At 54.8% G+C, this 72,089-nt stretch overlaps 1 protein-coding gene across 1 annotated transcript; it reads right to left on the bottom strand.

Annotated features, from left to right (window-relative positions):
- Positions 1–12,418: 12,418 nt before the first annotated feature.
- On the bottom strand, positions 12,419–63,568 carry mrpl17 (mitochondrial ribosomal protein L17). The gene is made up of 4 exons (XM_060852588.1): positions 63,404–63,568; positions 62,616–62,809; positions 60,996–61,064; positions 12,419–12,945 (listed from the first exon to the last, which is right to left on the bottom strand). Exons 2-4 carry the CDS (start codon positions 62,787–62,789, stop codon positions 12,652–12,654), a joined length of 537 nt encoding a protein of 178 aa, XP_060708571.1. The 5' UTR covers positions 62,790–62,809; positions 63,404–63,568; the 3' UTR covers positions 12,419–12,651.
- Between the last annotated feature and the right edge of the window lie 8,521 nt (positions 63,569–72,089).

Raw genomic sequence — 72,089 nt, 5'->3', positions numbered from 1 at the left:
CTCACCCACCGCTCACACACACACTCACCCACCGCTCACACACACACTCACCCACCTCTCACACACACACTCACCCACCTCTCACACACACACTCACCCACCTCTCACACACACACACACTCACCCACCTCTCACACACACACTCACCCACCTCTCACACACACACTCACCCACCTCTCACACACACACTCACCCACCTCTCACACACACCCACCCCTCACACACACACACACACACTCACCCACCTCTCACACACACACACACAGACTCACCCACCTCTCACACACACACACACACACTCACCCACCTCTCACACACACACACACACACACTCACCCACCTCTCACACACACCGACACACACACACACTCACCCACAGACACACACACACACTCACCCACAGACACACACACACTCACACACACCGACACACACACACGCACACACACCGACACACACACACGCACACACACCGACACACACACACGCACACACACCGACACACACACACTCACACACACCGACACACACACACTCTCACCCACCGACACACACACACACTCACTCACCCACTTCTCACACACACACACACACACTCACCCACCTCTCTCACACACACACACACACACACTCACCCACCTCTCTCACACACACACACACACACTCACCCACCTCTCACACACACCGACACACACACACTCACCCACAGACACACACACACACTCACCCACAGACACACACACACTCACACACCGACACACACACTCTCACACACACCGACACACACACTCTCACACACACCGACACACACACACACCGACACACACACACACTCACCCACCTCTCACACACACTCACCCACCTCTCACACACCGACACACACACACTCACCCACCTCTCACACACACACTCACCCACCTCTCACACACACACTCACCCACCGCTCACACACACACTCACCCACCGCTCACACACACACTCACCCACCGCTCACACACACACTCACCCACCGCTCACACACACACTCACCCACCTCTCACACACACACACACTCACCCACCTCTCACACACACACTCACCCACCTCTCACACACACACTCACCCACCTCTCACACACACACTCACCCACCTCTCACACACACCCACCCCTCACACACACACACACACACTCACCCACCTCTCACACACACACACACAGACTCACCCACCTCTCACACACACACACACTCACCCACCTCTCACACACACACACACACACACTCACCCACCTCTCACACACACCGACACACACACACACTCACCCACAGACACACACACACACTCACCCACAGACACACACACACTCACACACCGACACACACACACTCACACACACACTCACACACACCGACACACACACACACACACACACCGACACACACACACGCACACACACCGACACACACACACTCACACACACCGACACACACACACTCTCACCCACCGACACACACACACACTCACCCACCGACACACACACACACACACTCACCCACTTCTCACACACACACACACACACACTCACCCACCTCTCTCACACACACACACACACACTCACCCACCTCTCTCACACACACACACACACACTCACCCACCTCTCACACACACCGACACACACACACTCACCCACAGACACACACACACACTCACCCACAGACACACACACACTCACACACCGACACACACACTCTCACACACACCGACACACACACTCTCACACACACCGACACACACACTCTCACACACACCGACACACACACACACCACACACACACACACACACACACCGACACACACACACTCACACACACCGACACACACACACTCACACACACCGACACACACACACTCTCACCCACCGACACACACACACACACTCACCCACCGACACACACACACACACTCACCCACCGACACACACACACACACACTCACACACCGACACACACACACTCACACACCGACACACACACACTCACACACCGACACACACACACTCACTCACCTCTCACACACACTCACCCACCGACACACACACACTCACCCACCGACACACACACACTCACCCACCGACACACACACGCTCACCCACCGACACACACACACTCACTCACCTCACTCACACACTCACCCACCGACACACACACACTCACCCACCTCTCACACACACACACACCCACACACACACACACCCACCTCTCACACACACACACACCCACCTCTCACACCCACACACACCCACCTCTCACACCCACACACACACACACCCACCTCTCACACCCACACACACCCACCTCTCACACACACACACACACACACCCACCTCTCACACACACACACACCCACCTCTCACACACACACTCACCCACCTCTCACACACACACACACTCACCCACCTCTCTCACACACACTCACCCACCTCTCTCACACACACTCACCCACCTCTCTCACACACACTCACCCACCTCTCACACACACACACACACTCACCCACCTCTCACACACACACTCACCCACCTCTCACACACACCCACTCACCCACCTCTCACACACACCGACACACACACTCACCCACCTCTCACACACACCCACTCACCCACCTCTCACACACACACACACTCACCCACCTCTCACACACACACTCACCCACCTCTCACACACACACACCCACCTCTCACACACACACACCCACCTCTCACACACACACACTCACCCACCTCTCACACACACACACTCACCCACCTCTCACACACACCGCCACACGCACACACTCACCCACCTCTCACACACACCGACACACGCACACACTCACCCACCTCTCACACACACACTCACCCACCTCTCACACACACACTCACCCACCTCTCACACACACCGACACACGCACACACTCACCCACCTCTCACACACACCGACACACGCACACACTCACCCACCTCTCACACACACTCACCCACCTCTCACACACACACTCACCCACCTCTCACACACCGACACACACACACACTCACCCACCTCTCACACACACACTCACCCACCTCTCACACACACACACTCACCCACCTCTCACACACACACACTCACCCACCTCTCACACACACACTCACTCACCCACCTCTCACACACACACACTCACCCACCTCTCACACACACCGACACACACACTCACCCACCTCTCACACACACCCACTCGCCCACCTCTCACACACACCCACTCGCCCACCTCTCACACACACCCACTCGCCCACCTCTCACACACACACTCACCCACCTCTCACACACACACACTCACCCACCTCTCACACACACACACTCACCCACCTCTCACACACACACTCACTCACCCACCTCTCACACACACACACTCACCCACCTCTCACACACACCGACACACACACTCACCCACCTCTCACACACACCCACTCGCCCACCTCTCACACACACACACTCGCCCACCTCTCACACACCCACCTCTCTCACACCGTCTCACACACACACTCACCCACCTCTCACACACACACACTCATCCACCTCTCACACACACCGACACACACACACACTCACCCACCTCACACACACACACACTCACCCACCTCACACACACACACACTCACCCACCTCACACACACACACACACTCACCCACCTCACACACACACACACACACACACTCACCCACCTCACACACACACACACTCACCCACCTCTCACACACACACACTCACCCACCTCTCACACACACACACTCACCCACCTCTCACACACACACTCACCCACCTCTCACACACACCGACACACACACACACACACTCACCCACCTCTCGCACACACACACTCACCCACCTCTCGCACACACACACTCACCCACCTCTCTCACACACACCGACACACACACACACTCACACACCGACACACACACTCTCACCCACAGACACACACACACACTCACCCACAGACACACACACACACTCACCCACCGACACACACACACACTCACCCACCGACACACACACACACTCACCCACCGACACACACACTCTCTCACACACCGACACACACACCGACACACTCTCACACACACCGACACACACACACTCCGACACACCGACACACACACACTCTCACCCACCGACACACACACACACTCTCACCCACCGACACACACATACACACACTCACACACCGACACACACACACACCGACACACACACACACACACACCCACCTCTCTCACACACACACACACACACCCACCTCTCTCACACACACACACACCCACCTCTCACACACACACACACCCACCTCTCACACACACACACACCCACCTCTCACACACACACACACCCACCTCTCTCACACACACACACACCCACCTCTCTCACACACACACACACCCACCTCTCTCACACACACACACACCCACCTCTCACACACACACACACTCACCCACCTCTCACACACACACACTCACCCACCTCTCTCACACACACACTCACCCACCTCTCTCACACACACACTCACCCACCTCTCTCACACACACTCTCACCCACCTCTCTCACACACACACACTCACCCACCTCTCACACACACCCACTCACCCACCTCTCACACACACACTCACCCACCTCTCTCACACACACTCACCCACCTCTCACACACACCGACACACGCACACACTCACCCACCTCTCACACACACACTCACCCACCTCTCACACACACTCACCCACCTCTCACACACCGACACACACACACTCACCCACCGCTCACACACACACTCACCCACCGCTCACACACACACTCACCCACCGCTCACACACACACTCACCCACCGCTCACACACACACTCACCCACCGCTCACACACACACTCACCCACCGCTCACACACACACTCACCCACCGCTCACACACACACACACACTCACCCACCTCTCACACACACACTCACCCACCTCTCACACACACACTCACCCACCTCTCACACACACACACACACACACACTCACCCACCTCTCACACACACACACAGACTCACCCACCTCTCACACACACACACACACACTCACCCACCTCTCTCACACACACACACACACACTCACCCACCTCTCACACACACCGACACACACACACACTCACCCACAGACACACACACACACTCACCCACAGACACACACACACACTCACCCACAGACACACACACACTCACACACCGACACACACACACTCACACACACCGACACACACACACACACACACACGCACACACACCGACACACACACACTCACACACACCGACACACACACACTCTCACCCACCGACACACACACACACTCACCCACCGACACACACACACTCACCCACTTCTCACACACACACACACACTCACCCACCTCTCTCACACACACACACACACACTCACCCACCTCTCTCACACACACACACTCACCCACCTCTCACACACACCGACACACACACACACTCACCCACAGACACACACACACACTCACCCACAGACACACACACACACTCACCCACAGACACACACACACTCACACACCGACACACACACTCTCACACACACCGACACACACACTCTCACACACACCGACACACACACACTCACACACACCGACACACACACACTCACACACACCGACACACACACACTCTCACCCACCGACACACACACACACACTCACCCACCGACACACACACACACACACTCACACACCGACACACACACACTCACACACCGACACACACACACTCACACACCGACACACACACACTCACACACCGACACACACACACTCACACACCGACACACACACACTCACTCACCTCTCACACACACTCACCCACCGACACACACACTCACCCACCGACACACACACACTCACCCACCGACACACACACACTCACCCACCGACACACACACACTCACCCACCGACACACACACACTCACCCACCGACACACACACACTCACTCACCTCACTCACACACTCACCCACCGACACACACACACTCACCCACCTCTCACACACACACACACCCACACACACACACCCACCTCTCACACACACACACACCCACCTCTCACACACACACACACCCACCTCTCACACCCACACACACACACACCCACCTCTCACACCCACACACACACACACCCACCTCTCACACACACACACACACACACCCACCTCTCACACACACACTCACCCACCTCTCACACACACACTCACCCACCTCTCACACACACACACACTCACCCACCTCTCTCACACACACTCACCCACCTCTCACACACACACTCACCCACCTCTCACACACACACACACACACTCACCCACCTCTCACACACACACTCACCCACCTCTCACACACACACTCACCCACCTCTCACACACACCCACTCACCCACCTCTCACACACACCGACACACACACTCACCCACCTCTCACACACACCCACTCACCCACCTCTCACACACACACACACTCACCCACCTCTCACACACACACTCACCCACCTCTCACACACACACTCACCCACCTCTCACACACACCCACTCACCCACCTCTCACACACACCGACACACACACTCACCCACCTCTCACACACACCCACTCACCCACCTCTCACACACACACACACTCACCCACCTCTCACACACACACTCACCCACCTACCTCTCACACACACACTCACCCACCTCTCACACACACACACACCCACCTCTCACACACACACACACCCACCTCTCACACACACACACTCACCCACCTCTCACACACACACACTCACCCACCTCTCACACACACACACTCACCCACCTCTCACACACACCGACACACGCACACACTCACCCACCTCTCACACACACCGACACACGCACACACTCACCCACCTCTCACACACACACTCACCCACCTCTCACACACACCGACACACGCACACACTCACCCACCTCTCACACACACACTCACCCACCTCTCACACACACACTCACCCACCTCTCACACACACACTCACCCACCTCTCACACACACACACACTCACCCACCTCTCACACACACACACACTCACCCACCTCTCACACACACACACACTCACCCACCTCTCACACACACACACACTCACCCACCTCTCACACACACACACACTCACCCACCTCTCACACACACACACTCACCCACCTCTCACACACACACACTCACCCACCTCTCACACACACCGACACACACACCGACACACGCACACACTCACCCACCTCTCACACACACCGACACACGCACACACTCACCCACCTCTCACGCACACACTCACCCACCTCTCACACACACACTCACCCACCTCTCACACACACACTCACCCACCTCTCACACACACCGACACACGCACACACTCACCCACCTCTCACACACACACTCACCCACCTCTCACACACACACTCACCCACCTCTCACACACCGACACACACACACACTCACCCACCTCTCACACACACACTCACCCACCTCTCACACACACACTCACCCACCTCTCACACACACACACTCACCCACCTCTCACATACACACTCACTCACCCACCTCTCACACACACACACTCACCCACCTCTCACACACACCGACACACACACTCACCCACCTCTCACACACACCCACTCGCCCACCTCTCACACACACCCACTCGCCCACCTCTCACACACACACTCACCCACCTCTCACACACACACACTCACCCACCTCTCACACACACACACTCACCCACCTCTCACACACACACTCACTCACCCACCTCTCACACACACACACTCACCCACCTCTCACACACACCGACACACACACTCACCCACCTCTCACACACACCCACTCGCCCACCTCTCACACACACACACACTCGCCCACCTCTCACACACCCACCTCTCTCACACCGTCTCACACACACACTCACCCACCTCTCACACACACACTCATCCACCTCTCACACACACACACTCACCCACCTCACACACACACACACTCACCCACCTCACACACACACACACTCACCCACCTCACACACACACACACTCACCCACCTCACACACACACACACTCACCCACCTCTCACACACACACACTCACCCACCTCTCACACACACACACTCACCCACCTCTCACACACACACACTCACCCACCTCTCACACACACCGACACACACACACACACACTCACCCACCTCTCGCACACACACACTCACCCACCTCTCGCACACACACACTCACCCACCTCTCACACACACCGACACACACACACACTCACACACCGACACACACACTCTCACCCACCGACACACACACTCTCACCCACAGACACACACACACACTCACCCACAGACACACACACACACTCACCCACCGACACACACACACACTCACCCACCGACACACACACTCTCACACACACCGACACACTCTCACACACACCGACACACACACACTCCGACACACCGACACACACACACACTCTCACCCACCGACACACACATACACACACTCACACACCGACACACACACACACCGACACACACACACACCGACACACACACACACACACCCACCTCTCTCACACACACACACACACACCCACCTCTCTCACACACACACACACACCCACCTCTCACACACACACACACCCACCTCTCACACACACACACACTCACCCACCTCTCACACACACACACTCACCCACCTCTCTCACACACACACTCACCCACCTCTCTCACACACACTCTCACCCACCTCTCTCACACACACACTCACCCACCTCTCACACACACACACACACCGACACACACACACACCGACACACACACACACCGACACACACACACACCGACACACACACACACCGACACCGACACACTCACCCACCTCTCACACCGACACACTCACCCACCTCTCACACCGACACACTCACCCACCTCTCACACACACACACTCACCCACCTCTCACACACACACACTCACCCACCTCTCACACACACACACTCACCCACCTCTCACACACACACACACTCACCCACCTCTCACACACACACACACTCACCCACCTCTCACACACACACACTCACCCACCTCTCACACACACACACTCACCCACCTCTCACACACACACACTCACCCACCTCTCACACACACACACTCACCCACCTCTCACACACACACACTCACCCACCTCTCACACACACACACACTCACCCACCTCTCACACACACACACACTCACCCACCTCTCACACACATACACTCACCCACCTCTCACACACACACTCACCCACCTCTCACACACACACACTCACCCACCTCTCACACACACACACTCACCCACCTCTCACACACACACACTCACCCACCTCTCACACACACACACTCACCCACCTCTCACACACACACACTCACCCACCTCTCACACACACACACACTCACCCACCTCTCACACACACACACACTCACCCACCTCTCTCACACACACACTCACCCACACACCGACACACACACACACACTCACCCACACACCGACACACACACTCACTCTCACACACACCGACACACACACACACTCTCACACACACCGACACACACACTCACTCTCACACACACCGACACACACACTCACCCACACACGGACACACACTCTCACCCACCTCTCACACACACCGACACACACACACTCCCACCTCTCACACACACCGACTCACACACGCTCGCCCACCTCTCACACACACCGACTCACACACGCTCGCCCACCTCTCTCACACACCGACACACACACGCACTCACCCACACACCGACACACACCGACACACACACGCTCGCCCACCTCTCACACACACCGACTCACACACGCTCGCCCACCTCTCACACACACCGACTCACACACGCACTCACCCACACCGACACACACACGCACTCACGCACCACTCACACACACACACTCACGCACCACTCACACACACACACTCACCCACCTCTCACACACACACACTCACCCACCTCTCACACACACACACTCACCCACCTCTCACACACACACACTCACCCACCTCTCACACACACACACTCACCCACCTCTCACACACACACACTCACCCACCTCTCTCACACACACACACTCACCCACCTCTCTCACACACACACACTCACCCACCTCTCACACACACACACTCACCCACCTCTCACACACACACACTCACCCACCTCTCACACACACACACTCACCCACCTCTCACACACACCGACACACACACACTCACCCACCTCTCACACACACCGACACACACACACTCACCCACCTCTCTCACACACCGACTCTCTCACACTCACCCACCTCTCTCACACACCGACTCTCACACACAGACACACACACACACACACTCCCACACAGACACACACACACACACCCACCACACAGAGACAATCCCCCACACAGAGACACACACCCACATACAGACACGCGCACACAACCCACAGACACCCCCACGCAGATAGACACACCCAGGCAGACACACAACCCACATCCACCCACACAGACACACTAACCCACACACGCTCACTCACCCACACAGACACATGCACAGCCTCACACACACCCACACCCCCCACAGAGACACACACTAACCCCCACACAGGGACACACCCTCACCCACACCCCAACACCCGCCCGCCCACCCACCCACACACAGTCCCACACACATACACTCCCACAGTCACCCACACTCTCCCACACACACACACTTACTCCCACTCACAAACACATCAACACACGGGGTTTTGGGATGGAGGGTCTGAAGTTCTCTCCCAGGTAAAGGTGTCAAGGCTGGGTAAAGGGGGAATGCTAAAACAGACCCATTAGGGGGTTGTGGGGAAGGGGGGGGGCGGGGGAATAAAGGATGAGGAAACCACGCCAGTGAAGTTAGGAGGGGAATCAGCAGCAGAACAGGCTCCAGGGGCGGAATTGTCTCCTGTTCCTGTGCAACAGGCTGGGGGAGGAGGGGCTGAATGGCCTCCTTTGTTTCCTTAGGGATATGGAAAGTGAGTTATCACCAGAGGGAGGGGATGGGTACGCACTGCTGCTACTGAGGGGGGGAGGGGAGGGAGGGGATGGTACACACTGCTGTTACTGAGGGGGGGGGAGGGAGGGGATGGTACACATTGCTGTTACTGAGGGGGAGTGGGGGGGAGGGAGGGGATGGTACACACTGCTGTTACTGAGGGGGAGTGGGGGGGAGGGGATGGTACACACTGCTGTTACTGAGGGGGGGTGGGGGGAGGGAGGGGATGGTACACACTGCTGTTACTGAGGGGGGGTGGGGGGAGGGAGGGGATGGTACACACTGCTGTTACTGAGGGGGGTGGGAGGGAGACAGGGGATGGTACACACTGCTGTTACTGAGGGGGGGGGGGAAGGGAGGGGATGGTACACACTGCGGTTACTGAGGGGGGGGATGTTTGTGGGTGTGGGGACATTCCAGCGGGGGCTGCTTTGTCCCTGGACGGTGTCGAGCTTCTCGAGTGTTGTTGGAGCTGCCCCCATCCAGGGGCAAGTGGGGAGTATTCCCTCCCCCTCCTGCCTTGGGCCTTGTCGATGGTGGGACAGGCTTTGGGGGGAGTCAGGAGGGGAGTTACTCGCTGCAGGATTCCCAGCCTCTGACCTGCTCTTGGAGCCGCTGTGTTGATGTGGTGGGTCCAGTTGGGTTTCTGGGTCAATGGTAACCCCCAGGAGGGTGACAGTGGGGGGATTCAGTGATGGGAACACCGTGGAAGGTCAAGGGGCAGGGGTTCGATTTCCCCTTATTGGAGCTGGGTTTTGCCTGACGTGTGTATGGTGTGTGTGTTACCTGCCTCATGTCAGCCCGACCCTGGATATCGTCCCGAAGTTGCTGTTTTTGAACACGGGCTGCCTCAGTATCGGAGGAAACAGGAACGGTGCTGAACACGGTGTGAACATTCTCTCCTCTGACCTTGTGCATCACAGTATTTGAACGGCACCGCCATTCCTTCCTGGGTCAGAATCCTGGGATTCCCTCCCTCAGGGGTATTGTGGGTCTACCCACAGCACATGGACTGCAGCGGGTCAAAAAGGCAGCTCACCCCCACCTTCTCAAGGGAGGGCAACTAGGGACAGTGGTGGGGGGGAATAAAGTACTGGGCTCCCAGCCAGTGACGCCCATCTCCCCAAGAAGCAGTGTGTGGGAGGATGGCGCAATACTCAGTGCAAGTGACCTCCCGAGCCTGAGACTTGGTCAGTTATGAGCTGGGCGATAAGTGCTGGAGGGCGATACGATGACAGAGCAGGAGGACCGGTCTGAAAGGACAACTCCTGGCCGCATTCCAGCTGAATCGCAAGTTTAATCGCAGGACAGGGTTTACAAATGGGATCCCCCTCCCCGGGAATCGGGTACACACACACAACCAGGCAGACCTGCAGTCCGGGAGATGGGTGGGGGGAGGGAGTTCCCAGAATCCCGGACCCATCCCCAGGCGGGGGAGGGCAGGAGGGAGGGCCGGAGGGAGGGGATTGGCGTCGCCTTGTCCAAGTCCCTCTGCGTTTCCATCGGGCACTCACGCAACTGGCTGGGCCGCAGGTGGCACCTGGGCCTCGCCAGCAGGTGGGAGCGGCCCGGTGGCTGCCTCCTCCCTGTAGCCCCTCAGCAGCTGATTGAGCAGGGTCTTCTCGTTGGCTCCCGGGCGCCTGGTCGGGAGAGGGGGCAGGGGGTTCCGCTTGTACTCGATAACGGCCATCCTTGCGCTGTCCTTCTCCCGGGTCGGAATCTGCATCATCCGCACATAATCCCCGCGGTGCTCCTGGAACCGCGGAGCCAGGACCTTGAAGAGCTTCGGGACGAGGTCTTTCTCCTGGAGGGAACAGGAGGAGAGATCATTCCCGGGATTAATCCTTGCTGCAAATCCCGCTCGCCCACCCCACCCTCAGACCGGACAGAGAACCCCCAGCCTTTTGGCTTCATTCAGACGTTAAATCACCTTTCACAGAGTCTGGTGCCAGTGGGGGGGCTCAGGGACCCTCACTCTCATCAGAGGCAGAACGGTTCAAGACCCACGGGACAGATTCAAGCCACATTACCCAGCTCAGACTGTCAGGGACTGAGGGAGCAGGCACTCTTACAAGGTCAGTGCTGAGGGAGTGCCGCACTGTCGGAGGGTCAGTGCTGAGGGGGTGCCGCACTGTCGGAGGGTCAGTGCTGAGGGGGTGCCGCACTGTCGGAGGGTCAGTGCTGAGGGAGTGGGCACTGTCGGAGGGTCGGTGCTGAGGGAGTGCCGCACTGTCCGTGGGTCAGTGCTGAGGGAGTGCCGCACTGTCGGAGGGTCAGTGCTGAGGGGGTGCCGCACTGTCGGAGGGTCAGTGCTGAGGGAGTGGGCACTGTCGGAGGGTCGGTGCTGAGGGAGTGCCGCACTGTCCGTGGGTCAGTGCTGAGGGAGTGCCGCACTGTCGGAGGGTCAGTGCTGAGGGGGTGCCGCACTGTCGGAGGGTCAGTGCTGAGGGAGTGGGCACTGTCGGAGGGTCGGTGCTGAGGGAGTGCCGCACTGTCGGAGGGTCAGTGCTGAGGGAGTGCCGCACTGTCGGAGGGTCGGTGCTGAGGGAGTGCCGCACTGTCGGAGGGTCGGTGCTGAGGGAGTGCCGCACTGTCAGAGGGTCGGTGCTGAGGGAGTGCCACACTGTCGGAGGGTCGGTGCTGAGGGAGTGGGCACTGTCGGAGGGTCGGTGCTGTGGGAGTGAGCACTGTCGGAGGGTCAGTGCTGAGGGAGCGCCGCACCGTCAGTGCTGAGGGAGCGCCGCACCGTCGCAGGGTCAGTGCTGAGGGAGCGCCGCACCGTCGCAGGGTCAGTGCTGAGGGAGCGCCGCACCGTCGGAGGGTCAGTGCTGAGGGAGCGCCGCACCGTCGGAGGGTCAGTGCTGAGGGAGCGCCGCACTGTCCGAGGGTCAGTGCTGAGGGAGCTGTGAAACGTAATAATGGGGTGCGAAGCCTCCTGTGCTGGGGCCAACATTGCTGCCTTACCGAACAACATCACAAAGCAATCAACAGTGTCATTATCTTGTGGCCTGTTATGGGAACTTGCTGTGTGCCCATCTGGCACTGCGTCGCCTGTATTTTAACTGCAGCTTGGTGCTGGTGTTCCTACCTGGAGGCCTGGGGTGAGCTATCCTCCAGCATCCTCACACCCCGACCTTCAGCTCCCCACCACCTGCGGTCCAACATTCCCCAGCACATTCCCAGTCTTGCTGCCATCTCAGAGTCACTTTCCCAGACCCTCAGTGGGTCAGCACCAGGGATCCAAACTCGCTTCCAGCCCTGGGACACTGGGTGGAGTTTGCACATTCGCCCCGCGGCTGTGTGGGTTTCCTCCCATAGTCCAAAGGTGTGCAGGTTAGGGTGGATTGGCCATGGGAAATTGTCCCATAGTGCCCAGGGATGTGCAGGTTAGGGTGGATTGGTCATGGGAAATTGTCCCATAGTGCCCAGGGATGTGCAGGTTAGGGTGGATTGGCCATGCTAAATTGTCCCATAGTGCCCAGGGATGTGCAGGTTAGGGTGGATTGGCCATGCTAAATTGTCCCATAGTGCCCAGGGATGTGCAGGTTAGGGTGGATTGGCTGTGCTAAATTGTCCCATAGTGCCCAGGGATGTGCAGGTTAGGGTGGATTGGCCATGCTAAATTGTCCCATAGTGCCCAGGGATGTGCAGGTTAGGGTGGATTGGCCATGCTAAATTGTCCCATAGTGTCCAGGGATGTGCAGGTTAGGGTGGATTGGCCATGCTAAATTGTCCCATAGTGCCCAGGGATGTGCAGGTTAGTGTGGATTGTCCATGCTAAATTGTCCCATAGAGCTCAGGGATGTACAGGTTAGGGTGGATTGGCCATGCTAAATTGTCCCATAGTGCCCAGGGATGTACAGGTTAGGGTGGATTGGCCATGCTAAATTGTCCCATAGTGCCCAGGGATGTGCAGGTTAGGGTGGATTGGCCATGCTAAATTGTCCCATAGTGCCCAGGGATGTGCAGGTTAGGGTGGACTGGCCATGGGAAATTGTCCCATAGTGCCCAGGGATGTGCAGGTTAGGGTGGATTGGCCATGGGAAATTGTCCCATAGTGTCCAGGGATGTGCAGGTTAGGGTGGATTGGCCATGGGAAATTGTCCCATAGTCCCCAGGGATGTGCAGGTTAGGGTGGATTGGCCATGCTAAATTGTCCCACAGTGCCCAGGGATGTGCAGGTTAGGGTGGATTGGCCATGCTAAATTGTCCCATAGTGCCCAGGGATGTGCAGGTTAGGGTGGATTGGCTGTGCTAAATTGTCCCATAGTGCCCAGGGATGTGCAGGTTAGGGTGGATTGGCTGTGCTAAATTGTCCCATAGTGCCCAGGGATGTGCAGGTTAGGGTGGATTGGCCATGCTAAATTGTCCCATAGTGTCCAGGGATGTGCAGGTTAGGGTGGATTGGCCGTGCTAAATTGTCCCACAGTGCCCAGGGATGTGCAGGTTAGGGTGGATTGGCCATGCTAAATTGTCCCATAGTGTCCAGGGATGTGCAGGTTAGGGTGGATTGTCCATGGGAAATTGTCCCATAGTGCCCAGGGATGTGCAGGTTAGGGTGGATTGGCCATGCTAAATTGTCCCATAGTGCCCAGGGATGTGCAGGCTAGGGTGGATTGGCAATGCTAAATTGTCCCATAGTGCCCAGGGATGTGCAGGTTAGGGTGGATTGGCCATGCTAAATTGTCCCATAGTGTCCAGGGATGTGCAGGTTGAGGTGGATTGGTTATGGGAAATTGTCCCGTAGTGTCCAGGGATGTGCAGGTTAGGGTGGATTGGCCATGCTAAATTGTCCCATAGTGCCCAGGGATGTGCAGGTTAGGGTGGATTGGCCGTGCTAAATTGTCCCATAGTGCCCAGGGATGTGCAGGTGAGGATGGATTGGCCATGGGAAATTGTCCCATAGTGCCCTGGGATGTGCAGGTTAGGGTGGATTGGCCATGGGAAATTGTCCCATAGTGCCCAGGGATGTGCAGGTTAGGGTGGATTGGCCATGGGAAATTGTCCCATAGTGCCCAGGGATGTGCAGGTTGAGGTGGATTGGTCATGGGAAATTGTCCCATAGTGCCCAGGGATGTGCAGGTTAGGGTGGATTGGCCATGGGAAATTGTCCCATAGTGCCCAGGGATGTGCAGGTTAGGGTGGATTGGTCATGGGAAATTGTCCCATAGTGCCCAGGGATGTGCAGGTTAGGGTGGATTGGCCGTGCTAAATTGTCCCATAGTGCCCAGGGATGTGCAGGTTAGGGTGGATTGGCCATGCTAAATTGTCCCATAGTGCCCAGGGATGTGCAGGTTAGGGTGGATTGACCGTGCTAAATTGTCCCATAGTGCCCAGGGATGTGCAGGTTAGGGTGGATTGGCCATGCTAAATTGTCCCATAGTGCCCAGGGATGTGCAGGTTAGGGTGGATTGGCCATGCTAAATTGTCCCATAGTGCCCAGGGATGTGCAGGTTAGGGTGGATTGGCCATGCTAAATTGTCCCATAGTGCCCAGGGATGTGCAGGTTAGGGTGGATTGGCCGTGCTAAATTGTCCCATAGTGTCCAGGGATGTGCAGGTTAGGGTGGATTGGCCATGGGAAATTGTCCCATAGTGTCCAGGGATGTGCAGGTTAGGGTGGATTGGCCATGGGAAATTGTCCCATAGTCCCCAGGGATGTGCAGGTTAGGGTGGATTGGCCATGCTAAATTGTCCCACAGTGCCCAGGGATGTGCAGGTTAGGGTGGATTGGCCATGCTAAATTGTCCCATAGTGCCCAGGGATGTGCAGGTTAGGGTGGATTGGCTGTGCTAAATTGTCCCATAGTGCCCAGGGATGTGCAGGTTAGGGTGGATTGGCTGTGCTAAATTGTCCCATAGTGCCCAGGGATGTGCAGGTTAGGGTGGATTGGCCGTGCTAAATTGTCCCATAGTGTCCAGGGATGTGCAGGTTAGGGTGGATTGGCCGTGCTAAATTGTCCCACAGTGCCCAGGGATGTGCAGGTTAGGGTGGATTGGCCATGCTAAATTGTCACATAGTGTCCAGGGATGTGCAGGTTAGGGTGGATTGTCCATGGGAAATTGTCCCATAGTGCCCAGGGATGTGCAGGTTAGGGTGGATTGGCCATGCTAAATTGTCCCATAGTGCCCAGGGATGTGCAGGCTAAGGTGGATTGGCAATGCTAAATTGTCCCATAGTGCCCAGGGATGTGCAGGTTAGGGTGGATTGGCCATGCTAAATTGTCCCATAGTGTCCAGGGATGTGCAGGTTGAGGTGGATTGGTTATGGGAAATTGTCCCGTAGTGTCCAGGGATGTGCAGGTTAGGGTGGATTGGCCGTGCTAAATTGTCCCATAGTGCCCAGGGATGTGCAGGTGAGGATGGATTGGCCATGGGAAATTGTCCCATAGTGCCCTGGGATGTGCAGGTTAGGGTGGATTGGCCATGGGAAATTGTCCCATAGTGCCCAGGGATGTGCAGGTTAGGGTGGATTGGCCATGGGAAATTGTCCCATAGTGCCCAGGGATGTGCAGGTTGAGGTGGATTGGTCATGGGAAATTGTCCCATAGTGCCCAGGGATGTGCAGGTTAGGGTGGATTGGCCATGGGAAATTGTCCCATAGTGCCCAGGGATGTGCAGGTTAGGGTGGATTGGTCATGGGAAATTGTCCCATAGTGCCCAGGGATGTGCAGGTTAGGGTGGATTGGCCATGCTAAATTGTCCCATAGTGCCCAGGGATGTGCAGGTTAGGGTGGATTGGCCATGCTAAATTGTCCCATAGTGCCCAGGGATATGCAGGTTAGGGTGGATTGGCCGTGCTAAATTGTCCCATAGTGCCCAGGGATGTGCAGGTTAGGGAGGCCTGGCCATGCTAAAGTGTCCCATAGTGCAAAGGGATGTGCAGGTAAGGGTGGATTGGTCATGCTAAATTGTCCCATAGTGCCCAGGGATGTGCAGGTTAGGGTGGATTGGCCGTGCTAAATTGTCCCATAGTGCCCAGGGATGTGCAGGTTAGGGTGGATTGGCCATGCTAAATTGTCCCATAGTGCCCAGGGATGTGCAGGTTAGGGTGGATTGGCTGTGCTAAATTGTCCCATAGTGCCCAGGGATGTGCAGGTTCGGGTGGATTGGCCGTGCAAAATTGTCCCATAGTGCCCAGGGATGTGTAGGTTAGGGTGGATTGGCCATGCTAAATTGTCCCATAGTGCCCAGGGATGTGTAGGTTAGGGTGGATTGGCCATGCTAAATTGTCCCATAGTGCCCAGGGATGTGCAGGTTCGTGTGGATTGGCCATGCTAAATTGTCCCATAGTGCCCAGGGATGTGCAGGTAAGGGTGGATTGGCCATGGGAAATTGTCCCATAGTGCCCAGGGATGTGCAGGTTAGGGTGGATTGGCCATGGGAAATTGTCCCATCGTGCCCAGGGATGTGCAGGTTAGGGTGGATTGGCCATGCTAAATTGTCCCATACTGCCCAGGGATGTGCAGGTTAGGGTGGAATGGCCGTGCTAAATTGTCCCATAGTGCCCAGGGATGTGCAGGTTAGGGTGGATTGGCCATGCTAAATTGTCCCATAGTGCCCAGGGATGTGCAGGTTAGGGTGGATTGGCCATGCTAAATTGTCCCATAGTGCCCAGGGATGTGCAGGTTAGGGTGGATTGACCGTGCTAAATTGTCCCATAGTGCCCAGGGATGTGCAGGTTAGGGTGGATTGGCCATGCTAAATTGTCCCATAGTGCCCAGGGATGTGCAGGTTAGGGTGGATTGGCCATGCTAAATTGTCCCATAGTGCCCAGGGATGTGCAGGTTAGGGTGGATTGGCCATGCTAAATTGTCCCATAGTGCCCAGGGATGTGCAGGTTAGGGTGGATTGGCCGTGCTAAATTGTCCCATAGTGTCCAGGGATGTGCAGGTTAGGGTGGATTGGCCATGCTAAATTGTCCCATAGTGCCCAGGGATGTGCAGGTTAGGGTGGATTGGTCATGGGAAATTGTCCCATAGTGCCCAGGGATGTGCAGGTTAGGGTGGATTGGCCGTGCTAAATTTTCCCAGAGTGCGCAGGGATGTGCAGGTTAGGGTGGATTGGCCATGCTAAATTGTTCCATAGTGCCCAGGGATATGCAGGTTAGGGTGGATTGGCCATGGGAAATTGTCCCATAGTGCCCAGGGATGTGCAGGTTGAGGTGGACTGGTCATGGGAAATTGTCCCGTAGTGTCCAGGGATGTGCAGGTTACGGTGGATTGGCCATGGGAAATTGTCCCATAGTGCCCAGGGATGTGCATGTTAGGGTGGATTGGCCATGCTAAAATGTCCCATAGTGCCCAGGGATGTGCAGGTTAGGGTGGGTTGGCCATGCTAAATTGTCCCATAGTGCCCAGGGATGTGTAGGTTAGGGTGGATTGGCCATGCTAAATTGTCCCATAGTGCCCAGGGATGTGCAGGTTAGGGTGGATTGGCCGTGGGAAAATGTCCCATAGTGCCCAGGGATGTGCAGGTTAGGGTGCATTGGCCATGGGAAATTGTCCCATAGTGCCCAGGGATGTGCAAGTTAGGGTGGATTGGCCATGCTAAATTGTCCCATAGTGCCCAGAGATGTGCAGGTTACGGTGGATTGGCCATGCTAAATTGTCCCATAGTGCCCAGGGATGTACAGGTTAGGGTGGATTGGCCATGCTAAATTGTCCCATAGTGCCCAGGGATGTGCAGGTTCGGGTGGATTGGCCATGCTAAATTGTCCCATAGTGCCCAGGGATGTGCATGTTAGGGTGGATTGGCCATGGGAAATTGTCCCATAGTGCCCAGGGATGTGCAGGTTAGGGTGGATTGGCCATGCTAAATTGTCCCATAGTGCCCAGGGATGTGCAGGTTAGGGTGGATTGGCCATGCTAAATTGTCCCATAGTCCCCAGGGATGTGCAGGTTAGGGTGGATTGGTCATGGGAAATTGTCCCATAGTGCCCAGGGATGTGCAGGTTAGGGTGGATTGGCCATGCTAAATTGTTCCATAGTGCCCAGGGATATGCAGGTTAGGGTGGATTGGCCATGGGAAATTGTCCCATAGTGTCAAGGGATGTGCAGGTTATGGTGGATTGGCCATAGGAAATTGTCCCATAGTGCCCAGGGATGTGCAGGTTAGGGTGGATTGGCCATGCTAAAATGTCCAATAGTGCCCAGGGATGTGCAGGTTAGGGTGGATTGGCCATGGGAAATTGTCCCATAGTGTCCAGGGATGTGCAGGTTAGGGTGGATTGGCCATGCTAAATTGTCCCATAGTGTCCAGGGATGTGCAGGTTAGGGTGGATTGGCCATGCTAAATTGTCCCATAGTGCCCAGGGATGTGCAGGTTAGGGTGGGTTGGCCATGCTGAATTGTCCCATAGTGCCCAGGGATGTGCAGGTTAGGGTGGATTGGCCATGCTAAATTGTCCCATAGTGCCCAGGGATGTGCAGGTTAGGGTGGATTGGCCATGCTAAATTGTCCCATAGTGCCCAGGGATGTGCAGGTTAGGGTGGATTGGCCATGCTAAATTGTCCCATAGTGCCCAGGGATGTGCAGGTTAGGGTGGATTGGCCATGCTAAATTGTCCCATAGTGCCCAGAGATGTGCAGGTTAGGGTGGATTGGCCATGCTAAATTGTCCCATAGTGCCCAGGGATGTACAGGTTAGGGTGGATTGGCCATGCTAAATTGTCCCATAGTGCCCAGAGATGTGCAGGTTAGGGTGGATTGGACATGCTAAATTGTCCCATAGTGCCCAGGGATGTGCAGGTTAGGGTGGGTTGGCCATGCTAAATTGTCCCATAGTGCACAGGGATGTGCAGGTTAGGGTGGATTGGCCATGCTAAATTGTCCCATAGTGCCCAGGGATGTGCAGGTTAGGGTGGATTGGCCGTGCTAAATTTTCCCATAGTGCGCAGGGATGTGCAGGTTAGGGTGGATTGGCCATGCTAAATTGTTCCATAGTGCCCAGGGATATGCAGGTTAGGGTGGATTGGCCATGGGAAATTGTCCCATAGTGCCCAGGGATGTGCAGGTTGAGGTGGATTGGTCATGGGAAATTGTCCCGTAGTGTCCAGGGATGTGCAGGTTACGGTGGATTGGCCATGGGAAATTGTCCCATAGTGCCCAGGGATGTGCAGGTTAGGGTGGATTGGCCATGCTAAAATGTCCCATAGTGCCCAGGGATGTGCAGGTTCGGGTGGGTTGGCCATGCTAAATTGTCCCATAGTGCCCAGGGATGTGTAGGTTAGGGTGGATTGGCCATGCTAAATTGTCCCATAGTGCCCAGGGATGTGCAGGTTAGGGTGGATTGGCCGTGGGAAAATGTCCCATAGTGCCCAGGGATGTGCAGGTTAGGGTGCATTGGCCATGGGAAATTGTCCCATAGTGCCCAGGGATGTGCAAGTTAGGGTGGATTGGCCGTGCTAAATTGTCCCATAGTGCCCAGAGATGTGCAGGTTACGGTGGATTGGCCATGCTAAATTGTCCCATAGTGCCCAGGGATGTACAGGTTAGGGTGGATTGGCCATGCTAAATTGTCCCATAGTGCCCAGGGATGTGCAGGTTCGGGTGGATTGGCCATGCTAAATTGTCCCATAGTGCCCAGGGATGTGCAAGTTAGGGTGGATTGGCCATGCTAAATTGTCCCATAGTGCCCAGGGATGTGCAGGTTAGGGTGGATTGGCCATGCTAAATTGTCCCATAGTGCCCAGGGATGTGCAGGTTAGGGTGGATTGGCCATGCTAAATTGTCCCATAGTGTCCAGGGATGTGCAGGTTAGGGTGGATTGGTCATGGGAAATTGTCCCATAGTGCCCAGGGATGTGCAGGTTAGGGTGGATTGGCCATGCTAAATTGTTCCATAGTGCCCAGGGATATGCAGGTTAGGGTGGATTGGCCATGGGAAATTGTCCCGTAGTGTCCAGGGATGTGCAGGTTATGGTGGATTGGCCATAGGAAATTGTCCCATAGTGCCCAGGGATGTGCAGGTTAGGGTGGATTGGCCATGCTAAAATGTCCAATAGTGCCCAGGGATGTGCAGGTTAGGGTGGATTGGCCATGGGAAATTGTCCCATAGTGTCCGGGGATGTGCAGGTTAGGGTGGATTGGCCATGCTAAATTGTCCCATAGTGTCCAGGGATGTGCAGGTTAGGGTGGATTGGCCATGCTAAATTGTCCCATAGTGCCCAGGGATGTGCAGGTTAGGGTGGGTTGGCCATGCTGAATTGTCCCATAGTGCCCAGGGATGTGCAGGTTAGGGTGGATTGGCCATGCTAAATTGTCCCATAGTGCCCAGAGATGTGCAGGTTAGGGTGGATTGGCCATGCTAAATTGTCCCATAGTGCCCAGGGATGTACAGGTTAGTGTGGATTGGCCATGCTAAATTGTCCCATAGTGCCCAGGGATGTGCAGGTTAGGGTGGATTGGCCATGCTAAATTGTCCCATAGTGCCCAGGGATGTGCAGGTTAGGGTGGATTGGCCATGCTAAATTGTCCCATAGTGCCCAGGGATGTGCAGGTTAGGGTGGATTGGCCATGCTAAATTGTCCCATAGTGCCCAGAGATGTGCAGGTTAGGGTGGATTGGCCATGCTAAATTGTCCCATAGTGCCCAGGGATGTACAGGTTAGGGTGGATTGGCCATGCTAAATTGTCCCATAGTGCCCAGAGATGTGCAGGTTAGGGTGGATTGGCCATGCTAAATTGTCCCATAGTGCCCAGGGATGTGCAGGTTAGGGTGGATTGGCCATGCTAAATTGTCCCATAGTGCCCAGGGATGTGCAGGTTAGGGTGGATTGGCCATGCTAAATTGTCCCATAGTGCCCAGGGATGTGCAGGTTCGGGTGGATTGGCCATGGGAAATTGTCCCATAGTGCCCAGGGATGTGCAGGTTGAGGTGGATTGGTCATGGGAAATTGTCCCATAGTGCCCAGGGATGTGCAGGTTAGGGTGGATTGGCCATGGGAAATTGTCCCATAGTGCCCAGGGATGTGCAGGTTGAGGTGGATTGGTCATGGGAAATTGTCCCATAGTGCCCAGGGATGTGCAGGTTAGGGTGGATTGGCCATGGGAAATTGTCCCATAGTGCCCAGGGATGTGCAGGTTAGGGTGGATTGGTCATGGGAAATTGTCCCATAGTGCCCAGGGATGTGCAGGTTAGGGTGGATTGGCCATGCTAAATTGTCCCATAGTGCCCAGGGATGTGCAGGTTAGGGTGGATTGGCCATGGGAAATTGTCCCATAGTGCCCAGGGATGTGCAGGTTGAGGTGGATTGGTCATGGGAAATTGTCCCATAGTGCCCAGGGATGTGCAGGTTAGGGTGGATTGGCCATGGGAAATTGTCCCATAGTGCCCAGGGATGTGCAGGTTGAGGTGGATTGGTCATGGGAAATTGTCCCATAGTGCCCAGGGATGTGCAGGTTAGGGTGGATTGGCCATGGGAAATTGTCCCATAGTGCCCAGGGATGTGCAGGTTAGGGTGGATTGGTCATGGGAAATTGTCCCATAGTGCCCAGGGATGTGCAGGTTAGGGTGGATTGGCCATGCTAAATTGTCCCATACTGCCCAGGGATGTGCAGGTTAGGGTGGAATGGCCGTGCTAAATTGTCCCATAGTGCCCAGGGATGTGCAGGTTAGGGTGGATTGGCCATGCTAAATTGTCCCATAGTGCCCAGGGATGTGCAGGTTAGGGTGGATTGGCCATGCTAAATTGTCCCATAGTGCCCAGGGATGTGCAGGTTAGGGTGGATTGACCGTGCTAAATTGTCCCATAGTGCCCAGGGATGTGCAGGTTAGGGTGGATTGGCCATGCTAAATTGTCCCATAGTGCCCAGGGATGTGCAGGTTAGGGTGGATTGGCCATGCTAAATTGTCCCATAGTGCCCAGGGATGTGCAGGTTAGGGTGGATTGGCCATGCTAAATTGTCCCATAGTGCCCAGGGATGTGCAGGTTAGGGTGGATTGGCCGTGCTAAATTTTCCCAGAGTGCGCAGGGATGTGCAGGTTAGGGTGGATTGGCCATGCTAAATTGTTCCATAGTGCCCAGGGATATGCAGGTTAGGGTGGATTGGCCATGGGAAATTGTCCCATAGTGCCCAGGGATGTCCAGGTTGAGGTGGACTGGTCATGGGAAATTGTCCCGTAGTGTCCAGGGATGTGCAGGTTACGGTGGATTGGCCATGGGAAATTGTCCCATAGTGCCCAGGGATGTGCATGTTAGGGTGGATTGGCCATGCTAAAATGTCCCATAGTGCCCAGGGATGTGCAGGTTAGGGTGGGTTGGCCATGCTAAATTGTCCCATAGTGCCCAGGGATGTGTAGGTTAGGGTGGATTGGCCATGCTAAATTGTCCCATAGTGCCCAGGGATGTGCAGGTTAGGGTGGATTGGCCGTGGGAAAATGTCCCATAGTGCCCAGGGATGTGCAGGTTAGGGTGCATTGGCCATGGGAAATTGTCCCATAGTGCCCAGGGATGTGCAAGTTAGGGTGGATTGGCCATGCTAAATTGTCCCATAGTGCCCAGAGATGTGCAGGTTACGGTGGATTGGCCATGCTAAATTGTCCCATAGTGCCCAGGGATGTACAGGTTAGGGTGGATTGGCCATGCTAAATTGTCCCATAGTGCCCAGGGATGTGCAGGTTCGGGTGGATTGGCCATGCTAAATTGTCCCATAGTGCCCAGGGATGTGCAGGTTAGGGTGGATTGGCCATGGGAAATTGTCCCATAGTGCCCAGGGATGTGCAGGTTAGGGTGGATTGGCCATGCTAAATTGTCCCATAGTGCCCAGGGATGTGCAGGTTAGGGTGGATTGGCCATGCTAAATTGTCCCATAGTGTCCAGGGATGTGCAGGTTAGGGTGGATTGGTCATGGGAAATTGTCCCATAGTGCCCAGGGATGTGCAGGTTAGGGTGGATTGGCCATGCTAAATTGTTCCATAGTGCCCAGGGATATGCAGGTTAGGGTGGATTGGCCATGGGAAATTGTCCCATAGTGTCCAGGGATGTGCAGGTTATGGTGGATTGGCCATAGGAAATTGTCCCATAGTGCCCAGGGATGTGCAGGTTAGGGTGGATTGGCCATGCTAAAATGTCCAATAGTGCCCAGGGATGTGCAGGTTAGGGTGGATTGGCCATGGGAAATTGTCCCATAGTGTCCAGGGATGTGCAGGTTAGGGTGGATTGGCCATGCTAAATTGTCCCATAGTGTCCAGGGATGTGCAGGTTAGGGTGGATTGGCCATGCTAAATTGTCCCATAGTGCCCAGGGATGTGCAGGTTAGGGTGGGTTGGCCATGCTGAATTGTCCCATAGTGCCCAGGGATGTGCAGGTTAGGGTGGATTGGCCATGCTAAATTGTCCCATAGTGCCCAGGGATGTGCAGGTTAGGGTGGATTGGCCATGCTAAATTGTCCCATAGTGCCCAGGGATGTGCAGGTTAGGGTGGATTGGCCATGCTAAATTGTCCCATAGTGCCCAGGGATGTGCAGGTTAGGGTGGATTGGCCATGCTAAATTGTCCCATAGTGCCCAGGGATGTGCAGGTTAGGGTGGATTGGCCATGCTAAATTGTCCCATAGTGCCCAGGGATGTACAGGTTAGGGTGGATTGGCCATGCTAAATTGTCCCATAGTGCCCAGAGATGTGCAGGTTAGGGTGGATTGGACATGCTAAATTGTCCCATAGTGCCCAGGGATGTGCAGGTTAGGGTGGGTTGGCCATGCTAAATTGTCCCATAGTGCACAGGGATGTGCAGGTTAGGGTGGATTGGCCATGCTAAATTGTCCCATAGTGCCCAGGGATGTGCAGGTTAGGGTGGATTGGCCGTGCTAAATTTTCCCATAGTGCGCAGGGATGTGCAGGTTAGGGTGGATTGGCCATGCTAAATTGTTCCATAGTGCCCAGGGATATGCAGGTTAGGGTGGATTGGCCATGGGAAATTGTCCCATAGTGCCCAGGGATGTGCAGGTTGAGGTGGACTGGTCATGGGAAATTGTCCCGTAGTGTCCAGGGATGTGCAGGTTACGGTGGATTGGCCATGGGAAATTGTCCCATAGTGCCCAGGGATGTGCAGGTTAGGGTGGATTGGCCATGCTAAAATGTCCCATAGTGGCCAGGGATGTGCAGGTTAGGGTGGGTTGGCCATGCTAAATTGTCCCATAGTGCCCAGGGATGTGTAGGTTAGGGTGGATTGGCCATGCTAAATTGTCCCATAGTGCCCAGGGATGTGCAGGTTAGGGTGGATTGGCCGTGGGAAAATGTCCCATAGTGCCCAGGGATGTGCAGGTTAGGGTGCATTGGCCATGGGAAATTGTCCCATAGTGCCCAGGGATGTGCAAGTTAGGGTGGATTGGCCGTGCTAAATTGTCCCATAGTGCCCAGAGATGTGCAGGTTACGGTGGATTGGCCATGCTAAATTGTCCCATAGTGCCCAGGGATGTACAGGTTAGGGTGGATTGGCCATGCTAAATTGTCCCATAGTGCCCAGGGATGTGCAGGTTCGGGTGGATTGGCCATGCTAAATTGTCCCATAGTGCCCAGGGATGTGCAAGTTAGGGTGGATTGGCCATGCTAAATTGTCCCATAGTGCCCAGGGATGTGCAGGTTAGGGTGGATTGGCCATGCTAAATTGTCCCATAGTGCCCAGGGATGTGCAGGTTAGGGTGGATTGGCCATGCTAAATTGTCCCATAGTGTCCAGGGATGTGCAGGTTAGGGTGGATTGGTCATGGGAAATTGTCCCATAGTGCCCAGGGATGTGCAGGTTAGGGTGGATTGGCCATGCTAAATTGTTCCATAGTGCCCAGGGATGTGCAGGTTAGGGTGGATTGGCCATGCTAAATTGTCCCATAGTGCCCAGGGATGTGCAGGTTAGGGTGGATTGGCCATGCTAAATTGTCCCATAGTGCCCAGGGATGTGCAGGTTAGGGTGGATTGGCCGTGCTAAATTTTCCCATAGTGCGCAGGGATGTGCAGGTTAGGGTGGATTGGCCATGCTAAATTGTTCCATAGTGCCCAGGGATATGCAGGTTAGGGTGGATTGGCCATGGGAAATTGTCCCATAGTGCCCAGGGATGTGCAGGTTGAGGTGGATTGGTCATGGGAAATTGTCCCGTAGTGTCCAGGGATGTGCAGGTTACGGTGGATTGGCCATGGGAAATTGTCCCATAGTGCCCAGGGATGTGCAGGTTAGGGTGGATTGGCCATGCTAAAATGTCCCATAGTGCCCAGGGATGTGCAGGTTAGGGTGGATTGGCCATGCTAAATTGTCCCATAGTGCCCAGGGATGTGTAGGTTAGGGTGGATTGGCCATGCTAAATTGTCCCATAGTGCCCAGGGATGTGCAGGTTAGGGTGGATTGGCCGTGGGAAAATGTCCCATAGTGCCCAGGGATGTGCAGGTTAGGGTGCATTGGCCATGGGAAATTGTCCCATAGTGCCCAGGGATGTGCAAGTTAGGGTGGATTGGCCGTGCTAAATTGTCCCATAGTGCCCAGAGATGTGCAGGTTACGGTGGATTGGCCATGCTAAATTGTCCCATAGTGCCCAGGGATGTACAGGTTAGGGTGGATTGGCCATGCTAAATTGTCCCATAGTGCCCAGGGATGTGCAGGTTAGGGTGGATTGGCCATGCTAAATTGTCCCATAGTGCCCAGGGATGTGCAAGTTAGGGTGGATTGGCCATGCTAAATTGTCCCATAGTGCCCAGGGATGTGCAGGTTAGGGTGGATTGGCCATGCTAAATTGTCCCATAGTGCCCAGGGATGTGCAGGTTAGGGTGGATTGGCCATGCTAAATTGTCCCATAGTGTCCAGGGATGTGCAGGTTAGGGTGGATTGGTCATGGGAAATTGTCCCATAGTGCCCAGGGATGTGCAGGTTAGGGTGGATTGGCCATGCTAAATTGTTCCATAGTGCCCAGGGATATGCAGGTTAGGGTGGATTGGCCATGGGAAATTGTCCCATAGTGTCCAGGGATGTGCAGGTTATGGTGGATTGGCCATAGGAAATTGTCCCATAGTGCCCAGGGATGTGCAGGTTAGGGTGGATTGGCCATGCTAAAATGTCCAATAGTGCCCAGGGATGTGCAGGTTAGGGTGGATTGGCCATGGGAAATTGTCCCATAGTGTCGGGGATGTGCAGGTTAGGGTGGATTGGCCATGCTAAATTGTCCCATAGTGTCCAGGGATGTGCAGGTTAGGGTGGATTGGCCATGCTAAATTGTCCCATAGTGCCCAGGGATGTGCAGGTTAGGGTGGGTTGGCCATGCTGAATTGTCCCATAGTGCCCAGGGATGTGCAGGTTAGGGTGGATTGGCCATGCTAAATTGTCCCATAGTGCCCAGAGATGTGCAGGTTAGGGTGGATTGGCCATGCTAAATTGTCCCATAGTGCCCAGGGATGTACAGGTTAGTGTGGATTGGCCATGCTAAATTGTCCCATAGTGCCCAGGGATGTGCAGGTTAGGGTGGATTGGCCATGCTAAATTGTCCCATAGTGCCCAGGGATGTGCAGGTTAGGGTGGATTGGCCATGCTAAATTGTCCCATAGTGCCCAGGGATGTGCAGGTTAGGGTGGATTGGCCATGCTAAATTGTCCCATAGTGCCCAGAGATGTGCAGGTTAGGGTGGATTGGCCATGCTAAATTGTCCCATAGTGCCCAGGGATGTACAGGTTAGGGTGGATTGGCCATGCTAAATTGTCCCATAGTGCCCAGAGATGTGCAGGTTAGGGTGGATTGGCCATGCTAAATTGTCCCATAGTGCCCAGGGATGTGCAGGTTAGGGTGGATTGGCCATGCTAAATTGTCCCATAGTGCCCAGGGATGTGCAGGTTAGGGTGGATTGGCCATGCTAAATTGTCCCATAGTGCCCAGGGATGTGCAGGTTCGGGTGGATTGGCCATGGGAAATTGTCCCATAGTGCCCAGGGATGTGCAGGTTAGGGTGGATTGGCCATGCTAAATTGTCCCATAGTGCCCAGGGATGTGCAGGTTAGGGTGGATTGGCCATGCTAAATTGTCCCATAGTGCCCAGGGATGTGCAGGTTCGGGTGGATTGGCCATGGGAAATTGTCCCATAGTGCCCTGGGATGTGCAGGTTAGGGTGGATTGGCCATGCTAAATTGTCCCATAGTGCCCAGGGATGTGCAGGTTAGGGTGGATTGGCCATGCTAAATTGTCCCATAGTGCCCAGGGATGTGCAGGTTAGGGTGGCTTGGCCATGCTAAATTGTCCCATAGTGCCCTGGGATGTGCAGGTTAGGGTGGATTGGCCATGCTAAATTGTCCCATAGTGCCCAGGGATGTGCAGGTTAGGGTGGATTGGCCATGCTAAGTTGTCCCATACTGCCCAGGGATGTGCAGGTTAGGGTGGATTGGCCATGGGAAATTGTCCCATAGTGCCCAGGGATGTGCAGGTTGAGGTGGATTGGTTACGTGAAATTGTCCCGTAGTGTCCAGGGATGTGCAGGTTAGGGTGGATTGGCTATGCTAAATTGTCCCATAGTGCCCAGGGATGTGCAGGTTCGGGTGGATTGGCCGTGCTAAATTGTCCCATAGTGCCCAGGGATGTGCAGGTTAGGGTGGATTGGCCGTGCTAAATTGTCCCATAGTGCCCAGGGATGGGCAGGTTAGGGTGGATTGGCCATGGGAAATTGTCCCATAGTGCCCTGGGATGTGCAGGTTAGGGTGGATAGGCCATGGGAAATTGTCCCATAGTGCCCAGGGATGTGCAGGTTAGGGTGGATTGGTCATGGGAAATTGTCCCATAGTGCCCAGGGATGTGCAGGTTAGGGTGGAGTGGCCATGGGAAATTGTCCCATAGTGCCCAGGGATGTGCAGGTTAGGGTGGATTGGTCATGGGAAATTGTCCCATAGTGCCCAGGGATGTGCAGGTTAGGGTGGATTGGCCGTGCTAAATTGTCCCATAGTGCCCAGGGATGTGCAGGTTAGGGTGGATTGGCCGTGCTAAATTGTCCCATAGTGCCCAGGGATGTGCAGGTTAGGGTGGATTGGCCATGGGAAATTGTCCCATAGTGCCCAGGGATGTGCAGGTTAGGGTGGCTTGGCCATGCTAAATTGTCCCATACTGCCCAGGGATCTGCAGGTTAGGGTGGATTGGCCATGCTAAATTGTCCCATGCTGCCTAGGGATGTGCAGGTTAGGGTGGATTGGCCATGGGAAATTGTCCCATAGTGCCCAGGGATGTGCAGGCTGAGGTGGATTGGTTATGGGAAATTGTCCCGTAGTGTCCAGGGATGTGCAGGTTAGGGTGGATTGGCCATGCTAAATTGTCCCATAGTGCCCAGGGATGTGCAGGTTAGGGTGGATTGGCCGTGCTAAATTGTCCCATAGTGCCCAGGGATGTGCAGGTTAGGGTGGATTGGTCATGGGAAATTGTCCCATAGTGCCCAGGGATGTGCAGGTTAGGGTGGATTGGCCATGCTAAAATGTCCAATAGTGCCCAGGGATGTGCAGGTTAGGGTGGATTGGCCATGGGAAATTGTCCCATAGAGACCAGGGATGTGCAGGTTAGGGTGGATTGGCCATGCTAAATTGTCCCATAGTGTCCAGGGATGTGCAGGTTAGGGTGGATTGGCCATGCTAAATTGTCCCATAGTGCCCAGGGATGTGCAGGTTAGGGTGGGTTGGCCATGCTGAATTGTCCCATAGTGCCCAGGGATGTGCAGGTTAGGGTGGATTGGCCATGCTAAATTGTCCCATAGTGCCCAGAGATGTGCAGGTTAGGGTGGATTGGCCATGCTAAATTGTCCCATAGTGCCCAGGGATGTACAGGTTAGTGTGGATTGGCCATGCTAAATTGTCCCATAGTGCCCAGGGATGTGCAGGTTAGGGTGGATTGGCCATGCTAAATTGTCCCATAGTGCCCAGGGATGTGCAGGTTAGGGTGGATTGGCCATGCTAAATTGTCCCATAGTGCCCAGGGATGTGCAGGTTAGGGTGGATTGGCCATGCTAAATTGTCCCATAGTGCCCAGAGATGTGCAGGTTAGCGTGGATTGGCCATGCTAAATTGTCCCATAGTGCCCAGGGATGTACAGGTTAGGGTGGATTGGCCATGCTAAATTGTCCCATAGTGCCCAGAGATGTGCGGGTTAGGGTGGATTGGCCATGCTAAATTGTCCCATAGTGCCCAGGGATGTGCAGGTTAGGGTGGATTGGCCATGCTAAATTGTCCCATAGTGCCCAGGGATGTGCAGGTTAGGGTGGATTGGCTATGCTAAATTGTCCCATAGTGCCCAGGGATGTGCAGGTTCGGGTGGATTGGCCATGGGAAATTGTCCCATAGTGCCCTGGGATGTGCAGGTTAGGGTGGATTGGCCATGCTAAATTGTCCCATAGTGCCCAGGGATGTGCAGGTTAGGGTGGATTGGCCATGCTAAGTTGTCCCATAGTGCCCAGGGATGTGCAGGTTAGGGTGGATTGGCCATGCTAAATTGTCCCATAGTGCCCTGGGATGTGCAGGTTAGGGTGGATTGGCCATGCTAAATTGTCCCATAGTGCCCAGGGATGTGCAGGTTAGGGTGGATTGGCCATGCTAAGTTGTCCCATACTGCCCAGGGATGTGCAGGTTAGGGTGGATTGGCCATGGGAAATTGTCCCATAGTGCCCAGGGATGTGCAGGTTGAGGTGGATTGGTTATGTGAAATTGTCCCGTAGTGTCCAGGGATGTGCAGGTTAGGGTGGATTGGCCATGCTAAATTGTCCCATAGTGCCCAGGGATGTGCAGGTTAGGGTGGATTGGCCGTGCTAAATTGTCCCATAGTGCCCAGGGATGTGCAGGTTAGGGTGGATTGGCCGTGCTAAATTGTCCCATAGTGCCCAGGGATGGGCAGGTTAGGGTGGATTGGCCATGGGAAATTGTCCCATAGTGCCCTGGGATGTGCAGGTTAGGGTGGATAGGCCATGGGAAATTGTCCCATAGTGCCCAGGGATGTGCAGGTTAGGGTGGATTGGTCATGGGAAATTGTCCCATAGTGCCCAGGGATGTGCAGGTTAGGGTGGAGTGGCCATGGGAAATTGTCCCATAGTGCCCAGGGATGTGCAGGTTAGGGTGGATTGGTCATGGGAAATTGTCCCATAGTGCCCAGGGATGTGCAGGTTAGGGTGGATTGGCCGTGCTAAATTGTCCCATAGTGCCCAGGGATGTGCAGGTTAGGGTGGATTGGCCGTGCTAAATTGTCCCATAGTGCCCAGGGATGTGCAGGTTAGGGTGGATTGGCCATGGGAAATTGTCCCATAGTGCCCAGGGATGTGCAGGTTAGGGTGGCTTGGCCATGCTAAATTGTCCCATACTGCCCAGGGATCTGCAGGTTAGGGTGGATTGGCCATGCTAAATTGTCCCATACTGCCCAGGGATGTGCAGGTTAGGGTGGATTGGCCATGGGAAATTGTCCCATTGTGCCCAGGGATGTGCAGGCTGAGGTGGATTTGCCCAGAGATGTGCAGGTTAGGGTGGATTGGCCATGCTAAATTGTCCCATAGTGCCCAGGGATGTACAGGTTAGGGTGGATTGGCCATGCTAAATTGTCCCATAGTGCCCAGAGATGTGCAGGTTAGGGTGGATTGGCCATGCTAAATTGTCCCATAGTGCCCAGGGATGTGCAGGTTAGGGTGGATTGGCCATGCTAAATTGTCCCATAGTGCCCAGGGATGTGCAGGTTAGGGTGGATTGGCCATGCTAAATTGTCCCATAGTGCCCAGGGATGTGCAGGTTAGGGTGGATTGGCCGTGCTAAATTGTCCCATAGTGCCCAGGGATGTGCAGGTTAGGGTGGATTGGCCGTGCTAAATTGTCCCATAGTGCCCAGGGATGTGCAGGTTCGGGTGGATTGGCCATGGGAAATTGTCCCATAGTGCCCTGGGATGTGCAGGTTAGGGTGGATTGGCCATGCTAAATTGTCCCATAGTGCCCAGGGATGTGCAGGTTAGGGTGGATTGGCCATGCTAAGTTGTCCCATAGTGCCCAGGGATGTGCAGGTTAGGGTGGCTTGGCCATGCTAAATTGTCCCATAGTGCCCTGGGATGTGCAGGTTAGGGTGGATTGGCCATGCTAAATTGTCCCATAGTGCCCAGGGATGTGCAGGTTAGGGTGGATTGGCCATGCTAAGTTGTCCCATACTGCCCAGGGATGTGCAGGTTAGGGTGGATTGGCCATGGGAAATTGTCCCATAGTGCCCAGGGATGTGCAGGTTGAGGTGGATTGGTTATGTGAAATTGTCCCGTAGTGTCCAGGGATGTGCAGGTTAGGGTGGATTGGCTATGCTAAATTGTCCCATAGTGCCCAGGGATGTGCAGGTTAGGGTGGATTGGCCGTGCTAAATTGTCCCATAGTGCCCAGGGATGTGCAGGTTAGGGTGGATTGGCCGTGCTAAATTGTCCCATAGTGCCCAGGGATGGGCAGGTTAGGGTGGATTGGCCATGGGAAATTGTCCCATAGTGCCCTGGGATGTGCAGGTTAGGGTGGATAGGCCATGGGAAATTGTCCCATAGTGCCCAGGGATGTGCAGGTTAGGGTGGATTGGTCATGGGAAATTGTCCCATAGTGCCCAGGGATGTGCAGGTTAGGGTGGAGTGGCCATGGGAAATTGTCCCATAGTGCCCAGGGATGTGCAGGTTAGGGTGGATTGGTCATGGAAATTGTCCCATAGTGCCCAGGGATGTGCAGGTTAGGGTGGATTGGCCGTGCTAAATTGTCCCATAGTGCCCAGGGATGTGCAGGTTAGGGTGGATTGGCCGTGCTAAATTGTCCCATAGTGCCCAGGGATGTGCAGGTTAGGGTGGATTGGCCATGGGAAATTGTCCCATAGTGCCCAGGGATGTGCAGGTTAGGGTGGCTTGGCCATGCTAAATTGTCCCATACTGCCCAGGGATCTGCAGGTTAGGGTGGATTGGCCATGCTAAATTGTCCCATACTGCCCAGGGATGTGCAGGTTAGGGTGGATTGGCCATGGGAAATTGTCCCATTGTGCCCAGGGATGTGCAGGCTGAGGTGGATTGGTTATGGGAAATTGTCCCGTAGTGTCCAGGGATGTGCAGGTTAGGGTGGATTGGCCATGCTAAATTGTCCCATAGTGCCCAGGGATGTGCAGGTTAGGGTGGATTGGCCATGCTAAATTGTCCCATAGTGCCCAGGGATGTGCAGGTTAGGGTGGATTGGCCATGCTAAATTGTCCCATAGTGCCCAGGGATGTGCAGGTTAGGGTGGATTGGCCGTGCTAAATTTTCCCAGAGTGCGCAGGGATGTGCAGGTTAGGGTGGATTGGCCATGCTAAATTGTTCCATAGTGCCCAGGGATATGCAGGTTAGGGTGGATTGGCCATGGGAAATTGTCCCATAGTGCCCAGGGATGTCCAGGTTGAGGTGGACTGGTCATGGGAAATTGTCCCGTAGTGTCCAGGGATGTGCAGGTTACGGTGGATTGGCCATGGGAAATTGTCCCATAGTGCCCAGGGATGTGCATGTTAGGGTGGATTGGCCATGCTAAAATGTCCCATAGTGCCCAGGGATGTGCAGGTTAGGGTGGGTTGGCCATGCTAAATTGTCCCATAGTGCCCAGGGATGTGTAGGTTAGGGTGGATTGGCCATGCTAAATTGTCCCATAGTGCCCAGGGATGTGCAGGTTAGGGTGGATTGGCCGTGGGAAAATGTCCCATAGTGCCCAGGGATGTGCAGGTTAGGGTGCATTGGCCATGGGAAATTGTCCCATAGTGCCCAGGGATGTGCAAGTTAGGGTGGATTGGCCATGCTAAATTGTCCCATAGTGCCCAGAGATGTGCAGGTTACGGTGGATTGGCCATGCTAAATTGTCCCATAGTGCCCAGGGATGTACAGGTTAGGGTGGATTGGCCATGCTAAATTGTCCCATAGTGCCCAGGGATGTGCAGGTTCGGGTGGATTGGCCATGCTAAATTGTCCCATAGTGCCCAGGGATGTGCAGGTTAGGGTGGATTGGCCATGGGAAATTGTCCCATAGTGCCCAGGGATGTGCAGGTTAGGGTGGATTGGCCATGCTAAATTGTCCCATAGTGCCCAGGGATGTGCAGGTTAGGGTGGATTGGCCATGCTAAATTGTCCCATAGTCCCCAGGGATGTGCAGGTTAGGGTGGATTGGTCATGGGAAATTGTCCCATAGTGCCCAGGGATGTGCAGGTTAGGGTGGATTGGCCATGCTAAATTGTTCCATAGTGCCCAGGGATATGCAGGTTAGGGTGGATTGGCCATGGGAAATTGTCCCATAGTGTCCAGGGATGTGCAGGTTATGGTGGATTGGCCATAGGAAATTGTCCCATAGTGCCCAGGGATGTGCAGGTTAGGGTGGATTGGCCATGCTAAAATGTCCAATAGTGCCCAGGGATGTGCAGGTTAGGGTGGATTGGCCATGGGAAATTGTCCCATAGTGTCCAGGGATGTGCAGGTTAGGGTGGATTGGCCATGCTAAATTGTCCCATAGTGTCCAGGGATGTGCAGGTTAGGGTGGATTGGCCATGCTAAATTGTCCCATAGTGCCCAGGGATGTGCAGGTTAGGGTGGGTTGGCCATGCTGAATTGTCCCATAGTGCCCAGGGATGTGCAGGTTAGGGTGGATTGGCCATGCTAAATTGTCCCATAGTGCCCAGGGATGTGCAGGTTAGGGTGGATTGGCCATGCTAAATTGTCCCATAGTGCCCAGGGATGTGCAGGTTAGGGTGGATTGGCCATGCTAAATTGTCCCATAGTGCCCAGGGATGTGCAGGTTAGGGTGGATTGGCCATGCTAAATTGTCCCATAGTGCCCAGAGATGTGCAGGTTAGGGTGGATTGGCCATGCTAAATTGTCCCATAGTGCCCAGGGATGTACAGGTTAGGGTGGATTGGCCATGCTAAATTGTCCCATAGTGCCCAGAGATGTGCAGGTTAGGGTGGATTGGACATGCTAAATTGTCCCATAGTGCCCAGGGATGTGCAGGTTAGGGTGGGTTGGCCATGCTAAATTGTCCCATAGTGCACAGGGATGTGCAGGTTAGGGTGGATTGGCCATGCTAAATTGTCCCATAGTGCCCAGGGATGTGCAGGTTAGGGTGGATTGGCCGTGCTAAATTTTCCCATAGTGCGCAGGGATGTGCAGGTTAGGGTGGATTGGCCATGCTAAATTGTTCCATAGTGCCCAGGGATATGCAGGTTAGGGTGGATTGGCCATGGGAAATTGTCCCATAGTGCCCAGGGATGTGCAGGTTGAGGTGGACTGGTCATGGGAAATTGTCCCGTAGTGTCCAGGGATGTGCAGGTTACGGTGGATTGGCCATGGGAAATTGTCCCATAGTGCCCAGGGATGTGCAGGTTAGGGTGGATTGGCCATGCTAAAATGTCCCATAGTGGCCAGGGATGTGCAGGTTAGGGTGGGTTGGCCATGCTAAATTGTCCCATAGTGCCCAGGGATGTGTAGGTTAGGGTGGATTGGCCATGCTAAATTGTCCCATAGTGCCCAGGGATGTGCAGGTTAGGGTGGATTGGCCGTGGGAAAATGTCCCATAGTGCCCAGGGATGTGCAGGTTAGGGTGCATTGGCCATGGGAAATTGTCCCATAGTGCCCAGGGATGTGCAAGTTAGGGTGGATTGGCCGTGCTAAATTGTCCCATAGTGCCCAGAGATGTGCAGGTTACGGTGGATTGGCCATGCTAAATTGTCCCATAGTGCCCAGGGATGTACAGGTTAGGGTGGATTGGCCATGCTAAATTGTCCCATAGTGCCCAGGGATGTGCAGGTTCGGGTGGATTGGCCATGCTAAATTGTCCCATAGTGCCCAGGGATGTGCAAGTTAGGGTGGATTGGCCATGCTAAATTGTCCCATAGTGCCCAGGGATGTGCAGGTTAGGGTGGATTGGCCATGCTAAATTGTCCCATAGTGCCCAGGGATGTGCAGGTTAGGGTGGATTGGCCATGCTAAATTGTCCCATAGTGTCCAGGGATGTGCAGGTTAGGGTGGATTGGTCATGGGAAATTGTCCCATAGTGCCCAGGGATGTGCAGGTTAGGGTGGATTGGCCATGCTAAATTGTTCCATAGTGCCCAGGGATGTGCAGGTTAGGGTGGATTGGCCATGCTAAATTGTCCCATAGTGCCCAGGGATGTGCAGGTTAGGGTGGATTGGCCATGCTAAATTGTCCCATAGTGCCCAGGGATGTGCAGGTTAGGGTGGATTGGCCGTGCTAAATTTTCCCATAGTGCGCAGGGATGTGCAGGTTAGGGTGGATTGGCCATGCTAAATTGTTCCATAGTGCCCAGGGATATGCAGGTTAGGGTGGATTGGCCATGGGAAATTGTCCCATAGTGCCCAGGGATGTGCAGGTTGAGGTGGACTGGTCATGGGAAATTGTCCCGTAGTGTCCAGGGATGTGCAGGTTACGGTGGATTGGCCATGGGAAATTGTCCCATAGTGCCCAGGGATGTGCAGGTTAGGGTGGATTGGCCATGCTAAAATGTCCCATAGTGCCCAGGGATGTGCAGGTTAGGGTGGGTTGGCCATGCTAAATTGTCCCATAGTGCCCAGGGATGTGTAGGTTAGGGTGGATTGGCCATGCTAAATTGTCCCATAGTGCCCAGGGATGTGCAGGTTAGGGTGGATTGGCCGTGGGAAAATGTCCCATAGTGCCCAGGGATGTGCAGGTTAGGGTGCATTGGCCATGGGAAATTGTCCCATAGTGCCCAGGGATGTGCAAGTTAGGGTGGATTGGCCGTGCTAAATTGTCCCATAGTGCCCAGAGATGTGCAGGTTACGGTGGATTGGCCATGCTAAATTGTCCCATAGTGCCCAGGGATGTACAGGTTAGGGTGGATTGGCCATGCTAAATTGTCCCATAGTGCCCAGGGATGTGCAGGTTCGGGTGGATTGGCCATGCTAAATTGTCCCATAGTGCCCAGGGATGTGCAAGTTAGGGTGGATTGGCCATGCTAAATTGTCCCATAGTGCCCAGGGATGTGCAGGTTAGGGTGGATTGGCCATGCTAAATTGTCCCATAGTGCCCAGGGATGTGCAGGTTAGGGTGGATTGGCCATGCTAAATTGTCCCATAGTGTCCAGGGATGTGCAGGTTAGGGTGGATTGGTCATGGGAAATTGTCCCATAGTGCCCAGGGATGTGCAGGTTAGGGTGGATTGGCCATGCTAAATTGTTCCATAGTGCCCAGGGATATGCAGGTTAGGGTGGATTGGCCATGGGAAATTGTCCCGTAGTGTCCAGGGATGTGCAGGTTATGGTGGATTGGCCATAGGAAATTGTCCCATAGTGCCCAGGGATGTGCAGGTTAGGGTGGATTGGCCATGCTAAAATGTCCAATAGTGCCCAGGGATGTGCAGGTTAGGGTGGATTGGCCATGGGAAATTGTCCCATAGTGTCCGGGGATGTGCAGGTTAGGGTGGATTGGCCATGCTAAATTGTCCCATAGTGACCAGGGATGTGCAGGTTAGGGTGGATTGGCCATGCTAAATTGTCCCATAGTGCCCAGGGATGTGCAGGTTAGGGTGGGTTGGCCATGCTGAATTGTCCCATAGTGCCCAGGGATGTGCAGGTTAGGGTGGATTGGCCATGCTAAATTGTCCCATAGTGCCCAGAGATGTGCAGGTTAGGGTGGATTGGCCATGCTAAATTGTCCCATAGTGCCCAGGGATGTACAGGTTAGTGTGGATTGGCCATGCTAAATTGTCCCATAGTGCCCAGGGATGTGCAGGTTAGGGTGGATTGGCCATGCTAAATTGTCCCATAGTGCCCAGGGATGTGCAGGTTAGGGTGGATTGGCCATGCTAAATTGTCCCATAGTGCCCAGGGATGTGCAGGTTAGGGTGGATTGGCCATGCTAAATTGTCCCATAGTGCCCAGAGATGTGCAGGTTAGGGTGGATTGGCCATGCTAAATTGTCCCATAGTGCCCAGGGATGTACAGGTTAGGGTGGATTGGCCATGCTAAATTGTCCCATAGTGCCCAGAGATGTGCAGGTTAGGGTGGATTGGCCATGCTAAATTGTCCCATAGTGCCCAGGGATGTGCAGGTTAGGGTGGATTGGCCATGCTAAATTGTCCCATAGTGCCCAGGGATGTGCAGGTTAGGGTGGATTGGCCATGCTAAATTGTCCCATAGTGCCCAGGGATGTGCAGGTTCGGGTGGATTGGCCATGGGAAATTGTCCCATAGTGCCCAGGGATGTGCAGGTTAGGGTGGATTGGCCATGCTAAATTGTCCCATAGTGCCCAGGGATGTGCAGGTTAGGGTGGATTGGCCATGCTAAATTGTCCCATAGTGCCCAGGGATGTGCAGGTTCGGGTGGATTGGCCATGGGAAATTGTCCCATAGTGCCCTGGGATGTGCAGGTTAGGGTGGATTGGCCATGCTAAATTGTCCCATAGTGCCCAGGGATGTGCAGGTTAGGGTGGATTGGCCATGCTAAGTTGTCCCATAGTGCCCAGGGATGTGCAGGTTAGGGTGGCTTGGCCATGCTAAATTGTCCCATAGTGCCCTGGGATGTGCAGGTTAGGGTGGATTGGCCATGCTAAATTGTCCCATAGTGCCCAGGGATGTGCAGGTTAGGGTGGATTGGCCATGCTAAGTTGTCCCATACTGCCCAGGGATGTGCAGGTTAGGGTGGATTGGCCATGGGAAATTGTCCCATAGTGCCCAGGGATGTGCAGGTTGAGGTGGATTGGTTACGTGAAATTGTCCCGTAGTGTCCAGGGATGTGCAGGTTAGGGTGGATTGGCTATGCTAAATTGTCCCATAGTGCCCAGGGATGTGCAGGTTCGGGTGGATTGGCCGTGCTAAATTGTCCCATAGTGCCCAGGGATGTGCAGGTTAGGGTGGATTGGCCGTGCTAAATTGTCCCATAGTGCCCAGGGATGGGCAGGTTAGGGTGGATTGGCCATGGGAAATTGTCCCATAGTGCCCTGGGATGTGCAGGTTAGGGTGGATAGGCCATGGGAAATTGTCCCATAGTGCCCAGGGATGTGCAGGTTAGGGTGGATTGGTCATGGGAAATTGTCCCATAGTGCCCAGGGATGTGCAGGTTAGGGTGGAGTGGCCATGGGAAATTGTCCCATAGTGCCCAGGGATGTGCAGGTTAGGGTGGATTGGTCATGGGAAATTGTCCCATAGTGCCCAGGGATGTGCAGGTTAGGGTGGATTGGCCGTGCTAAATTGTCCCATAGTGCCCAGGGATGTGCAGGTTAGGGTGGATTGGCCGTGCTAAATTGTCCCATAGTGCCCAGGGATGTGCAGGTTAGGGTGGATTGGCCATGGGAAATTGTCCCATAGTGCCCAGGGATGTGCAGGTTAGGGTGGCTTGGCCATGCTAAATTGTCCCATACTGCCCAGGGATCTGCAGGTTAGGGTGGATTGGCCATGCTAAATTGTCCCATGCTGCCTAGGGATGTGCAGGTTAGGGTGGATTGGCCATGGGAAATTGTCCCATTGTGCCCAGGGATGTGCAGGCTGAGGTGGATTGGTTATGGGAAATTGTCCCGTAGTGTCCAGGGATGTGCAGGTTAGGGTGGATTGGCCATGCTAAATTGTCCCATAGTGCCCAGGGATGTGCAGGTTAGGGTGGATTGGCTGTGCTAAATTGTCCCATAGTGCCCAGGGATGTGCAGGTTAGGGTGGATTGGTCATGGGAAATTGTCCCATAGTGCCCAGGGATGTGCAGGTTAGGGTGGATTGGCCATGCTAAAATGTCCAATAGTGCCCAGGGATGTGCAGGTTAGGGTGGATTGGCCATGGGAAATTGTCCCATAGTGTCCAGGGATGTGCAGGTTAGGGTGGATTGGCCATGCTAAATTGTCCCATAGTGTCCAGGGATGTGCAGGTTAGGGTGGATTGGCCATGCTAAATTGTCCCATAGTGCCCAGGGATGTGCAGGTTAGGGTGGGTTGGCCATGCTGAATTGTCCCATAGTGCCCAGGGATGTGCAGGTTAGGGTGGATTGGCCATGCTAAATTGTCCCATAGTGCCCAGAGATGTGCAGGTTAGGGTGGATTGGCCATGCTAAATTGTCCCATAGTGCCCAGGGATGTACAGGTTAGTGTGGATTGGCCATGCTAAATTGTCCCATAGTGCCCAGGGATGTGCAGGTTAGGGTGGATTGGCCATGCTAAATTGTCCCATAGTGCCCAGGGATGTGCAGGTTAGGGTGGATTGGCCATGCTAAATTGTCCCATAGTGCCCAGGGATGTGCAGGTTAGGGTGGATTGGCCATGCTAAATTGTCCCATAGTGCCCAGAGATGTGCAGGTTAGCGTGGATTGGCCATGCTAAATTGTCCCATAGTGCCCAGGGATGTACAGGTTAGGGTGGATTGGCCATGCTAAATTGTCCCATAGTGCCCAGAGATGTGCGGTTAGGGTGGATTGGCCATGCTAAATTGTCCCATAGTGCCCAGGGATGTGCAGGTTAGGGTGGATTGGCCATGCTAAATTGTCCCATAGTGCCCAGGGATGTGCAGGTTAGGGTGGATTGGCCATGCTAAATTGTCCCATAGTGCCCAGGGATGTGCAGGTTAGGGTGGATTGGCCATGGGAAATTGTCCCATAGTGCCCTGGGATGTGCAGGTTAGGGTGGATTGGCCATGCTAAATTGTCCCATAGTGCCCAGGGATGTGCAGGTTAGGGTGGATTGGCCATGCTAAGTTGTCCCATAGTGCCCAGGGATGTGCAGGTTAGGGTGGCTTGGCCATGCTAAATTGTCCCATAGTGCCCTGGGATGTGCAGGTTAGGGTGGATTGGCCATGCTAAATTGTCCCATAGTGCCCAGGGATGTGCAGGTTAGGGTGGATTGGCCATGCTAAGTTGTCCCATACTGCCCAGGGATGTGCAGGTTAGGGTGGATTGGCCATGGGAAATTGTCCCATAGTGCCCAGGGATGTGCAGGTTGAGGTGGATTGGTTATGTGAAATTGTCCCGTAGTGTCCAGGGATGTGCAGGTTAGGGTGGATTGGCCATGCTAAATTGTCCCATAGTGCCCAGGGATGTGCAGGTTAGGGTGGATTGGCCGTGCTAAATTGTCCCATAGTGCCCAGGGATGTGCAGGTTAGGGTGGATTGGCCGTGCTAAATTGTCCCAGAGTGCCCAGGGATGGGCAGGTTAGGGTGGATTGGCCATGGGAAATTGTCCCATAGTGCCCTGGGATGTGCAGGTTAGGGTGGATAGGCCATGGGAAATTGTCCCATAGTGCCCAGGGATGTGCAGGTTAGGGTGGATTGGTCATGGGAAATTGTCCCATAGTGCCCAGGGATGTGCAGGTTAGGGTGGAGTGGCCATGGGAAATTGTCCCATAGTGCCCAGGGATGTGCAGGTTAGGGTGGATTGGTCATGGGAAATTGTCCCATAGTGCCCAGGGATGTGCAGGTTAGGGTGGATTGGCCGTGCTAAATTGTCCCATAGTGCCCAGGGATGTGCAGGTTAGGGTGGATTGGCCGTGCTAAATTGTCCCATAGTGCCCAGGGATGTGCAGGTTAGGGTGGATTGGCCATGGGAAATTGTCCCATAGTGCCCAGGGATGTGCAGGTTAGGGTGGCTTGGCCATGCTAAATTGTCCCATACTGCCCAGGGATCTGCAGGTTAGGGTGGATTGGCCATGCTAAATTGTCCCATACTGCCCAGGGATGTGCAGGTTAGGGTGGATTGGCCATGGGAAATTGTCCCATTGTGCCCAGGGATGTGCAGGCTGAGGTGGATTTGCCCAGAGATGTGCAGGTTAGGGTGGATTGGCCATGCTAAATTGTCCCATAGTGCCCAGGGATGTACAGGTTAGGGTGGATTGGCCATGCTAAATTGTCCCATAGTGCCCAGAGATGTGCAGGTTAGGGTGGATTGGCCATGCTAAATTGTCCCATAGTGCCCAGGGATGTGCAGGTTAGGGTGGATTGGCCATGCTAAATTGTCCCATAGTGCCCAGGGATGTGCAGGTTAGGGTGGATTGGCCATGCTAAATTGTCCCATAGTGCCCAGGGATGTGCAGGTTAGGGTGGATTGGCCGTGCTAAATTGTCCCATAGTGCCCAGGGATGTGCAGGTTAGGGTGGATTGGCCGTGCTAAATTGTCCCATAGTGCCCAGGGATGTGCAGGTTCGGGTGGATTGGCCATGGGAAATTGTCCCATAGTGCCCTGGGATGTGCAGGTTAGGGTGGATTGGCCATGCTAAATTGTCCCATAGTGCCCAGGGATGTGCAGGTTAGGGTGGATTGGCCATGCTAAGTTGTCCCATAGTGCCCAGGGATGTGCAGGTTAGGGTGGCTTGGCCATGCTAAATTGTCCCATAGTGCCCTGGGATGTGCAGGTTAGGGTGGATTGGCCATGCTAAATTGTCCCATAGTGCCCAGGGATGTGCAGGTTAGGGTGGATTGGCCATGCTAAGTTGTCCCATACTGCCCAGGGATGTGCAGGTTAGGGTGGATTGGCCATGGGAAATTGTCCCATAGTGCCCAGGGATGTGCAGGTTGAGGTGGATTGGTTATGTGAAATTGTCCCGTAGTGTCCAGGGATGTGCAGGTTAGGGTGGATTGGCTATGCTAAATTGTCCCATAGTGCCCAGGGATGTGCAGGTTAGGGTGGATTGGCCGTGCTAAATTGTCCCATAGTGCCCAGGGATGTGCAGGTTAGGGTGGATTGGCCGTGCTAAATTGTCCCATAGTGCCCAGGGATGGGCAGGTTAGGGTGGATTGGCCATGGGAAATTGTCCCATAGTGCCCTGGGATGTGCAGGTTAGGGTGGATAGGCCATGGGAAATTGTCCCATAGTGCCCAGGGATGTGCAGGTTAGGGTGGATTGGTCATGGGAAATTGTCCCATAGTGCCCAGGGATGTGCAGGTTAGGGTGGAGTGGCCATGGGAAATTGTCCCATAGTGCCCAGGGATGTGCAGGTTAGGGTGGATTGGTCATGGGAAATTGTCCCATAGTGCCCAGGGATGTGCAGGTTAGGGTGGATTGGCCGTGCTAAATTGTCCCATAGTGCCCAGGGATGTGCAGGTTAGGGTGGATTGGCCGTGCTAAATTGTCCCATAGTGCCCAGGGATGTGCAGGTTAGGGTGGATTGGCCATGGGAAATTGTCCCATAGTGCCCAGGGATGTGCAGGTTAGGGTGGCTTGGCCATGCTAAATTGTCCCATACTGCCCAGGGATCTGCAGGTTAGGGTGGATTGGCCATGCTAAATTGTCCCATACTGCCCAGGGATGTGCAGGTTAGGGTGGATTGGCCATGGGAAATTGTCCCATTGTGCCCAGGGATGTGCAGGCTGAGGTGGATTGGTTATGGGAAATTGTCCCGTAGTGTCCAGGGATGTGCAGGTTAGGGTGGATTGGCCATGCTAAATTGTCCCATAGTGCCCAGGGATGTGCAGGTTAGGGTGGATTGGCTGTGCTAAATTGTCCCATAGTGCCCAGGGATGTGCAGGTTAGGGTGGATTGGTCATGGGAAATTGTCCCATAGTGCCCTGGGATGTGCAGGTTAGGGTGGATTGGCCATGGGAAATTGTCCCATAGTGCCCAGGGATGTGCAGGTTAGGGTGGATTGGTCATGGGAAATTGTCCCATAGTGCCCAGGGATGTGCAGGTTAGGGTGGATTGGCCATGGGAAATTGTCCCATAGTGCCCAGGGATGTGAAGGTAAGGGTGGATTGGTCATGGGAAATTGTCCCATAGTGCCCAGGGATGTGCAGGTTAGGGTGGATTGGCCGTGCTAAATTGTCCCATAGTGCCCAGGGATGTGCAGGTTAGGGTGGATTGGCCGTGCTAAATTGTCCCATAGTGCCCAGGAATGTGCAGGTTAGGGTGGATTGGCCATGCTAAATTGTCCCAGAGTGCCCAGGGATGTGCAGGTTAGGGTGGATTGGCCATGGGAAATTGTCCCATCGTGCCCGGGGATGTGCAGGTTAGGGTGGATTGGCCATGGGAAATTGTCCCATAGTGCCCAGGGATGTGCAGGTTGAGGTGGATTGGTCATGGGAAATTGTCCCATAGTGCCCAGGGATGTGCAGGTTAGGGTGGATTGGCCATGGGAAATTGTCCCATAGTGCCCAGGGATGTGCAGGTTAGGGTGGATTGGTCATGGGAAATTGTCCCATAGTGCCCAGGGATGTGCAGGTTAGGGTGGATTGGCCGTGCTAAATTGTCCCATAGTGCCCAGGGATGTGCAGGTTAGGGTGGATTGGCCATGCTAAATTGTCCCATACTGCCCAGGGATGTGCAGGTTAGGGTGGATTGGCCATGGGAAATTGTCCCATAGTGTCCAGGGATGTGCAGGTTAGGGTGGATTGGCCATGCTAAATTGTCCCATACTGCCCAGGGATGTGCAGGTTAGGGTGGAGTGGCCATGGGAAATTGTCCCATAGTGCCCAGGGATGTGCAGGTTAGGGTGGATTGGTCATGGGAAATTGTCCCATAGTGCCCAGGGATGTGCAGGTTAGGGTGGATTGGCCGTGCTAAATTGTCCCATAGTGCCCAGGGATGTGCAGGTTAGGGTGGATTGGCCGTGCTAAATTGTCCCATAGTGCCCAGGGATGTGCAGGTTAGGGTGGATTGGCCATGGGAAATTGTCCCATAGTGCCCAGGGATGTGCAGGTTAGGGTGGCTTGGCCATGCTAAATTGTCCCATACTGCCCAGGGATCTGCAGGTTAGGGTGGATTGGCCATGCTAAATTGTCCCATACTGCCCAGGGATGTGCAGGTTAGGGTGGATTGGCCATGGGAAATTGTCCCATTGTGCCCAGGGATGTGCAGGCTGAGGTGGATTGGTTATGGGAAATTGTCCCATAGTGCCCAGAGATGTGCAGGTTAGGGTGGATTGGCCATGCTAAATTGTCCCATAGTGCCCAGGGATGTACAGGTTAGGGTGGATTGGCCATGCTAAATTGTCCCATAGTGCCCAGAGATGTGCAGGTTAGGGTGGATTGGCCATGCTAAATTGTCCCATAGTGCCCAGGGATGTGCAGGTTAGGGTGGATTGGCCATGCTAAATTGTCCCATAGTGCCCAGGGATGTGCAGGTTAGGGTGGATTGGCCATGCTAAATTGTCCCATAGTGCCCAGGGATGTGCAGGTTAGGGTGGATTGGCCGTGCTAAATTGTCCCATAGTGCCCAGGGATGTGCAGGTTAGGGTGGATTGGCCGTGCTAAATTGTCCCATAGTGCCCAGGGATGTGCAGGTTCGGGTGGATTGGCCATGGGAAATTGTCCCATAGTGCCCTGGGATGTGCAGGTTAGGGTGGATTGGCCATGCTAAATTGTCCCATAGTGCCCAGGGATGTGCAGGTTAGGGTGGATTGGCCATGCTAAGTTGTCCCATAGTGCCCAGGGATGTGCAGGTTAGGGTGGCTTGGCCATGCTAAATTGTCCCATAGTGCCCTGGGATGTGCAGGTTAGGGTGGATTGGCCATGCTAAATTGTCCCATAGTGCCCAGGGATGTGCAGGTTAGGGTGGATTGGCCATGCTAAGTTGTCCCATACTGCCCAGGGATGTGCAGGTTAGGGTGGATTGGCCATGGGAAATTGTCCCATAGTGCCCAGGGATGTGCAGGTTGAGGTGGATTGGTTATGTGAAATTGTCCCGTAGTGTCCAGGGATGTGCAGGTTAGGGTGGATTGGCTATGCTAAATTGTCCCATAGTGCCCAGGGATGTGCAGGTTAGGGTGGATTGGCCGTGCTAAATTGTCCCATAGTGCCCAGGGATGTGCAGGTTAGGGTGGATTGGCCGTGCTAAATTGTCCCATAGTGCCCAGGGATGGGCAGGTTAGGGTGGATTGGCCATGGGAAATTGTCCCATAGTGCCCTGGGATGTGCAGGTTAGGGTGGATAGGCCATGGGAAATTGTCCCATAGTGCCCAGGGATGTGCAGGTTAGGGTGGATTGGTCATGGGAAATTGTCCCATAGTGCCCAGGGATGTGCAGGTTAGGGTGGAGTTGCCATGGGAAATTGTCCCATAGTGCCCAGGGATGTGCAGGTTAGGGTGGATTGGTCATGGGAAATTGTCCCATAGTGCCCAGGGATGTGCAGGTTAGGGTGGATTGGCCGTGCTAAATTGTCCCATAGTGCCCAGGGATGTGCAGGTTAGGGTGGATTGGCCGTGCTAAATTGTCCCATAGTGCCCAGGGATGTGCAGGTTAGGGTGGATTGGCCATGGGAAATTGTCCCATAGTGCCCAGGGATGTGCAGGTTAGGGTGGCTTGGCCATGCTAAATTGTCCCATACTGCCCAGGGATCTGCAGGTTAGGGTGGATTGGCCATGCTAAATTGTCCCATACTGCCCAGGGATGTGCAGGTTAGGGTGGATTGGCCATGGGAAATTGTCCCATTGTGCCCAGGGATGTGCAGGCTGAGGTGGATTGGTTATGGGAAATTGTCCCGTAGTGTCCAGGGATGTGCAGGTTAGGGTGGATTGGCCATGCTAAATTGTCCCATAGTGCCCAGGGATGTGCAGGTTAGGGTGGATTGGCTGTGCTAAATTGTCCCATAGTGCCCAGGGATGTGCAGGTTAGGGTGGATTGGTCATGGGAAATTGTCCCATAGTGCCCTGGGATGTGCAGGTTAGGGTGGATTGGCCATGGGAAATTGTCCCATAGTGCCCAGGGATGTGCAGGTTAGGGTGGATTGGTCACGGGAAATTGTCCCATAGTGCCCAGGGATGTGCAGGTTAGGGTGGATTGGCCATGGGAAATTGTCCCATAGTGCCCAGGGATGTGAAGGTAAGGGTGGATTGGTCATGGGAAATTGTCCCATAGTGCCCAGGGATGTGCAGGTTAGGGTGGATTGGCCGTGCTAAATTGTCCCATAGTGCCCAGGGATGTGCAGGTTAGGGTGGATTGGCCGTGCTAAATTGTCCCATAGTGCCCAGGAATGTGCAGGTTAGGGTGGATTGGCCATGCTAAATTGTCCCAGAGTGCCCAGGGATGTGCAGGTTAGGGTGGATTGGCCATGGGAAATTGTCCCATCGTGCCCGGGGATGTGCAGGTTAGGGTGGATTGGCCATGGGAAATTGTCCCATAGTGCCCAGGGATGTGCAGGTTGAGGTGGATTGGTCATGGGAAATTGTCCCATAGTGCCCAGGGATGTGCAGGTTAGGGTGGATTGGCCATGGGAAATTGTCCCATAGTGCCCAGGGATGTGCAGGTTAGGGTGGATTGGTCATGGGAAATTGTCCCATAGTGCCCAGGGATGTGCAGGTTAGGGTGGATTGGCCGTGCTAAATTGTCCCATAGTGCCCAGGGATGTGCAGGTTAGGGTGGATTGGCCATGCTAAATTGTCCCATACTGCCCAGGGATGTGCAGGTTAGGGTGGATTGGCCATGGGAAATTGTCCCATAGTGTCCAGGGATGTGCAGGTTAGGGTGGATTGGCCATGCTAAATTGTCCCATAGTGCCCAGGGATGTGCAGGTTAGGGTGGATTGGCCGTGCTAAATTGTCCCATAGTGCCCAGGGATGTGCAGGTTAGGGTGGATTGGCTGTGCTAAATTGTCCCATAGTGCCCAGGGATGTGCAGGTTAGGGTGGATTGGCCATGGGAAATTGTCCCATAGTGCCCAGGGATGTGCAGGTTAGGGTGGATTGGCCGTGCTAAATTGTCCCATAGTGCCCAGGGATGTGCAGGTTAGGGTGGATTGGCCGTGCTAAATTGTCCCATAGTGCCCAGGGATGTGCAGGTTAGGGTGGATTGGCCATGCTAAATTGTCCCAGAGTGCCCAGGGATGTGCAGGTTAGGGTGGATTGGCCATGGGAAATTGTCCCATCGTGCCCGGGGATGTGCAGGTTAGGGTGGATTGGCCATGGAAAATTGTCCCATAGTGCCCAGGGATGTGCAGGTTGAGGTGGATTGGTCATGGGAAATTGTCCCATAGTGCCCAGGGATGTGCAGGTTAGGGTGGATTGGCCGTGCTAAATTGTCCCATAGTGCCCAGGGATGTGCAGGTTAGGGTGGATTGGCCATGGGAAATTGTCCCATAGTGCCCTGGGATGTGCAGGTTAGGGTGGATTGGCCATGGGAAATTGTCCCATAGTGCCCAGGGATGTGCAGGTTAGGGTGGATTGGTCATGGGAAATTGTCCCATAGTGCCCAGGGATGTGCAGGTTAGGGTGGATTGGCCATGCTAAATTGTCCCATAGTGCCCAGGGATGTGCAGGTTAGGGTGGATTGGCCGTGCTAAATTGTCCCATAGTGCCCAGGGATGTGCAGGTTAGGGTGGATTGGCCATGCTAAATTGTCCCATAGTGCCCAGGGATGTGCAGGTTAGGGTGGATTGGCCGTGCTAAATTGTCCCATAGTGCCCAGGGATGTGCAGGTTAGGGTGGATTGGCCGTGCTAAATTGTCCCATAGTGCCCAGGGATGTGCAGGTTAGGGTGGATTGGCCATGCTAAATTGTCCCATAGTGCCCAGGGATGTGCAGGTTAGGGTGGGTTGGCCATGCTAAATTGTCCCATAGTGCCCAGGGATGTGCAGGTTAGGGTGGATTGGCCATGCTAAATTGTCCCATAGTGCCCAGAGATGTGCAGGTTAGGGTGGATTGGCCATGCTAAATTGTCCCATAGTGCCCAGGGATGTACAGGTTAGTGTGGATTGGCCATGCTAAATTGTCCCATAGTGCCCAGGGATGTGCAGGTTAGGGTGGATTGGCCATGCTAAATTGTCCCATAGTGCCCAGGGATGTGCAGGTTAGGGTGGATTGGCCATGCTAAATTGTCCCATAGTGCCCAGGGATGTGCAGGTTAGGGTGGATTGGCCATGCTAAATTGTCCCATAGTGCCCAGAGATGTGCAGGTTAGGGTGGATTGGCCATGCTAAATTGTCCCATAGTGCCCAGGGATGTACAGGTTAGGGTGGATTGGCCATGCTAAATTGTCCCATAGTGCCCAGAGATGTGCAGGTTAGCGTGGATTGGCCATGCTAAATTGTCCCATAGTGCCCAGGGATGTACAGGTTAGGGTGGATTGGCCATGCTAAATTGTCCCATAGTGCCCAGAGATGTGCGGGTTAGGGTGGATTGGCCATGCTAAATTGTCCCATAGTGCCCAGGGATGTGCAGGTTAGGGTGGATTGGCCATGCTAAATTGTCCCATAGTGCCCAGGGATGTGCAGGTTAGGGTGGATTGGCCATGCTAAATTGTCCCATAGTGCCCAGGGATGTGCAGGTTAGGGTGGATTGGCCGTGCTAAATTGTCCCATAGTGCCCAGGGATGTGCAGGTTAGGGTGGATTGGCCGTGCTAAATTGTCCCATAGTGCCCAGGGATGTGCAGGTTCGGGTGGATTGGCCATGGGAAATTGTCCCATAGTGCCCTGGGATGTGCAGGTTAGGGTGGATTGGCCATGCTAAATTGTCCCATAGTGCCCAGGGATGTGCAGGTTAGGGTGGATTGGCCATGCTAAGTTGTCCCATAGTGCCCAGGGATGTGCAGGTTAGGGTGGCTTGGCCATGCTAAATTGTCCCATAGTGCCCTGGGATGTGCAGGTTAGGGTGGATTGGCCATGCTAAATTGTCCCATAGTGCCCAGGGATGTGCAGGTTAGGGTGGATTGGCCATGCTAAGTTGTCCCATACTGCCCAGGGATGTGCAGGTTAGGGTGGATTGGCCATGGGAAATTGTCCCATAGTGCCCAGGGATGTGCAGGTTGAGGTGGATTGGTTATGTGAAATTGTCCCGTAGTGTCCAGGGATGTGCAGGTTAGGGTGGATTGGCTATGCTAAATTGTCCCATAGTGCCCAGGGATGTGCAGGTTAGGGTGGATTGGCCGTGCTAAATTGTCCCATAGTGCCCAGGGATGTGCAGGTTAGGGTGGATTGGCCGTGCTAAATTGTCCCATAGTGCCCAGGGATGGGCAGGTTAGGGTGGATTGGCCATGGGAAATTGTCCCATAGTGCCCTGGGATGTGCAGGTTAGGGTGGATTGGCCATGGGAAATTGTCCCATAGTGCCCAGGGATGTGCAGGTTAGGGTGGATTGGTCATGGGAAATTGTCCCATAGTGCCCAGGGATGTGCAGGTTAGGGTGGAGTGGCCATGGGAAATTGTCCCATAGTGCCCAGGGATGTGCAGGTTAGGGTGGATTGGTCATGGGAAATTGTCCCATAGTGCCCAGGGATGTGCAGGTTAGGGTGGATTGGCCGTGCTAAATTGTCCCATAGTGCCCAGGGATGTGCAGGTTAGGGTGGATTGGCCGTGCTAAATTGTCCCATAGTGCCCAGGAATGTGCAGGTTAGGGTGGATTGGCCATGGGAAATTGTCCCATCGTGCCCGGGGATGTGCAGGTTAGGGTGGATTGGCCATGGGAAATTGTCCCATAGTGCCCAGGGATGTGCAGGTTGAGGTGGATTGGTCATGGGAAATTGTCCCATAGTGCCCAGGGATGTGCAGGTTAGGGTGGATTGGCCATGGGAAATTGTCCCATAGTGCCCAGGGATGTGCAGGTTAGGGTGGATTGGTCATGGGAAATTGTCCCATAGTGCCCAGGGATGTGCAGGTTAGGGTGGATTGGCCGTGCTAAATTGTCCCATAGTGCCCAGGGATGTGCAGGTTAGGGTGGATTGGCCATGCTAAATTGTCCCATACTGCCCAGGGATGTGCAGGTTAGGGTGGATTGGCCATGGGAAATTGTCCCATAGTGTCCAGGGATGTGCAGGTTAGGGTGGATTGGCCATGCTAAATTGTCCCATAGTGCCCAGGGATGTGCAGGTTAGGGTGGATTGGCCGTGCTAAATTGTCCCATAGTGCCCAGGGATGTGCAGGTTAGGGTGGATTGGCTGTGCTAAATTGTCCCATAGTGCCCAGGGATGTGCAGGTTAGGGTGGATTGGCCATGGGAAATTGTCCCATAGTGCCCAGGGATGTGCAGGTTAGGGTGGATTGGCCGTGCTAAATTGTCCCATAGTGCCCAGGGATGTGCAGGTTAGGGTGGATTGGCCGTGCTAAATTGTCCCATAGTGCCCAGGGATGTGCAGGTTAGGGTGGATTGGCCATGCTAAATTGTCCCAGAGTGCCCAGGGATGTGCAGGTTAGGGTGGATTGGCCATGGGAAATTGTCCCATCGTGCCCGGGGATGTGCAGGTTAGGGTGGATTGGCCATGGGAAATTGTCCCATAGTGCCCAGGGATGTGCAGGTTGAGGTGGATTGGTCATGGGAAATTGTCCCATAGTGCCCAGGGATGTGCAGGTTAGGGTGGATTGGCCGTGCTAAATTGTCCCATAGTGCCCAGGGATGTGCAGGTTAGGGTGGATTGGCCATGGGAAATTGTCCCATAGTGCCCAGGGATGTGCAGGTTAGGGTGGATTGGCCATGGGAAATTGTCCCATAGTGCCCAGGGATGTGCAGGTTAGGGTGGATTGGTCATGGGAAATTGTCCCATAGTGCCCAGGGATGTGCAGGTTAGGGTGGATTGGCCATGCTAAATTGTCCCATAGTGCCCAGGGATGTGCAGGTTAGGGTGGATTGGCCGTGCTAAATTGTCCCATAGTGCCCAGGGATGTGCAGGTTAGGGTGGATTGGCCATGCTAAATTGTCCCATAGTGCCCAGGGATGTGCAGGTTAGGGTGGATTGGCCGTGCTAAATTGTCCCATAGTGCCCAGGGATGTGCAGGTTAGGGTGGATTGGCCGTGCTAAATTGTCCCATAGTGCCCAGGGATGTGCAGGTTAGGGTGGATTGGCCATGCTAAATTGTCCCATAGTGCCCAGGGATGTGCAGGTTAGGGTGGGTTGGCCATGCTGAATTGTCCCATAGTGCCCAGGGATGTGCAGGTTAGGGTGGATTGGCCATGCTAAATTGTCCCATAGTGCCCAGAGATGTGCAGGTTAGGGTGGATTGGCCATGCTAAATTGTCCCATAGTGCCCAGGGATGTACAGGTTAGTGTGGATTGGCCATGCTAAATTGTCCCATAGTGCCCAGGGATGTGCAGGTTAGGGTGGATTGGCCATGCTAAATTGTCCCATAGTGCCCAGGGATGTGCAGGTTAGGGTGGATTGGCCATGCTAAATTGTCCCATAGTGCCCAGGGATGTGCAGGTTAGGGTGGATTGGCCATGGGAAATTGTCCCATAGTGCCCAGGGATGTGCAGGTTGAGGTGGATTGGTTATGTGAAATTGTCCCGTAGTGTCCAGGGATGTGCAGGTTAGGGTGGATTGGCTATGCTAAATTGTCCCATAGTGCCCAGGGATGTGCAGGTTAGGGTGGATTGGCCGTGCTAAATTGTCCCATAGTGCCCAGGGATGTGCAGGTTAGGGTGGATTGGCCGTGCTAAATTGTCCCATAGTGCCCAGGGATGGGCAGGTTAGGGTGGATTGGCCATGGGAAATTGTCCCATAGTGCCCTGGGATGTGCAGGTTAGGGTGGATAGGCCATGGGAAATTGTCCCATAGTGCCCAGGGATGTGCAGGTTAGGGTGGATTGGTCATGGGAAATTGTCCCATAGTGCCCAGGGATGTGCAGGTTAGGGTGGAGTGGCCATGGGAAATTGTCCCATAGTGCCCAGGGATGTGCAGGTTAGGGTGGATTGGTCATGGGAAATTGTCCCATAGTGCCCAGGGATGTGCAGGTTAGGGTGGATTGGCCGTGCTAAATTGTCCCATAGTGCCCAGGGATGTGCAGGTTAGGGTGGATTGGCCGTGCTAAATTGTCCCATAGTGCCCAGGAATGTGCAGGTTAGGGTGGATTGGCCATGGGAAATTGTCCCATCGTGCCCGGGGATGTGCAGGTTAGGGTGGATTGGCCATGGGAAATTGTCCCATAGTGCCCAGGGATGTGCAGGTTGAGGTGGATTGGTCATGGGAAATTGTCCCATAGTGCCCAGGGATGTGCAGGTTAGGGTGGATTGGCCATGGGAAATTGTCCCATAGTGCCCAGGGATGTGCAGGTTAGGGTGGATTGGTCATGGGAAATTGTCCCATAGTGCCCAGGGATGTGCAGGTTAGGGTGGATTGGCCGTGCTAAATTGTCCCATAGTGCCCAGGGATGTGCAGGTTAGGGTGGATTGGCCATGCTAAATTGTCCCATACTGCCCAGGGATGTGCAGGTTAGGGTGGATTGGCCATGGGAAATTGTCCCATAGTGTCCAGGGATGTGCAGGTTAGGGTGGATTGGCCATGCTAAATTGTCCCATAGTGCCCAGGGATGTGCAGGTTAGGGTGGATTGGCCGTGCTAAATTGTCCCATAGTGCCCAGGGATGTGCAGGTTAGGGTGGATTGGCTGTGCTAAATTGTCCCATAGTGCCCAGGGATGTGCAGGTTAGGGTGGATTGGCCATGGGAAATTGTCCCATAGTGCCCAGGGATGTGCAGGTTAGGGTGGATTGGCCGTGCTAAATTGTCCCATAGTGCCCAGGGATGTGCAGGTTAGGGTGGATTGGCCGTGCTAAATTGTCCCATAGTGCCCAGGGATGTGCAGGTTAGGGTGGATTGGCCATGCTAAATTGTCCCAGAGTGCCCAGGGATGTGCAGGTTAGGGTGGATTGGCCATGGGAAATTGTCCCATCGTGCCCGGGGATGTGCAGGTTAGGGTGGATTGGCCATGGGAAATTGTCCCATAGTGCCCAGGGATGTGCAGGTTGAGGTGGATTGGTCATGGGAAATTGTCCCATAGTGCCCAGGGATGTGCAGGTTAGGGTGGATTGGCCGTGCTAAATTGTCCCATAGTGCCCAGGGATGTGCAGGTTAGGGTGGATTGGCCATGGGAAATTGTCCCATAGTGCCCAGGGATGTGCAGGTTAGGGTGGATTGGCCATGGGAAATTGTCCCATAGTGCCCAGGGATGTGCAGGTTAGGGTGGATTGGTCATGGGAAATTGTCCCATAGTGCCCAGGGATGTGCAGGTTAGGGTGGATTGGCCATGCTAAATTGTCCCATAGTGCCCAGGGATGTGCAGGTTAGGGTGGATTGGCCGTGCTAAATTGTCCCATAGTGCCCAGGGATGTGCAGGTTAGGGTGGATTGGCCATGCTAAATTGTCCCATAGTGCCCAGGGATGTGCAGGTTAGGGTGGATTGGCCGTGCTAAATTGTCCCATAGTGCCCAGGGATGTGCAGGTTAGGGTGGATTGGCCGTGCTAAATTGTCCCATAGTGCCCAGGGATGTGCAGGTTAGGGTGGATTGGCCATGCTAAATTGTCCCATAGTGCCCAGGGATGTGCAGGTTAGGGTGGGTTGGCCATGCTGAATTGTCCCATAGTGCCCAGGGATGTGCAGGTTAGGGTGGATTGGCCATGCTAAATTGTCCCATAGTGCCCAGAGATGTGCAGGTTAGGGTGGATTGGCCATGCTAAATTGTCCCATAGTGCCCAGGGATGTACAGGTTAGTGTGGATTGGCCATGCTAAATTGTCCCATAGTGCCCAGGGATGTGCAGGTTAGGGTGGATTGGCCATGCTAAATTGTCCCATAGTGCCCAGGGATGTGCAGGTTAGGGTGGATTGGCCATGCTAAATTGTCCCATAGTGCCCAGGGATGTGCAGGTTAGGGTGGATTGGCCATGCTAAATTGTCCCATAGTGCCCAGAGATGTGCAGGTTAGGGTGGATTGGCCATGCTAAATTGTCCCATAGTGCCCAGGGATGTACAGGTTAGGGTGGATTGGCCATGCTAAATTGTCCCATAGTGCCCAGAGATGTGCAGGTTAGGGTGGATTGGCCATGCTAAATTGTCCCATAGTGCCCAGGGATGTGCAGGTTAGGGTGGATTGGCCATGCTAAATTGTCCCATAGTGCCCAGGGATGTGCAGGTTAGGGTGGATTGGCCATGCTAAATTGTCCCATAGTGCCCAGGGATGTGCAGGTTAGGGTGGATTGGCCGTGCTAAATTGTCCCATAGTGCCCAGGGATGTGCAGGTTCGGGTGGATTGGCCATGGGAAATTGTCCCATAGTGCCCTGGGATGTGCAGGTTAGGGTGGATTGGCCATGCTAAATTGTCCCATAGTGCCCAGGGATGTGCAGGTTAGGGTGGATTGGCCATGCTAAGTTGTCCCATAGTGCCCAGGGATGTGCAGGTTAGGGTGGATTGGCCATGCTAAGTTGTCCCATACTGCCCAGGGATGTGCAGGTTAGGGTGGATTGGCCATGGGAAATTGTCCCATAGTGCCCAGGGATGTGCAGGTTGAGGTGGATTGGTTATGTGAAATTGTCCCGTAGTGTCCAGGGATGTGCAGGTTAGGGTGGATTGGCTATGCTAAATTGTCCCATAGTGCCCAGGGATGTGCAGGTTAGGGTGGATTGGCCGTGCTAAATTGTCCCATAGTGCCCAGGGATGTGCAGGTTAGGGTGGATTGGCCGTGCTAAATTGTCCCATAGTGCCCAGGGATGGGCAGGTTAGGGTGGATTGGCCATGGGAAATTGTCCCATAGTGCCCTGGGATGTGCAGGTTAGGGTGGATAGGCCATGGGAAATTGTCCCATAGTGCCCAGGGATGTGCAGGTTAGGGTGGAGTGGCCATGGGAAATTGTCCCATAGTGCCCAGGGATGTGCAGGTTAGGGTGGATTGGTCATGGGAAATTGTCCCATAGTGCCCAGGGATGTGCAGGTTAGGGTGGATTGGCCGTGCTAAATTGTCCCATAGTGCCCAGGGATGTGCAGGTTAGGGTGGATTGGCCGTGCTAAATTGTCCCATAGTGCCCAGGGATGTGCAGGTTAGGGTGGATTGGCCATGGGAAATTGTCCCATAGTGCCCAGGGATGTGCAGGTTAGGGTGGCTTGGCCATGCTAAATTGTCCCATACTGCCCAGGGATCTGCAGGTTAGGGTGGATTGGCCATGCTAAATTGTTCCATACTGCCTAGGGATGTGCAGGTTAGGGTGGATTGGCCATGGGAAATTGTCCCATTGTGCCCAGGGATGTGCAGGCTGAGGTGGATTGGTTATGGGAAATTGTCCCGTAGTGTCCAGGGATGTGCAGGTTAGGGTGGATTGGCCATGCTAAATTGTCCCATAGTGCCCAGGGATGTGCAGGTTAGGGTGGATTGGCTGTGCTAAATTGTCCCATAGTGCCCAGGGATGTGCAGGTTAGGGTGGATTGGTCATGGGAAATTGTCCCATAGTGCCCAGGGATGTGCAGGTTAGGGTGGATTGGCCATGCTAAAATGTCCAATAGTGCCCAGGGATGTGCAGGTTAGGGTGGATTGGCCATGGGAAATTGTCCCATAGTGTCCAGGGATGTGCAGGTTAGGGTGGATTGGCCATGCTAAATTGTCCCATAGTGACCAGGGATGTGCAGGTTAGGGTGGATTGGCCATGCTAAATTGTCCCATAGTGCCCAGGGATGTGCAGGTTAGGGTGGGTTGGCCATGCTGAATTGTCCCATAGTGCCCAGGGATGTGCAGGTTAGGGTGGATTGGCCATGCTAAATTGTCCCATAGTGCCCAGAGATGTGCAGGTTAGGGTGGATTGGCCATGCTAAATTGTCCCATAGTGCCCAGGGATGTGCAGGTTAGGGTGGATTGGCCATGCTAAATTGTCCCATAGTGCCCAGAGATGTGCAGGTTAGCGTGGATTGGCCATGCTAAATTGTCCCATAGTGCCCAGGGATGTACAGGTTAGGGTGGATTGGCCATGCTAAATTGTCCCATAGTGCCCAGAGATGTGCGGGTTAGGGTGGATTGGCCATGCTAAATTGTCCCATAGTGCCCAGGGATGTGCAGGTTAGGGTGGATTGGCCATGCTAAATTGTCCCATAGTGCCCAGGGATGTGCAGGTTAGGGTGGATTGGCCATGCTAAATTGTCCCATAGTGCCCAGGGATGTGCAGGTTAGGGTGGATTGGCCATGCTAAATTGTCCCATAGTGCCCAGAGATGTGCAGGTTAGGGTGGATTGGCCATGCTAAATTGTCCCATAGTGCCCAGGGATGTACAGGTTAGTGTGGATTGGCCATGCTAAATTGTCCCATAGTGCCCAGGGATGTGCAGGTTAGGGTGGATTGGCCATGCTAAATTGTCCCATAGTGCCCAGGGATGTGCAGGTTAGGGTGGATTGGTCATGGGAAATTGTCCCATAGTGCCCAGGGATGTGCAGGTTAGGGTGGAGTGGCCATGGGAAATTGTCCCATAGTGCCCAGGGATGTGCAGGTTAGGGTGGATTGGTCATGGGAAATTGTCCCATAGTGCCCAGGGATGTGCAGGTTAGGGTGGATTGGCCGTGCTAAATTGTCCCATAGTGCCCAGGGATGTGCAGGTTAGGGTGGATTGGCCGTGCTAAATTGTCCCATAGTGCCCAGGGATGTGCAGGTTAGGGTGGATTGGCCATGGGAAATTGTCCCATAGTGCCCAGGGATGTGCAGGTTAGGGTGGCTTGGCCATGCTAAATTGTCCCATACTGCCCAGGGATCTGCAGGTTAGGGTGGATTGGCCATGCTAAATTGTCCCATACTGCCCAGGGATGTGCAGGTTAGGGTGGATTGGCCATGCTAAATTGTCCCATAGTGCCCAGGGATGTGCAGGTTAGGGTGGATTGGTCATGGGAAATTGTCCCATAGTGCCCAGGGATGTTCAGGTTAGGGTGGAGTGGCCATGGGAAATTGTCCCATAGTGCCCAGGGATGTGCAGGTTAGGGTGGATTGGTCATGGGAAATTGTCCCATAGTGCCCAGGGATGTGCAGGTTAGGGTGGATTGGCCATGGGAAATTGTCCCATTGTGCCCAGGGATGTGCAGGCTGAGGTGGATTGGTTATGGGAAATTGTCCCATAGTGCCCAGAGATGTGCAGGTTAGGGTGGATTGGCCATGCTAAATTGTCCCATAGTGCCCAGGGATGTACAGGTTAGGGTGGATTGGCCATGCTAAATTGTCCCATAGTGCCCAGGGATGTGCAGGTTAGGGTGGATTGGCCATGCTAAATTGTCCCATAGTGCCCAGGGATGTGCAGGTTAGGGTGGATTGGCCATGCTAAATTGTCCCATAGTGCCCAGGGATGTGCAGGTTAGGGTGGATTGGCCGTGCTAAATTGTCCCATAGTGCCCAGGGATGTGCAGGTTAGGGTGGATTGGCCGTGCTAAATTGTCCCATAGTGCCCAGGGATGTGCAGGTTCGGGTGGATTGCCAATGGGAAATTGTCCCATAGTGCCCTGGGATGTGCAGGTTAGGGTGGATTGGCCATGCTAAATTGTCCCATAGTGCCCAGGGATGTGCAGGTTAGGGTGGATTGGCCATGCTAAGTTGTCCCATAGTGCCCAGGGATGTGCAGGTTAGGGTGGCTTGGCCATGCTAAATTGTCCCATAGTGCCCTGGGATGTGCAGGTTAGGGTGGATTGGCCATGCTAAATTGTCCCATAGTGCCCAGGGATGTGCAGGTTAGGGTGGATTGGCCATGCTAAGTTGTCCCATACTGCCCAGGGATGTGCAGGTTAGGGTGGATTGGCCATGGGAAATTGTCCCGTAGTGTCCAGGGATGTGCAGGTTAGGGTGGATTGGCCGTGCTAAATTGTCCCATAGTGCCCAGGGATGTGCAGGTTAGGGTGGATTGGCCGTGCTAAATTGTCCCATAGTGCCCAGGGATGGGCAGGTTAGGGTGGATTGGCCATGGGAAATTGTCCCATAGTGCCCTGGGATGTGCAGGTTAGGGTGGATAGGCCATGGGAAATTGTCCCATAGTGCCCAGGGATGTGCAGGTTAGGGTGGATTGGTCATGGGAAATTGTCCCATAGTGCCCAGGGATGTGCAGGTTAGGGTGGATTGGCCATGGGAAATTGTCCCATAGTGCCCAGGGATGTGCAGGTTAGGGTGGATTGGCCATGCTAAATTGTCCCATAGTGCCCAGGGATGTGCAGGTTAGGGTGGATTGGCCATGCTAAATTGTCCCATAGTGCCCAGGGATGTGCAGGTTAGGGTGGATTGGCCATGCTAAATTGTCCCATAGTGCCCAGGGATGTGCAGGTTAGGGTGGAGTGGCCGTGGGTCTGGGTGGATTAACCCTGGGCGGGCTGATGTGGCCGTGTTGGGTCGAAGTGCCCATTTCCACACTGTCGGGATTGGCTTGTAACGTTTCAGGGGAGGGTGCAGTTGAGAAACCGATCTGCCATGACTGAATGCTGGAGCAGATTCGATGGGCCGAATGGCCGAATTTCTGCTCCTATGAATACGGACGTATCTGGCGATTCATAGAACATAGAACATAGAACATGGAAGGATACAGCGCAGTACAGGCCCTTCGGCGCTCGATGTTGCGCCGACCGAATCCTACCTAACCTATACTAGCCCAATAACTTCCAAATGCCTATCCAATGCCCGCTTAAATGACCATAAAGAGGGAGAGTCCACCACTGCTACGGGCAGGGCATTCCATGAACTCACAACCCGCTGTGTAAAGAATCTACCCCTAACATCTGTCCTATACCTACCACCCCTTAATTTAAAGCTATGTCCCCTAGTAACACCTGACTCCATTAGCGGTAAAAGGTTCTCAGTGTCGACCCTATCTAAACCCCTAATCATCTTATACACCTCTATCAGATCTCCCCTAAACCTTCTCTTCTCCAATGAGAACAGCCCCAAGTGCCTCAGCCTTTCCTCATAAGATTTTCCTACCATTCCAGGCAACATCCTGGTAAACCTCCTCTGCACTCGTTCCAATGCCTCCACATCCTTCCTATAGTATGGCGACCAAAACTGCACACAATACTCCAGATGAGGCCGCACCAGAGTCTTATACAACTGCAACATGACCTCAGGACTCCGGAACTCAATTCCTCTGCCAATAAAGCCAGTACACCATATGCCTTCCTCACAGCACTATTTACCTGGGTGGCAACTTTCAGAGATCTGTGTACATAGACACCAAGATCCCTCTGCTCATCCACACTACCAAGTAGCCTACCATTAGCCCAGTAATCCATCATCTTGTTCACTCCATCTGTGTACAGCAACCTCCCACCCACCAGCCCCAACACAAAGAGAGTCCCGCTGAAGGGTGGACTGACTGTGAGCCAGAAGTCAGCTATTTTCATGGCCTTCCCGTCCGTGTCTCCTCGCTTGGCGTAATCCACCAGCTGCAAAAACAAGGCAGGAGGGTCAAAAATCACCGGCAGATACTCTCTCCCTCTCCCCACCCAGCCCCACTCTGTCCCAGCACAATCCCCAACACCGATCCCACTCACCATCACCTCCCCCCCCCCCCACACACACCGGAGCATTCACGGGATGTGGGGCCGAATAGGCCAGTGTCCTCACTCACTCAGCCTCAGGGAGGGTGGGAACACTCGAGGAGCTGAGCGTCCCCTCCTCACAGCGACAGGTGGTGAAGGGACAGAATCACACAGGTAGCCATTCTGCCCGTCAGGTCTGGACCAGCCCCTCAGAGACGTCTCTCCAGCGACTGCATCACCCACAATCCAGAAAATCTGTTCGGATTCCCTTCCACGTGCCGCACTCTGATCACCCACCCGTGTGTTCCCGGTGACAGCATCGAACCCAGAGGTTACATTCTCATCAATCGTGACAGTCACCAGTTCATGAACTTCTCCAGCCTCTCCCTATCTCTGTAACCCCCTCAGACCCTACACCCCCTCCCTATCTCTGTAACCCCCCTCCAGCCCCTACACCCCCTCCCTATCTCTGTAACCCCCTCCAGTCCCTACACCCCCTCCCTATCTCTGTAACCCCCTCCAGCCCCTACACCCCCTCCCTATCTCTGTAACCTCCCCAAGTCCCAGTCTCTTGAGCATCCCCTGATTCCCATCGATCTGCCATTAGAGGCTGTGCCTTCAGCCACCTCGAGCCCCCAGCTCTGAACTGACCTCCTTAAACCCTTCCATCTCTCTTGTCCCCCCCCTTTTGAATCAGTCTCTGCTTTGATCACTTCTGGTCATTTGTGCTGAACTCTGGTTCAGTCATTGCTCCTGATGAAGGGCTCTGGCCCGAAACGTCGATTCTCCTGTTCCTTGGATGCTGCCTGACCTGCTGTGCTTTAACCAGCAACACATTTGCAGCTCTGATCTCCAGCATCTGCAGACCTCACTTTTTACCCGAAGATTTTAACCTACTGCGAATCCTCTTGCAAGGATGCCTTCCTTGAAGAAGCTCTCTTCCTCCCTCTACAAGGATTTCAGTGAGTCCCTCTCTCACTGCACCCCCCAGGTCATCCCCTCTGCACAGCCCCTAAGTCCCTCCTCCCTACCTTTTATCTTAGCCTGCCTGGCACACTCTCTCTCATTCCTGATGAAGGGCTCTGGCCCGAAACGTCGAATTTCCTGTTCCTTGGATGCTGCCTAACCTGCTGTGCTTTTCCAGCAACACATTTTCAGCTGTGAATCACCCAGGGACATTCTCCCACAGAGAGAGTTACTTATATCTTAGAGGGGGGAGGGGGAGGAGGAGGGAGGGGGAGGAGGAGGGAGGGGGAGGGGGAGGGAGGGGGAGGGGGAGGGAGGGGGAGGGGGAGGAGGAGGCAGGGGGAGGGGGAGGGGGAGGGGGAGGGGGAGGGGGAGGGGGAGGGAGGGGGAGGAGGGTGAAGAAGGAGGAGAACCCCGCAGCTGTCCGTGTGACAGAGCAGAGAACCCTGTGAAGAGAGTGGGGCGGACGGTGAGTGCGGATGGAGTTACCTTCTCCGCGTACGGCTTCATCTCATCAGCGCGGGCCAGGGTGGTCTCGATCCTCTCGAACCGGACTAACGCAGTCACCAGGTTCCGTAACATCTCCAGGCGGGACCTGGGCCCCAGCCCCATCCGGCGGTAAACCTTCCCATGACTGATCCTCAGGGCAGCGGTCAGGTACATCACTGCGGCAGCTGGAGGCTCTGGGGGGGGGGGGAACAACAACAACACAGGGGTCAGCAACCGGGGGGAGAGATGGGGGGGGTCAGGGGGAGAGAGAAGGGGGTCAGGGGAGAGAGAGATGGGGGGGTCAGGGGGAGAGATGGGGGGGGTCAGGGGGAGAGATGGGGGGGGTCAGGGGGAGAGATGGGGGGGGTCAGGGGGAGAGATGGGGGGGGTCAGGGGGAGAGATGGGGGGGGTCAGGGGGAGAGATGGGGGGGGTCAGGGGGAGAGATGGGGGGGTCAGGGGGAGAGATGGGGGGGGTCAGGGGGAGAGATGGGGGGGTCAGGGGGAGAGATGGGGGGGGTCAGGGGGAGAGATGGGGGGGTCAGGGGGAGAGATGGGGGGGTCAGGGGGAGAGATGGGGGGGTCAGGGGGAGAGATGGGGGGGTCAGGGGGAGAGATGGGGGGGGTCAGGGGGAGATGGGGGGGTCAGGGGGAGAGATGGGGGGTCAGGGGGAGAGAGGAGGGGGTCAGGGGGAGAGATGGGGGGGGTCAGGGGGAGAGATGGGGGGGTCAGGGGGAGGGGGGGGTCAGGGGGGGGGGGGGGGTCAGGGGTCAGTCGGTGATGCTCACCCCCGCCTCTGATTGGTTGAGAATTAACTGTAACTGTGGCCCCGGGGGTTTCCCGCCTTTTTCTCTCGATGTTAAACGCGGCTCCGTCTCTCCCTCACGGAGCCGCCATCTTGTCCCGGTGTCCCCCGGCCCCGGCTCCGGGCGGAACCACCGCCCCGCAACAAACGTTCCGGCCCCGGAGCCGCTCACTCACAGACCCCGCCCCCATCGGAACCAGACCCCGCCCCCTCCCCAGACCCCGCCCCATTCCCCCAGACCCCGCCCCCTCCCCAGACCCCGCCCCATTCCCCCAGACCCCGCACCCTCCACCAGACCCCGCCCCCATCGGAACCAGACCCCCGCCCCCTCCCCAGACCCCGCCCCATTCCCCAGACCCCGCCCCCTCCCCAGACCCCGCCCCATTCCCCCAGACCCCGCACCCTCCACCAGACCCCGCCCCCATCGGAACCAGACCCCGCCCCCTCCCCAGACCCCGCCCCATTCCCCCAGACCCCGCCCATTCCCCAGACCCCGCCCCATTCCCCCAGACCCCGCCCCCTCCCCAGACCCCGCCCCATTCCCCAGACCCCGCCCCCTCCACCAGACCCCGCCCCCATCGGAACCAGACTCCGCCCCCCCCATCCTGACCCCCCTCTCCCAGACCCCTCACCCCCATCCTGACCCCCACATCCTCCCACTGCCCCTACACCCCCACCCTAATCACTGCCGCCTCCCTCACACCCCAACCCATCCCACCCAAACCTCTCCCCCCCTCCCCCCCAGACTCCACCCGCCCCTCCTGCTATCAGACAGATGAAGGGCCCTCCTATATTATGATCTCTCTCTGCCCCCCCTCTCTGTTGCTGTAACACTACCCTCTGCCCTATTACCCTGCCGTACTCATGGAAGGGACGGTTTGTCAGGTCAGGAAAGAAACGTTTCACTGTCTTTCAGGACAATGCAGCAAGAATAAAAAAATCAAATCAAAATCAAGACCTGTTGATCGTTAATCTTCTGAGATCTGAAAAAAAATCTTTGTCGGTGTACACCACATGCTTCTCTGCATATGCACACACACACACACACACCTCTCTCTCTCTCTTCGCTCCCCCTTTCTGCTATCCTGTCTAAATCTGACCACACTGTGTAATTTGTGTTCGATGAGTTGCATGGTTATACCGTCGTTGCAAAGGTGTTGCAGAATTCTAAAGATCTTTCGCTGCAAAAATAACCCCAACGATTTTAATCTTTGCAATGGTCTGTGATAAGGATTTGTCTCTCTCTTTTGTCATTCCCTGATGTACAAAATAAAATATTGATCTTTCTTAAAATTACCCGCATTCTGGGAGACTATCAATCCATGACTGTACTTTTGCTTTCCATTTTTAATTTGTGCGAATGAAAATGAAAGAATTACCCCTGAATCACAGTGTAATGTTTTACCCTGCTCTGTACTTTATTTAAACTTCTATTTCTCCCCCTGTACAGGGAGATCTCCTATAAAACAGTAAATGCGTTTGCAAGCGACACCATGTTATAGAAAAACATTATAAATATCAGGGCTGATGGGAAAAACAGGATTGGGGGGAGAACTGTCCAAAATATCAGTAAAAACTGAAAGAAAAATAAGTTAGCCGAACACAAGTGTCAGCATTTCCACATTCCTAATAAGAGCCAATGCTTCAAATATCCTGCTCTTCAGCTGCTGCCTGACCAAGGCAGTGCTGTTCCAGAGCTACACTTTCTAACACAAACCATATCACAGTCTAAGTAACTCTTTAAGTAGTCTATGTTCATGAAATAATACAGTAAATGTAACACTTTTAAGACGACATTCACTGGCTGCAGCACTGTACCCTTACACAAAGCTCCTCAGGAGAAAGTGTGAGTCCACTGGTCACAAAATCTTCGGCCTCGGAACACTTCAACCCCAGGGCATCAATGTGGACTTCACCAGTTTCCTCATTTCCCCTTCCCCCACCTCACCCCCAGCTCCAACCTTCCAGCTCAGTACTGTCCCCATGACCTGTCCTACCTGCCTATCTTCCTTTCCACCTATCCACTGCACCCTCCTCTCTGACCCATCACCCCCACTCATCTATTGTACTCTTTGCTACCTTCCCCCACCCTCCCCCTGACCTATCACCTCTATCCCCACCCCCACTCACCTATTGTACTCTTTGCTACCTTCCCCCACCCTCCCCCCTGACCTATCACCTCCACCCCCACTCACCTATTGTACTCTTTGCTACCTTCCCCCACCCTCCCCCCTGACCTATCACCTCTCTCCCCACCCCCACTCACCTATTGTACTCTTTGCTACCTTCCCCCACCCTCCCCCCTGACCTATCACCTCCATCCCCACCCCCATTCACCTACAGTACTCTTTGCTACCTTCCCCCACCCTCCCCCCTGACCTATCACCTCCATCCCCACCCCCACTCACCTATTGTACTCTTTGCTCCCTCCCTCCCTCGGTCCCTCACATGCTCTCAGCCACACTCCCACACTCTGACTCATTCAGTCACTCCCACCCTCCTCCCTGACCTATCACCTCCATCCCCTCCCCCACTCACCTATAGCACTCTCAGCTATCTTCTCCCCACCCCCAACCCCCCCTCCCATTTCTCTCTTCACTCCCCGAGGCTCCCAGCCTCATTCCTGATGAAGGGCTTTTGCCCGAAACGTCGATTCTCCTGCTCCTCGGATGCTGCCTGACTTGCTGCGCTTTTCCAGCAACCTACTCTCGACTCTGACCACCCCCAGCACCTGCAGACCTCACTTTTGCCACAAAATACTCGAGTCTAGGCCCCTGGAAGCTTCTTCCCCGTTCGAAATACATTTCCTTCAAAACGGAGGCTACTGTCCCAAGTTTCCAGCGAGGTTTCGAGGCGTGCAGAGCTGATTGCAGTCCTGTTTGAGCTGGGCGCGCGGAGGGTGCATTTTGAAGACGGAGTTTCCTGAGGGAGGGATTTGCTGTTCAGGGAGGGAATCGTGTGGCAGGGAGGGGGAGCTCACTTCGTTTAAATAAAAAGGGAGGACCGCGATTCACAAAACACGTGACGGCCAAATAACACACACCGGGGGACGATCTGGGTCAGGTGTCAGTACAGGAGAAAAGAGACAGGTTTTGAAGTTACATGGACCCGTTAAAAGGTTACGAGAAAGTGATAAAGGGCTGAGTGCCCGAAACGTCGATTCTCCTGCTCCTCGGATGCTGCCTGACCTGCTGTGTTTCTCCAGCAACACATCTCAAACCTTTAAGTTGACGTGTGGTTTTCACAAACAAAAAGTAGCCAAATTTAAGAGGTCTGGACACAGGTAAGTCTTTTATTTTTTGGTGCATAAAATAGGATTCACTCACTCGGTCATCCATTCCCTCCCTCCCTCGGTCCCTCTCTCAGATACACTCACACACTCTCACTCATTCAGTCACTCCTCACTCTCACTCCCTCACAGTGTTGAATGTGGCGATTTTATTTGAGGAAGGAACGGGCTGGGTTTGAGAGAGTGAGGTTGTGGTAATTAATTACTGAATTGCCGGACTGTGGCTTCATCTCTATTCTGAATATTAGGCTCAAGTTTCGTTAGGCCTGCATTCTGTCCAGGTGACAGATAAGAAGTAACAGAGGATGTGAGTGTTATTTTCTGCTCTTGAGGTAGACTGAGCAGCAGTATTTCCGTTTAGCAACTTGAAATATTTTAACTTTTCAACAGCACATCTGCACTACACCCATCTGTTGTACAGCCATGTTCACTTTCATTTCACCAAGTCCAACTTCAAAAGGAGGACACCTAGACTCCAGACAGAAATTCCCATCATAAATATTTAGGGAGTGCCGCACTGTCGGAGGGTCAGTGCTGAGGGAGTGCTGCACTGTCGGAGGGTCAGTGCTGAGGGAGTGCGGCACTGTCGGAGGGTCAGTGCTGAGGAAGTGGGCACTGTCAGAGGGTCAGTGCTGAGGGAGCGCCGCACTGTTGGAGGGTCAGTGCTGAGGGAGCGCCGCGCTGTCGGAGGGTCAGTGCTGAGGGAGTGGGCACTGTCGGAGGGTCAGTGCTGAGGGAGTGCCACACTGTCGGAGGGTCAGTGCTGAGGGAGTGGACACTGTCGGAGGGTCAGTGCTGAGGGAGCGCCGCACTGTCGGAGGGTCAGTGCTGAGGGAGTGCCGCACTGTCGGAGGGTCAGTGCTGAGGGAGCGCCGCGCTGTCGGAGGGTCAGTGCTGAGGGAGTGGGCACTGTCGGAGGGTCAGTGCTGAGGGAGTGCCACACTGTCGGAGGGTCAGTGCTGAGGGAGTGGACACTGTCGGAGGGTCAGTGCTGAGGGAGTGGGCACTGTCGGAGGGTCAGTGCTGAGGGAGTGGACACTGTCGGAGGGTCAGTGCTGAGGGAGTGCCGCATTGTCGGAGGGTCAGTGCTGAGGGAGTGCCGCACTGTCGGAGGGTCAGTGCTGAGGGAGGGCCGCACTGTCAGACAGTCGGTTTGCCCCCAGCTTCTGGAAGTTCCTGTTGAGTGTGCTTCCACTTTCGGAGGTGTAATCTTTTTCACCGGATCGATCGACTTCTCCACCTCCTGACGCTGCCTGCCTTGCTGTGTTCCCCCAGCCTCCTGCCTGTCCCTCCTGATGCTGCCTGCCTTGCTGTGTTCCCCCAGCCTCCTGCCTGTCCCTCCTGATGCTGCCTGCCTTGCTGTGTTCCCCCAGCCTCCTGCCTGTCCCTCCTGGTGCTGCCTGCCTTGCTGTGTTCCCCCAGCCTCCTGCCTGTCCCTCCTGGTGCTGCCTGCCTTGCTGTGTTCCCCCAGCCTCCTGCCTGTCCCTCCTGATGCTGCCTGCCTTGCTGTGTTCCCCCAGCCTCCTGCCTGTCCCTCCTGATGCTGCCTGCCTTGCTGTGTTCCCCCAGCCTCCTGCCTGTCCCTCCTGGTGCTGCCTGCCTTGCTGTGTTCTCCCAGCCTCCTGCCTGTCCCTCCTGATGCTGCCTGCCTTGCTGTGTCCCTCCAGCCTCCTGCCTGTCCCTCCTGATGCTGCCTGCCTTGCTGTGTTCTCCCAGCCTCCTGCCTGTCCCTCCTGAAGCTGCCTGCCTTGCTGTGTTCCCCCAGCCTCCTGCCTGTCCCTCCTGGTGCTGCCTGCCTCGCTGTGTTCCCCCAGCCTCCTGCCTGCCCCTCCTGGTGCTGCCTGCCTCGCTGTGTTCCCCCAGCCTCCTGCCTGTCCCTCCTGGTGCTGCCTGCCTTGCTGTGTTCCCCCAGCCTCCTGCCTGTCCCTCCTGAAGCTGCCTGCCTTGCTGTGTTCCCCCAGCCTCCTGCCTGTGTATTTTGGAGTCCAGTATCTGCTATATTGTTGCTTGACTCTCACCCACTGCCCCAGTTCACTGTAATCGATGTTGTGTTGTGGCTGTCAGTTTTGAGCACAGATTGGAATGAGCTGTGAGCCACAGACACTATTCTGGGTGCCATTTGACTATCTCACTGCGAATATTGATTCTTTTTGGCACTGAGGACCGACGTGGCACCTCCTCATTCTCTCACCACTCCCTCCCTGCGGTTTCCCATTCTTTAAATACTCTCTGCCTCACTTTGATGGGTTATTTTTTAACTCACCTCCAAAACATGGGCATTGCTGGCTGTGCCCAGCAATTCTTGCCTCATCCCCCGTCCCTAGTTGCCCCCCCCCACCCCACCCCTTGAGAAGGTGGGGTTGACCTCCCTTCTCGAACCACGGCCGTACACGTGCTGTAGGGCCCACCCACCATGCCCCAGGATGTTGCAGGACTGCGGAGCTTCGATCCGATCCATCAGGTCTGGGATCGCGTCGCTCTGTCTGCCACTTGCTGTCGGGTGTGTAAGCAGTCCTGTTTGGTGGCTGCCCCAGGTTGGCACCTCATCCTCAGGTCTGCCCGGTGCTGTCCCTGGCACACCCTCCTGCCCTCTCCTTTGACCCAGGGTCGATCCCCTGGCCTGGTGGTAATGGTTGAGTGGGGGATGTGCTGGGCCGCGATGAATGGTGGTGCAGGCTCGAAGGGCAGAATGGCCTACTCCTGCACCCATTGTCCAATGTTCGAGATTGTGCTGGAGGACAGTTGATGGCCCTCAGTGCCCCCTGGATGCCCAGTCTGGGGTAGCTGGATCGGTTTGAAGTCTGTGCCCTTTAGCACGGTGATGGTGCCACACGACACGATGGAGGGGATTCTCAATGTGAAGGTGGGGCTTTATCTCCACCAGGACTGTGTGGGGGTCACTCTCACCGACACTGTCATGGACAGAGACGTCTGCAGCCGGGAGATTGGGGAGGATGGGGGTCAGGGACGTTTCTCCCCCCTTGTTAGTTCCTTCCCCACCTCCCACAGACCCAGTCCGGCCCTCGCTGTCCTTTACCAGCTCAATATCAGTTGGAGGAGAAAGTGAGGCCTACAGATGCTGGAGCTCAGATGCTGAAAATGTGTTGCTGGAAAAGCGCAGCAGGTCAGGCAGCATCCAAGGAGCAGGAGATTCGACGTTTCGGGCATAAGCCCTTCCTCAGGAATCTTTGAAGGGCTTATGCCCGAAACGTCGATTCTCCTGCTCCTTGGATGCTGCCTGACCTGCTGCGCTTTTCCAGCAACACATTTTCAGCTCAATCAGTTGTCCTGCCGCTGAGTCACTCTCGGTCAGGGGGGAGCGGGGGCGGGGGGGGGGAGTGACATACCCCACCCAGATTATGTTCTGTACCCTTGCCTCCCCCCCTTCAGGACCTCCCCCCCAAACGTTGGTCATCACAGAGCAGTACTGATTCATCAAGCTGTCCCCCATCAAACACTCCCAGGACAGGGACAGCACGGGGTTAGATACAAAGTAAAGCTCCCTCTACACTGTCCCCCATCAAACACTCCCAGGACAGAGACAGCACGGGGTTAGACACAGAGTAAAGCTCCCTCTACACTGTCCCCCATCAAACACTCCCAGGACAGGGACAGCACAGGGTTAGATACAGAGTAAAGCTCCCTCTACACTGTCCCCCATCAAACACTCCCAGGACAGGGACAGCACGGGGTTAGATACAGAGTAAAGCTCCCTCTACACTGTCACACATCAAACACTCCCAGGACAGAGACAGCACGAGGTTAGATACAGAGTAAAGCTCCCTCTACACTGTCCCCCCATCAAACACTCCCAGGACAGGGACAGCACGGGGTTAGATACAGAGTAAAGCTCCCTCTACACGTCCCCCCATCAAACACTCCCAGGACAGGGGCAGCACGGGGTTAGATACAGAGTAAAGCTTCTTCTACACTGTCCCCCCATCAAACACTCCCAGGACAGGGACAGCACGGGGTTAGATACAGAGTAAAGCTCCCTCTACACTGTCCCCCATCAAACACTCCCAGGACAGGGACAGCACAGGGTTAGATACAGAGTCAAGCTCTCTCTACACTCACCCATCAAACACACCCACGACAGGGATAGCACAGGGTTAGATACAGAGTAAAGCTCCCTCTACACTGTCCCGCATCAAACACTCCCAGGACAGGGACAGCACGGGGTTAGACACAGAGTAAAGCTCCCTCTACACTGTCCCCCATCAAACACTCCCAGGACAGGGGCAGCACAGGGTTAGATATAGAGTAATGTTGGACTGTCAATGTTGTTGTGAAGCCACCTGTAGTCCAATAGTCCACGGCCAATCCCCATTCCCGTGTGCGGAAGGGTCTCTCTGTCCTGAGCTTTGGCTGTGGTGCCCATACTCCCAGGGGAAGAGGGTGAGAGGTGGGGGGGAGAGACTGGGTGTGAGAGAGCCCTGGCCATGTTTAACCACCCCCCTGTCCCACACCGCCCTCAGCAAGAACCAACTTGGAGCTAAAGACTCAAACTCCGAGGAGCGAGACTTCTAGAAATTTCCACCAGGCGGCCTTCCTGCTGTTCGAAGTTGACAGATGCGTATCTGCGCGGGTGGGACTGTCCCTGTCGGCTTCCTGTCTCGCTCTCTCTGAGACACCGAGTCTGTGAAGGGGAGATGGATGGGGCTCAGGGAGGGAGATGCCAAGCGCTCTCTCCTCTAACAGGGAGACCCAGCGCAGACCTGGGCACGAGTTCCAGGAGGGTCTGCCCTCCGCACGCACTAACCAACCCGACCTCCAGATTGCCATCACCCCCCTCCCCGTTCTCCCCACCCCTCCGGCGACATGTCCATCCTTGGGTCTACCACACCGTCAGGGTGAGCTGGAGGAATGGACAGCCCTATGGCCTCGATATTACCCTCACCGGCTTCAACATCCCTCCACCCACCTCCCCCAGCCGGATCCTGTGTCCAGCACTCCATATCCTCCCCACCTCCCAGACCTGACCACCCCCCTACTCACCTATCCACTCCAACCTTCCCATCGACCAACTGTAATTACGCCCCCCAGCTGCATCCACCAATCGCCCACCAGCTCTTCCCTCAGCCGCCCACCCCACCCTCAGCCCCCACCCCACCCTTCCCTCCACCTAGCTCTGCACTCCCTCACCCTCCCCAGGCCTGAAACATTGACTTCGAGTCATAGACCTGTGCAGCACCACACTCTCAACTCAGCCCATCCCAGACTCACAGAGTCATACAGATGTACAGCACGGAAACAGACCCTTCGGCCCAACCCGTCCATGCTGACCCAGATATCCCAACCCAATCTAGTCCCACCTGCCAGCACCCGGCCCATATTCCTCCAAACCCTTCCTATTCATATACCCATCCAAATGCCTCTT

This window comes from Hemiscyllium ocellatum, chromosome 38 (genome assembly GCF_020745735.1).
Source record: "Hemiscyllium ocellatum isolate sHemOce1 chromosome 38, sHemOce1.pat.X.cur, whole genome shotgun sequence".
Classification (NCBI taxonomy): Eukaryota; Metazoa; Chordata; class Chondrichthyes; order Orectolobiformes; family Hemiscylliidae; genus Hemiscyllium; species Hemiscyllium ocellatum.
This window is presented reverse-complemented; position numbering and strand designations above follow the sequence as displayed.

Bases quoted from the DNA above. Each gene is read 5' to 3' on its own strand.
- mrpl17 (XM_060852588.1), bottom strand. From the start codon at position 62,789: ATGTACCTGACCGCTGCCCTGAGGATCAGTCATGGGAAGGTTTACCGC. The intron at 61,065-62,615 runs GTAACTCCATCC...TTGTTTTTGCAG, and splicing joins TGAAGCCGTACGCGGAGAAG to CTGGTGGATTACGCCAAGCG. The intron at 12,946-60,995 runs GTCAGTCCACCC...TGTTCCCTCCAG, and splicing joins TAGCTGACTTCTGGCTCACA to GAGAAAGACCTCGTCCCGAA.